Genomic DNA, 72089 nt, shown 5'->3' with positions numbered 1-72089 from the left:
AGAGTCCTAAAAATCAACATGGTATCCGAGTTATGATTTTCAAGACTCCCACTATGGTTTTTCAGGTTTCTCTCTCCTTTGGTTTTTCCCATAGTTGATGAATATTAGTTTTTAAATTTGTTGCTTGTTTTCACATATTTTTTTTACTTCTTCCAATTACCCGTATGTTACATCAAAATTTCTATTTTTTATTTTTCCCGGTTCATCTGTTTCTCCCCGGAGGGGTGATTCCATGATCTCTCTACTTGCCATTGTTTGGGCATTGAAATTCTATGGTGGTGAGCAGTGTTGGAAAATTGAAAAAAAAAAAAAGGTTTACATGGCGTGATGTTGTGATCCGAAGGGGGGAACTATTGAGACCGCGGGCCCAGCACCCGCCTCGTTCGTTTCCGAGCAGAGTCGGAGTCCGACTCCACCACTCGTCTCCAAAGCGTGGAGTTCCAGTGGCACTGTCCGGAGCGTGGACTCCGCCACTTTGACTGGATCCATATGAGATAGCTGCCGGTAGCCTCCAACTAGAAGTATTTTTTTCGTTGCGCCGGAGAAAACTTCTCACGGCGAGGAGGTCGCCAAGGGTTCCTGCCGATTGCCGTCCGAGAATATATTTTCTGCTGCCATCTTGTTGCCGTTTTGGACTGTTTCCGCCTAGAATCCATTACAGCGTCGGCGTCGGGGAAGATGATGTACCGCTGCTGGCTTTTTTTCTTCGTTCTCAGTTTGGTGCCTTTGCCGAAGAAGAAGAAACACCAGGCAGCGCAAATGGAAGTCAATTCGAAGACGGAGACTCCTTCGCTGTCTCTCTGTGAATTATACACTCTTCTGGCGCCGCCGAGCTTCCCAAGCGCTAGCTATGGCTTGCTGTTTTTCGGAAGTTTCCGTCGTCCCAGTGATGTCTCTTATTTCGGAAAGTTTCCGTTTCGGTTTCGTCTTCAAGATCTCTCTGTGGGATCCTCCGTCCGAACGCTGCTGCTATTCGGAAAGGAAAGTTTCCTCTGTTTCGAGCTGTTCGGTGCGGGAGGAAGAGGAAGGCACTGTTGATAAATTTTCCTAAAGGAAAAATTTATCAACAGTTCAGCGCCGAGTTAACCCAGCGCTCTGTTGTGGCGCAACCCGGACTCGCCCGAGTCCATTCAGTGCGCACGAGTCAAGCCAGCAACCGAGTGCACCAGCCAGACCGAGTCAACCCAGACCAATTCGGACCGAGTCAACTCGGTGGTGGGTCAACTTGACTCGGACCACTTATTTTCTGTCTCGGTATACGTGCCCAAGGTTTTTATCTCTAGCTGGATTATTATTAAAGAATTGATAGATTATTCCTTGGTCAACATATTATTTGGTCTAAATATGTGCATTGGATTATTTCATGAGTAATTTTACAAGGATTATATTGGGTTGTGTTAAATGGGCCCTAACCAAACCCATTTCAATTATTGCTAATGTGTCTCTTTTGATGAGATTATTATTGAAGAAGAGGAAGCCTCTTACCATTATTTATTGTTAACCCCGTCAAAAATATCAATTTTTTTTTTGGTTGGGAGTCTTTGACGGCGGAACTTTATCCCCGTAAAAAATATCAAATTTCTTTGTGGCTGGGAGTCCATGACAGAGGAACTTCATCCTTGTAAAAAAATATAAAAATTTTTGCGGTTGGAAGTCCGTGACGGATGAACTTCATCCCCGTAAAAAATATCACATTTTTGTGATTGGAAGTCCATGACGGAGAAACTTATTGTTATATTTATGTTACTTTCCCCCATTAATATCATATATTACTCTACTATTTGAGAGTCGTTGTCCTGTGGAGGGACACGGTGGTGGAGGTGAACACTTCAGAGCAATGTCTTAGCGGCTAGGAGTGATTTATTCTCACTGATATTATACCAGTTGGGCCTCATAAAGGAGAGCACCAGCGTGAGGGGGAGTGTTGGAAGATGAAGGCATATTATACAAGGAAGATTTTATACATCATTTGCAGCAAGTTAGGAGTTCATATTGTTCTCTCACCCTAACTTGAGGGGGAGTGTTGGAAGACATGGCCCAAATCCACACGACCAAGGAAGGCCAACATATCAAAGTGTATAAGAAGATGAGCCCAAACCCATAAGACCAAGTAAGACCCATGGATCCAAGAGAAATAGAAGATGAGCTCAAGCCCACAAATCAAGGAGAAGGACCATAGGCCCATAGGCCTACATACATTGATGGCAGGATGGTAAATAAAGGGTCATCTCATAGAGATGACATTGATGTAATTAAGTTAAAGTTCTAGGGTTAATAGGCATTGCTCAAAAGTGATAATAAGATGGTAAATAAAGGGTCATCTCATAGAGATGACATTGATGTAATTAAGTTAAAGTTCTAGGGTTAATAGGCATTGCTCAAAAGTGATAATAAGATGGTAATAGGGGAACACCCAAAGATAATATGTTGGGGCAACCATGTGTTTTTTCCTTCATAAGAATAACCAATTCTGATAACAATCAGCAACAGAGAAGTCCTTATTCAATAATAATATCTTAGTCAGAGAGACATAATACTAAATAATGAAAGTTCTTAATAAGGACATGAAATAGTCTGTGGAGTGTCCATCTAATTGATGAGCACCAAATAATACATTGACTGAGTAATAAGTTGTCAATTATCCAAGATACTACCCCAGCCGGAGACAAGGGACTGAGTTGAGCCAAGTCAGGTATTAGACCAACATAGCCGAGTCGTGAGAGAAATCTGTATAGAACTTTGGACATGGACCCTATAACAGAGGCAATAAGCAAGTGGGTCGAGTCACTTTGACCCAGACCGAGTTGACCTGGATCGAGTTGGTCCGACATAACTCTGTAGATAGCTGGACCAAGTCTTAGTAGATTAAATACAAAATGTACTTCGTCTTCCTCCCCCTCACCGAAAGATGTAATGGACTCGATGATGCAGACAACTCGGCATATTCTGGTGTGGCTCGACATATTAAATCAACAAAGCTTTTAAATTTAAGCAGTCATCTTCGTCTCTGACAACACTTGCTTTGGAACAAAGTGGGACAACAACAATGATAGTTTTAGAAACAGTTGGAGATCCTTCTGAACAAAGCAAGATCAAATCAAGATCAAATTTCTGGAGATAATCTTTCGCTTGTGGCTCAATGGATGTTGGGATTTGTTGTGTTTCCTTGTTGTATTTTTGTGATTCAGGATGATAAATATCTATACAGATTTGCAGAGACTTCCACTTGAATTGCTGGAAGGAAGACTAAAGTTGGAAGGCAATGAAGATCGTTCAAAAAAATCAGTAGTGAACCAGCAACGTGCTACTCCAATCAGCAAAGATGAAGGAGATGAAACTTGCAACTTCCCAGTCTACGATGTTTTCTCACCCCCGACTTGAGGGGGAGTGTTAGAGGATGGGTTTAAGCCCACACGTCCAAGAGGGGTGGCATGATTGTAAATAAGGTGTCATCTTATAAGGATGTCACATGGGTGTAATAAGTCAAGGTGAACATGCTTACTAATGTATTTTCTCATGTAAAGCTTGTAACCCTAAGGGCATTGTAAACTCCTCTAAAAAACTGTAAATAGAAGCCCTTGGCTTGAGGTAGAATATCAAACTCTCTTCTTTTCTCACAATTCATGGTCAACTCTCTCCCTTAGCGTAAATGTTTTTTTTTCTCTTTTTCCCTTCTCTTCCCTACCTAAGTTCTCTTTTTACTCTTCTCTTTTCTTCTCTTTTCTTTTCTTTTTCTTCTCCATCTCTTATTTTGCTCGAGGTTCTAAGCATGGGGTCCTAAATTCAACATCGTATCAGATCATTGAATTTAGGATCCCCACTTTAAGTGGATGCTCTAAGGAGTTTATGATCAAAGCTCCTCATAGAAGGCTCTTTGTAAAGCAAGATGGGGAGATAAAATTATGTCATTATAAAGTATGAGAATTTCTCTCTAAGTGCTTTAACATGTTTCTAAATGATATGTATGATGATTATGTGCAATGTAATATCCTCAAGCTCCGATCTTCACAAGTACTTATGGAATTGGAGTTAGAAAACTCTCTTACATAATATAATCGAGTTTAACTATTTGTCTACTGAAGCTTAAATTCGAGTCTTCATGTTGACTTCTTCCTTGTGGGTGTCTCTTCAAGAGATGTTCTTCGTTTTGGCTTTGGTGCTTTGGACCTTGAGATGCTCTTGAAGGTTAAGTATCTGAAATACTAGGTTTGTAATTTATTAGCTCATGTAAGTTTCGTTATCATCAAAAGCATAGTGAGAGTCAACCTATGGTCAACACCATCTAATAGACTTTTGGTCAGACATGTGGAAGTTCCTATGAAGTAAAAATCAATGACTTAAGCTTGGAGCATCGAGTCTACATAGAAATTGTGACACACTTCCTCAATACAATGAAAGACACATTCTCTTTCCTCACCACCGCTTGTATCTTATGGCTTTGGGCGATCGTCAAGAAAGTTCCACTCGATTATGGCTACATTATGGCAAGTTGCATGATAGACATAGCCACCAGTTCTAGAGCCGAAGACCTACCATTTGCCATAGAGATCACCACTATCCTCCGCCGGAGCGAAGTAGACATCTTGAATGAGGTGTCAATGGACATGACTAAGAAGACATCGGGGAGATTAAGTTTGGAAAGTTTGGCTTCACCAAGTGGCGAGGTCAGTGGATTCAAAAGGAGAAGTTACGTAGCGAATCAGCCCCTCAACTTCCAGCATCCGAAGATGAGATTAGTCTAGAGCCTCCAACTGATCAATTTGAATTCACAAAGAGGAGCATAACGGAAGAAGACGGCTCTTCATCCACTGATTAGTTATCAGCATTAGAGGATGTCATAGATGAAGTTAGGGCTACTCAGGTAGCTATCCTATCCACTTTGGATGAGTTGAAGGCCAGACAATAGAGGATCGAGTACCACCTCGACACCATCCTTAGCCTACTCTCACCTCCAACTTAGTTGTTCTAGGAGCCACCCCTCTTTTTCACTCCCTGTGTATATGTTTTTTTATGATATATTTGCATGTATTCACTTATATTGATTGTGTACACACTGTTTTTTTTTCAAACATTGAAAACTTTATGTACAACCTTTGAGCCACATTTTTTTTTGTTATATCTTGTGCCCTTCATTGCCTATCTTTTTTCTATCTTTTTTCGTTTGACAAAGAGGGACAAAATTTGTGAACTTGGATCAAAAGACCTAGGCGCTCACAAAATTATAAATCTTATGCTTAAAAGGATTAAAACACACTATGCAATGATTAAGGGGGAGTTTATGTTAAAATTGCATAATTTACTTAACTCCAACCCTTAGGGAAGTGTATATCTTTATTTTTCCAAGTAAAGTTTTGTCATCATAAAAATGGGGAGATTGTTGACCATAGATTGATTCCCATATTCCTTTCAATGATAACAAAACTTAATTGAAGTAACAACTAGAAAATCTAAGTTTTTCATATATTTTACCTTTAAGAGTGAATGCATCTCAAGGTCTAAAGTTTCAAGTCAAACTCAAGATGTCAAGCACAATTTAAGAGCATATCTTTAAGAAGCACCCATAAGGAAAAATACAACGAGAAAACTAGAGTTCAAGTGTAATAGACAAATGTCTAAACTCAATCACTTATGTTTGAAGAGAGCATTCTAAACTCCTTTTCCTTAAGTACATATGTGAAATCAGAGCTTTAGGTTGTAATCTGCTTATATATATATATATATATATATATATATATATATATATGTTTAGGGACATTATAAACATCATTTAGAACATGCTAGAGCACTTAGAGGAAAAAATTTCTATGCTTTAAAAGTTTACACTTTTAACTAGCATTGGAATGATCGGTCAACCATTGGTAATATTCGATCATCTAGAATTGTGCAAACCAAAAATATAAAGCATGCTCGATCAACCATAGTCGATTGATAGATCATCCAGGACATGGCCATTTCATGTTATAATGCATGATTGATCATCCCACTTGGATTGATCGATCAATACTATTCAGACAAGTGAATTTCACATGGAATGATCCATCATCCCACATGATTGATCGATCAGTCTGAACCTTGCCAGTAAGGGACATAAAACATGATCGATCATAGGAAAATACACTGATCAATCTTACTTGTATTGCACTTCTAGAGGGAATCTTGATTGATCGATCAGCCATTGGCAATGATCGATCAACTCAATTTTTCTAGACCAACAGTAACATATTGATCGATCAGTCCATCAATCAATAAGTCACTGTATGACAAAAAAGTAGTTGTTCTGATTGATTGATCAATCAATCAATTTACAATGATTGATCAATCAAAGTACTGATTTTTTCAAACGGGCAAATAAAGACTAGTTTGAGTAGGGGAAACTATAAATACCTTCCTACCAAACCATGAGTAAAGAAGAGAATGAGCATTAATTGGAAAATCATCAAGTCATTGCTCTTTATCTTGCAGTTTTCCATTAAAAGCGCTTTAGTGAAGAGAGAGTCACACACTTTGAAATCCCTATTCTCTTTCAATCATCCTTGCATTCACATAGTCCAAACTCCTTGATCATTTTACAACGTGCTACAATAAGGAGGAAGCTTGAATCTCTTAAGGAGAAGCATCTCTCTGAGTAATGGTGTAACTTTTTGCCTTTCTTTTATTTATAATTGTGAAAGGTTCATCTTGAACCTGTTTGATCCAGATAGAAAGATCTATCTAGAGCTCGAATCTAATAGCAACCTCTTGGGGATATTGAGTTTGTACAAATCGTGTATTGAGATACACATGGCCAAGGACAACCAGAATCTTTTTGTACTTTTCCAGTTATTAGAGTAAATAGTGGAATTTTTTCAAGCAAGGGTTCTTGGGCAATGACTACCACTAGGGGAACTTTGATAGCAAAAAAATTATTCGTTCCTATGGTGTGTTCATCTTGTACTTTACATTGAATTGTTATTATGTATTAATTTTTTAATCTCACGCCCAATTAGTTTTTAATTTGAATATTTCAATTCACCCCCCTCTTGAGAAGCCAATTGAGCCAACACTTTTATGTCAACTTCATTTATTTTTCACTTTATATTATATTTTAGAGTTGTTAATATATTGGTTGTTCTCCTAGGAATAAGGTGTAACATTTTCTTTTGTGTTGATTGTTATATTTATCTAAGTGAGAGACAATTGTACTTCATTGAAAAAAAGGTATCCCTTTCATTGAGCTCAACTTGGTCTCAGATTAACAAAGTTATAAGAAATCCCTTGTTGGTTTAATTGGTTGTACCTAGTCCCTGTGAATTTTGGTACAAGTGCTATAAATTTGAACAAGCTTGGTGATTAAGAGGTGTCGTTAGCATTTCATTGTGAAATTTTTAATTCTAGGGCAAGAGTTCCCTAGGAGTAGAGTAGTAATCTGAAATAGAATTTGTGAGTCACTATAAAAATCATGGTGTAGTGCATATATTTGTGTTAAATTTTAAAGTTGAGAGAAAATTTTAGTTAGTGCAATAGTTGTGTTATTTCTTGACCTCCCTTGCTTATATGTCTCAACAAGGGAGGCAGAAGTACTTCCAAACATGGTTCAATGCACCCAACCCACTTGAAGTATGGGTTTCTAATTCACCCATGAGGCAAGAAAGGTTTTTTTTGTTAAAAAAACCATATGAGATCAAGGTACTAAGAGGTTAGCCTTAAAAGGACTGAATTTTCTCAAATCCAACTACTGGACAGAAGAATAAAAGCAAGGAAATAAATATTGAAAGAATTCAAATTGCTCCTTGAAGAGCATCGAAAGCCAAGCAAACACGTATTCATGAAAATACATTATAGATCTGCATGAACAAACTATAGAAAATATTCCTAAAATTGCAAGAGGTAGCATCTGAGATTGTTTTAAACTTGATTCATTCTACCTCCAGCGAGAGTAATCTCCGTTGGACCGCTGAAAAATAAACTCTATTCCCTCAGATCGATCAGTGCTCAAGAGCCAAAAGATCTGCTAAACTCTTCCGTGGGCAAATGATATCTCCGTCATGGCCTGTACTTCGCCCATCTTTCCTTCTGAAAATGGGTTTGAGCAACTTCTTCAGAGCCTTGGGTAGCTTCGACTGCCGGTGATGTTCTTGAACGGTGACAGGTGGTGCACGGTGGCGGTTTTGCGACCCATGGGGCTCGGAAACGCTCCTGCCTAGCATGGCCTGATTCAGCCGGACCTGGACGCTGGCCCGCTCGAATTCGTCGAAGAGCGAGCTGCGATTATCGCCGATTCTTCTCTTGCCTTCCATGGAGTCGGAGAGTCATTTGCCTACGTTCATTAACCAAAGTTACTGAAAGTACAGGATAAAACTGCCTTTATTCCCCATTTCTCTTTTATGTTTTTTCCTCCTCTTCTTCCTTCTTTATAATCTTTAATGATCAACAAATCAAAATGATCTTGAAACTAAAACTTATTCTTTTCTTCTGCTGCACTTCCCGCTTTCCTTTTTAACAGCCTTCTTCCAGACAAAACTCAGCTTTAATTATTTCTTTGTGAGTAAATCTCATTTTCTGGTTAGATGATTCAAACGCAGCACCAATGAGGTGATCTTTCGTCAGAATTGCTTTGCTGACACTAGACTCAACGCCTTGATTAGATTTGAAACTGAAGAATACCTCTTTCATCGTGACTCTAATAATTGAAGATTCATCATTGTGGCCTTTTTTCGTGAAAGGATAAAGCAAAAGCAAATTGTCAAAACTAGTTTAAGAAAATTAAGTTTGTAGAGACGAATGTCAATTTCATAGTTTTAACAATAATGAAATTTAAAGGCTTGCCATGTAATTACCATCCAGTTAGTCAAGGATAGAAGACAAATGGAAAATTAGTAAAAATTAATTAAAAAACTACAAAATTCTTAAAATTTTAAAAATGGCATCAATTCATATACAATAACTAACCAAGAGCAGAAGAAATATCATATAACTGTATATACATAACAAGGTCTTCCAAAAAATACACCAACTTGAAGATTTGTTATTTCTTCGGAGAAATTAGGGCAGCATATTCTATGTTAATATGAGGAATTACTTTTATACGCTTAGCTAAATGATAGTCACATTACAAGAAATAAGACTTTTGCCACCAAATTTTATCGCTAACAGAAGTAAAAAATTCCCTAGCAGAGCCTTTTCCCATCGAAAAATTTGTTCGCAACTTCTCCTAGAGCATTTTCATTGGGAGAGACTTCTGCCAGCAAATACGAAAAGAAGTCAAAATTTCTACCAACAAATTTTGAATCTTGGCCAGTAAATTTATCAAATTCATTGACATAATGCCCACCCATTGCCATCAAATTTTATTGGTTTGCTGGTAGAGGGTTTTTTTTGTAGAGCAACCCCTGCAAGCAAATTTCTTAAATTCTATGGTAAAGATTTAACCTCTGTTAATGACTTGTGAATTTTGTTGCCTTGGGAAAATTCATATTTAATTTTGTTTTTGGTAAAATTAAAATTTCCAAGTTCAATAAATAAACTATTAAAATTAAAAATAAATTAATGTATAAAAATATGTATATTAAAATCATTTTTTAAAATTTTCATAAATTATATAAAATAATAAAATTAATTTTTTTTAAAATTTAAAAAATAATAAAAAACTATACACCATCTAGGGGAGGATTTGGAGGTGGTTGGCTTTGAGTATGCATCTACTGAAAGAACCAATGCATCTTGTCCTTTAGGTTCTTCAGCTTATTTCGTACTCATTTTGTAGAGTACTCAGCTGCTCTTGAGTTTGGAACAATGCACTTTAGTTTCCTGCAACTCCGCCTCCATACATGTAGTCAATTGAGACGAAGATGGTTGAGCCATCCTAGGTACTGGCACTTGAGTTAAACACAACCACTTAACAAACCCAAACCTTGCTCCACGAAACCGACACAAAATGGTACTCTCATCAACCAGCTCAACAACCCTCTGTGCTTCTCGTACCAACTACTGCATCTCTTCTTATGATGGGAAATAACATAAGTCAACTATAATTATTTTTAATTTAAATAAAATATTTATGAAAAGTTAAAATTATAATTATACTTACATATTGTGCTTTAGATCTGTCAGTCCACTTGTACTCAACTTGGTGAATAAATGAAAATGTTGGCCTAGTCTCATGAGAGGGGTGAATTGAAATTTACAAGTTAAAATTTTAAATAAGGTGTGGCATGTAAAATATGCAATAAAGTAATTTAAAAAATTCAATCGCATCATAAGGAGACAAGAATTTTTGTTATTGATGTTCCCCTATTGGTATTCACCGTCCAATAACTAGTGCTAGAAAAAATCTACTATTTAAGGTCTAATAGCTGGAATTACATAAAAAATATTCAAGCTCTTTTTAAGCCACGTGAAGCTCAGGTATACACTTTTACAAATACAATCTCTCCAAGAAATTAGCTAGATTTTAGCTCTAGCTAGGCTCTTTCTATCTAGATTACAATAGGTTCTGGATGAACCTTTCACAAAAGAAAATTCATAATAAAGGTAAAAATCACTTACACCTTTTCACTTGGAGAGTACATTCTCCTTGAGAGATCCAAACATTCAATCTTTGTAGCACAATGTGAATATCAGAGCTTGTCTAAATGAAATGCAAGGAAAAGAGGAGGAAAGAGTAGGAGATTTTGTAAGGTAATGATCTCTTTCACTCAAAAGCACTTTGAGAGGAATTTGCAAGACAATGAGAATAAAGACTTAAAGATTTGCCAATAAATGCTCATTTACTTCTCTATGTGAGGTTTGATGTGGTATTTATAACTTTTCCAACCAAACTAGTTAGTTTTTGCCCATTTGCAAAAGTTTGTATTTGGATTAGTCGATCATTGTAAAGTGATTGATCAATCTATCATGTATAACATCTATTTTTCTGTTAAGATGTGACTTATTGATCGATTGTATGATAGATCAATATCTTATCATTGGGTCTGACATATTGGGTTGATTGATCATTGCTAAGGTATGATCAATCAATTAGAGTTCCTTGTGGCAGTGCAATACAAGTATGACCGATCAATTAATTTTCCATGATTGATCATACTTTATGTCCCTGACTAGCAAGATTTTGTCCGATTGATTAGTCATATAGGATGATCGATCATTCAATGTAAAATCGATCAGCCCAAGTGGGATGGTCGATCACGTTTTATAGCATGATTTGGCCATGTTTTGGATGATCAATCAATTGACTTAAGTTGATCAATCATGATTTATAAACTTGTCTTGTGCACTTCTAGATGATCAATCATTGGCGTAACTTGATCAATCATTCCAGTGCTACTTTGTTTGAATAAACTTTAAAAGCATGGGAACGAATGATCTTAAGTGCTCTAACTTGTTTGAAAAGTTGTATATGATCATTTGAAACATGTATGAATGCAATGTATATCATAAAGCTCCATGTTTAACATTGTACCTCAGATCGAAGGAGTTTGGACAACTTTCTTTTACATGAACTGTATTTTGACATATATCAAAGAGTCCAAAACTCTTTGAAAAGCATGGGATTTTCCATGATGCTTAAGGTCTTGAATAGGCTTGATTCATTTTGAAGCTTTAGACATTGAAATGCATGTCTCTTGAAGGTATAGTATTTGAAATACTTAGTTTGCAAATTGCTAGCTCTATTAAGTTTTGCTATCATAAAAAACAAGAAGGGAGTCAAACTATGGTAAAATATTTCCCCCTTTTTTACGATGATAAAACCTAAATTTTAGAATTTTAAAAGCATACACATTCGTAAGGTCGGAGTTAAGTCAATTATGCAATTTTGGAATATGCTCCCTTGTAATCTTTGTGCAGTTCTTTTCAATCATTTAATTTTCAATTTTTCAATTGGAGTGACATCCATCTTTCCATTTTTTTCTCCTCCTTTTTGCCATACTGAAAACGATTTCTAAATGAAACATAATATTAAGAAAAAAATGTTGGCTCAAGGCCATTTCAAACATATATATATATATATATATATATATATATATATATATATATATATATATATATATATATATATAGATAGATAGATAGATAGATAGATAGATGCAAATCTTTACAAATTTTGTACTAATTAAAAGTGTTTAAAAGAAATACAAGTATAGATCAACAAATGCAAGTACAAGGGAGTCAAAATGGTCCTAAGGACTAAAGAGATCTAGGATGGGGGAGGCAAACGGCTGAGTAGAGTCTCGAGCCTGCTATTGAGCCTCTGTTGACTCGCTTTAAACTTGATTTGGCCAGTCTTGAGCTGCTCTTGGATGGCAAGAATCATTGCTTGAGTGGACTGAATATCATACAATGCATCCTCTAGTGTTGTCAGTCGGTCGGTGTAGGATGATGTGCCTTCTTCAGTTGTTCTCCTCCTCTTCGTGAACTCATATTGTTCAACTTGAGGTTCTTGAATCTTCTCGTCACCGAAGTTGATGGTCTGAATTGCCTCCTTCTAAATTGTGTCCTTTTGTACCCTTCGACCTCGCCATTTGGCATAGCCAAACTTTCCAACTTCCATCTTGTTGATGGACATCTTCTTCATGATATCCAAAGACTCGCCATCAACTAGATCTACTCCACTTCGTTGGAGGATAGCTATAATCTCTTGAGAAATATTGAAGAGCAAATATAGAAGAGTCTAACATGATTCTCTTAGTAAGAAGTCTCATAGAGCCAAAATTAATATGGTTGAGTCTTACAGGAGTCTGATTTAAAGTTGTTTTAATTATGTTAGTCTTCTATTTATGTTCATTTGTTCAATTGTTCTAGGTCTTATCTTTTAGTATTTAACTTTGGGTATAATTGAAACAAGAATAGTTTAATTGTAATTGGATTCTACTTGTTTCCTCTATTATAAATAGAGAGTCATTGTTCTCAAATTACATAAAGTTAGTGAAGTTTTTCTCTTTTCATAAAAATTAACATGGTATCAGAGTGGGTTCTATGAGTTGACTTGGTCGGGCCACAGAGATAACGTGATCCTTTTCCAAGCTAATAGACAAGAAGAAAGTGAGAAGGTGAGAAGGTGATAGAATAATTTGAACCAAAATGTCGGTGGAGTAGGGCTAAGCAATTTTCCACTTTTGGATCAGCCCTCTAAACCAAGCCAATTCATGTAGATTTTCCTTTTTTTTGTATTAAACATGTTTTGAAAAACATCATATAACTTTTGTAAGTTGTCTGTACTAGAGTACAACTTGGGACATATGTCCCAAATTTGCTTTGCGATGTCAAGGTGAACAACATTGTTGGCTACATGCTCCTTCATGCTATTAATTAACCAACTAATGACCAAAGTGTCATTCTTGAGCCATTTAACATTAGAATTATCTTCTTCATCAATCAATGGAGCTAGTTTGGTTAGATATCCTAAGTGGTCTCGAGTTATGAGAAACCTCCCAACCAATTGTGACCAGCTCAAATAGATAGACAACCCTCTCAAGGGTATGGTGGTAATTTTAAGAAGATCACTTTTACTTCCTATGTAATATTCAGCCATCACTTAATGCTCAAGCAATTCACTTATATGTAATATGTCAAACTAACTCAATTTTCAAACCAGACTACTGAACATAAGCAAACCAAGAGAGAATAGACCAACCTGAGCCTAATAGGCATTTATCATCAATCATATATCAACCCAACATGAATATAAATTAACCAAATATTTAAAGTGTTGGCTTATAACCTTTCTCAAATCTGAGTTGATCTTGAAGGCATATCAAATCTCAAATGTCTTAAAATAGAGCCTTCAACCGAGGAAGGATTAAACATGGGAATATGATACTTGAAATGCAATTCGGATGCAGCAAATATTCTAGCTTGTCATGTTTTAAAGCGAGTAAATAATCATCAACATATTAATCATACCAACGAGGAAAGCTTTCAAAGAAAGTTCTTGGACAACTCGCTCAGGTATCTTTTAAAGGAGGAAACTTGCCTTCTTTTTTACTTGCTCCACCAAGCAAATAAAGATCACAATCTTTGCTTCCTTTTGTCCTTATATCAATTAGGAAAATTCCAGAGAATATTCTAATAGAGGAAGCCTTCAAATAAGTAAACTCCAACACTTTCTTTCTTTAAACAAACTCCCCTCAACAAGCTCTTGAAGAAGGAAACTTTCCTTCTATAAACATGCTCCAACTTTATGATTTAATCACAACTTAATCTTACCTTTTTTCCTAAAAATCTTTTAGAAAAGATTCCCAAGAGAGTAACACGGCCAATGGAAAGCCAAAAATCCATTGCAAGAACCAACAACTCTTTCAAAACAAAATTCTTCTCGGTAACCAAGAAAACAACCTTCACCGAGCTCTTTTGAGAGCGAGCCATACAAACATCAACTTAAGCAATCTTCAATGAATTCAATCATGATCCACATATAAGGCAAAAAAACTGAACAAATCTTCATCCAACATGTATTTTCCAAGGAGAGAAATCAAACTCTTATGCCTAAACCAAGTACTAAAAAAACACTAGAGTTTCATGCTAGAGAATAAATCATATAAAACACTCAAATTCCTATCCAATTTGGACAAAAATCTCATGTATCAATCAATCAATCATTCAAGACCAAAGAATGATAAAATATCTCATCAATGAGAGTAGAGAAAAACCTTATCTGTGTGCAAGACCGAGTTCTTGCTTCACCAATAAGAGATCCACGTGAAGCTTGATAAACTACACGCATTAAACACCATATTATCTCCAGGATCCTAAATTTGTTGCTCTAAAACCATGTTGAATTTAGGATCCCATAATGAAAGACGTGAAGTAATCAGTCAAAGGTAGATGATAGGCCGAAGGGAAGGAAGAAGAGAGAAAAAAGAAGGGAGAAAGTGTGAGAGAGAGCGGTGGACAGCTAGATTGTTTTAGAAGGGAGATAAAGAAGGATTAGGAGGATTAGGGTTTTAGTCATGTCCCTAATCCTCTCACATGTATTTATAATAATTGATATATAAAAAATTAAAAGGGACATCCTTTACCCTAAGAAAGGAGGAAAAGGGACAAAAATCAAAGATCATTTACATCATTGCCATTATATAAGTTGTATCTTCTAACATTTTGAAACCTAATCATCCTAATCTAAACCCAAAATCACCAACTTTAGAAACCATCACTTGATGCATGATAAATCACGCATAAATCAAACAACACATGAATTTTTGTGAACCCTAGAGGCTTAAATATGAAATCAAACACCTCAGTTCGAACAAAAGATCAATCTTCCTCCCATCCCTGTAAACCCGAATTAAACTCTATCTATCTTCCTCCCATCCTTGTAAACTTGACTTAAACCCAACTTAAACCCGACCAGTCCCCACATCATAAACCCGACTTAAACCAGACTTAAACTCGACCATCCTCATAAACTGACCCCTTCCTGATTTGCCCCTATCCTGTTTTATATCTCCATATTGTCCATAGGGTTTGGATTTTTGGAAACCCGTCACCGACCTAAAACCTAGTGAGTTTTTTTTTTTTGGACCCATCCCCTACCCACAAGGTGAAACGCAAAGTTTTTGGATCAAGTCGAGTCAAGTTCTCAATGAAACATGACACAATACCCAACCCATCCTCTACCCTCTTATTCTCCTTCTTTGTGATAATGATAAAAAAATAAAATGTGAAATAGAAAGTTTGCTTTGTGGCGATTGTCACCCACTCAACCGACCATATATCATACCATGTCATAGGTAAGAAAGATTTACATGTGCCTTGCTAAGTGTAGCTACGGACACTCTTTTTTCCTGGTTATTGGTTTCCATTCGTCAAACCATATAAGGCCTCACAATAATATGACAAAAGTGTCCAAAATAGAGGTTGATAACGTAAACAAATTTTTTTACTTCAGGAGCCTCAAAATTTCCAAATTCGGTGGACTTCATCTTTACTTCTTTCGCATTGAAATAAGTTGCATGCCTATTAGTGCACCCTGAGGGAAAGTGAAGGTGAATGAACTAGTTGATTCACTTTCACTCGCTCCAGTGTAAAACAAGTTAAAGTGAATTTTGAGGGTTCACCCATTGCGTCTTCCTCTCTCTTGACACTCATTGCATCCATCTCTCTCTCGACGCTTTCTGCATCCTCCTCTCTCTTGATGCTCTTTGCTTCCCAACCCTCATCTCTCTCATCTCTCGCTCTCTATCGGCTTGCCATCATGATTTGCTACCACTTTTCATCGTCTCGTTGTGCTTCTGTACCCTCAACCACATTCTCTTAGCCGTCTCGTCGAACCCTCTCGCCGTCCCAACACCTCTCCGTCTTCCTGCTTCAGCTTCGATTTCCCTCTCCCATTACCTCTTTTCCCCAACTGTCTTCTCTCAGCTCCTCTCTTTCTTCAATTTCCCCCTTTCGGCTTTGATTTCCCTCTCACATTATCTCTTTCCCCAACCACCTTCTATTTGCACCTCTCTTTCTTCAATTTCCCCATTCAGCCTCAATTTCCCTAAAAAATCTCTCCCCATTCGGCTTTGATTCCCCCCGAATATCAGAAAGTATTCTAGTGTAACCCATTCTATAATTATTTTTTAGTTCAGTTTATTGTTGGATTTTTTTTAATTTATGTGTGATTGAATGGTATTGAATATTTGATTTTTGTGCCTAATTGAAATTGAAGTGATGATTGAATATTTGGATTGATTCAACAAGCGAAATTTAATTGATTATTACATATCTTTGATTATATAATTTCTGTATTTAATTAAAATCTAATTGAATTTTAGTAATTCCTATGTGTTGGCTTTTCAATTGTTAGGGTTTAGGGTTTAATTTTTGTATTTTGTCCATATGGTTAATTCAAATTATAATTTATGTACATTTAGGGATTAGGATTTTCAATTGTTGGGGTTTAGGGTTTAATTTATGTATTTAGACCATAGGGTGAATTGAAATTATAATTTTTGTGTGTTTAGGGTTTAGGCTTTTCAACTGCCTTCCACCCTGGATGTTTGAGAGGCTCCTGATAAGACTGGGGAACAAAAATGGAGGAAATGGCCAAGAGAAATTGACAACATACAGGGGACAAATGATGATGAGATTTAAATTTGGTATGGGATGAGAAGTAGATGGCATGGTGCATAATATGGGTTCTTTTCTAAGGGAAATAGAATGAGTAGCATATTGTGGGCCAAAAATAACAGGAGAAGATAGATTTACCTCGGTGGGATCCGTAAACTCAACATGTATGGTGCCAGCTAGGGTTTTTAGGGGTTGAGTTATTTCTATAGCATGGGGCATAACCGATCGAGGAGAACCGGGTTCTGAAGGTAGACCTAGAGGAGCATTGTCAGAATAATATGGATTGTCTTAAAAAAATATGACATCCCTGGACACAAATATATGTTGAAGAGTGGGATTATAGTAAGCATAACCCTTTTTGGGTGCGAGAGTATCCTAAAAAGATACACTTGATAGATTTTGCATCAAGTTTCTTGTGTTTTGGGGAAGAAATATGGACAAAACATTGACACCCGAAGACTTTTCCGGGTAGTGAAAAAGGATCATCATTGGGTAATAATAAAGAGCAAGGGGATTTATTGCCAAGAATGGAAGATGGTAACTGGTTTATGAGAAAGCATGCGGTAAGGATTGCATGTGGCCAATAAAAGTATAGAACTTTCATGTCATATAGTAAACCGTGTGTTACCTCAAGAATATGATGGTTCTTCCACTCGGTTACACCATTTTTATTGAGGGGTGAAGGCGCACGAGGTTTGAAGAATAATGCCTTTTTCTTGGCAAAAAGAGTCAAGGTCTTTGGGGGTGTATTCTTTGGCATTATCTGACCGGAGTATTTTAATTTTCTAACTCAACTGAGTGAGCACCATAGCATGAAAAGATTTTAAAATCAATGGTATTTAAAAACGCTCTTTAAATAGAAAAAACCAAGTGGTACGAGTGAAGTCATCAATAAATGTGATAAAATATTTTACATGAGAAATGTTTGAGACGCTCAAGGGTCCCCATACATCAGTATTAATTAAGACAAATAGAGTGACACTTTTAACATCTGGTCGAGGTGAGTATGTAGACCTCCGATGTTTACACATTTGACAGACTTCACATTGAAACAATGACCTCTTTTTCTGAGTAGGAAAAATATGATGAAGAGATTGTGTGGACGGATGTACCAACCGATTGTGCCATAACCTGGTTTCAATTTCACTGATGGAAACGATATTTATTTTTGGCACATCTAGGTGGTAACCATATTTTTTAAGTTCAGTTTATTGTTGGATTTTTTTTAATTTATGTGTGATTGAATGGTATTGAATATTTTATTTTTGTGTCTAATTGAAATTGAAGTGATGATTGAATATCTAGATTGATTCAACAAGCGAAATTTAATTGATTATCACATATCGTTGATTATATAATTTCTGTATTTAATTAAAATCTAATTGAATTTTAGTAATTCTTTCCTATGTGTTGGCTTTTCAATTGTTAGGGTTTAGGGTTTAATTTTTGTATTTTGGCCATATGATTAATTCAAATTATAATTTATGTACATTTAGGAATTGGGCTTTTCAATTGTTGGGGGTAGGGTTTAATTTATGTATTTAGACCATAGGGTGAATTGAAATTATAATTTTTGTGTGTTTAGGGTTTAGTCTTTTCAACTGCCTTCCACCTTGGATGTTTGAGAGCCTCCTGATAGGTCTGGGGAACAAATATGGAGGAAATAGCCAAGAGAAATTGACAACATACATGGGACAGATGATGGTGAGATTTAAATTTGGTATGGGATGAGAAGTAGATGGCATGGTGCGTGATATGGGTTCTTTTATAAGGGAAATAGAATGAGTAGCATATTGTGGGCCAAAAATAATAGGAGACGATGGATTTACCTCGGTGGGATCCGTAAACTCAACATGTGTGGTGCCAGCTAGGGTTTTTAGGGGTTGAGTTGTTTCTATAGCATGGGGCACAACCGGTCAAGGAGAACCTGGTTCTGAAGGTAGACCTGGAGGAGCATTGTCAGAATAATATGGATAGTCTTCAAAAAAATGACATCCCTGGACACAAATAAATGTTGAAGAGTGGGATTATAGTAAGCATAACCCTTTTTGGGTGCGAGAGTATCCTAAAAAGATACACTTGATAGATTTTGCATCAAGTTTCTTGTGTTTTGGGGAAGAAATATGGACAAAACATTGACACCCGAAGACTTTCAAGGGTAGTGACAAAGGATCATCATTGGGTAATAATAAAGAGCAAGGGGATTTATTGCCAAGAATGGAAGATGGTAACTGGTTTATGAGAAATCATGCGGTAAGGATTGCATGTAGCCAATAAAAGTATGAAACTTTCATGTCATATAGTAAATCGTGTGTTACCTCAAGAATATGATGGTTCTTCCATTCGGTTACACCATTTTATTGAGGGGTGTAGGTGCACGAGGTTTGAAAAATAATGCCATTTTCTTGGCAAAAAGAGTCAAGGTCTTTGGGGGTGTATTCTTTGGCATTATATGACCGGAGTATTTTAATTTTCTAACTCAGTTGAGTGAGTACCATAGCATGAAAAGATTTTAAAATCAATGGTATTTAAGAACGCTCTTTAAATAGAAATAACCAAGTTGTAGGAGTGAAGTCATCAATAAATGTGATAAAATATTTTACTTGAGAAATGTTTGAGACGCTCAAGGGTCCCCCGTACATCAGTATGAATTAAGACAAATAGAGTGACACTTTTAACATCTGATCGAGGTGAGTATGTAGACCTCTTATGTTTATTCATTTGACAGACTTCACATTGAAACTATGACCTTGTTTTCTGAGTAGGAAAAATATGATGAAGAGATTTTGCGGACGGATATCCCAACCGATTGTGCCATAACCTGGTTTCAATTTGACTGATGGAAACGGTATTTATTTTTGGCACATCAAGGTGGTAACCATATTTTTTTAGTTCAGTTTATTGTTGGATTTTTTTTAATTTATGTGTGATTGAATGGTATTGAATATTTGATTTTTGTGTCTAATTGAAATTGAAGTGATGATTGAATATCTAGATTGATTCAACAAGCGAAATTTAATTGATTATTACATATCTTTGATTATATAATTTTTGTTTTTTATTAAATTCTAATTGAATTTTAGTAATTCCTATGTGTTGGCTTTTCAATTGTTAGGGTTTAGTGTTTAATTTTTGTATTTTGGCCATATGGTTAAATCAAATTATAATTTATGTACATTTAGGGATTAGGCTTTTCAATTGTTGGGGTTTAGGGTTTAATTTATGTATTTAGACCATAGGGTGAATTGAAATTATAATTTTTGTGTGTTTAGGGTTTAGTCTTTTCAACTGCCTTCCACCTTGGATGTTTGAGAGCCTCTTGATAGGACTGTGGAACAAATATGGAGGAAATAGCCAAGAGAAATTGACAACATACAGGGGAATGATGATGGTGAGATTTAAATTTGGTATGGGATGAGAAGTAGCTGACATGGTGCTTAATATGGGTTCTTTTCTAAGGGAAATAGAATGAGTAGCATATTGTGGGCCAAAAATAATAGGAGAAGATGGATTTACCTCGGTGGGATCCGTAAAATCAACAGGTGTGGTGCCAACTAGGGTTTTTAGGGGTTGAGTTGTTTCTATAGCATGGGGCACAACCAGTCGAGGAGAACCTAGTTCTGAAGGTAGACCTGGAGGAGCATTGTCAGAATAATATGGATAGTCTTCAAAAAATATGACATCCCTGGACACAAATAAATGTTGAAGAGTGGGATTATAGTAAACATAACCCTTTTTGGATGCGAGATTATCCTAAAAAGATACACTTGATAGATTTTGCATCAAGTTTCTTGTGTTTTGGGGAAGAAATATGGACAAAACATTGACACCCGAAGACTTTCAAGTGTAGTGAAAAAGGATCATCATTAGGTAATAATAAAGAGCAAGGGGATTTATTGCCAAGAATGGAAGATGGTAACTGGTTTATGAGAAAGCGTGCGGTAAGGATTGCATGTGGCCAATAAAAGTATGGAACTTTCATGTCATATAGTAAACCGTGTGTTACCTCAAGAATATGATGGTTCTTCCATTGGTTACACCATTTTATTGAGGGGTGTAGGCGGACGAGGTTTGAAGAATAATGCCATTTTCTTGGCCAAAAGAGTCAAGGTCTTTGGGGTGTATTCTTTGGCAGTATCTGATCAGAGTATTTTAATTTTCTAACTCAATTGTGTGAGTACCATAGCATGAAAAGATTTTAAAATCAATGGTATTTAAGAACGCTCTTTAAATAGAAAAAACCAAGTGGTACGAGTGAAGTCATCAATAAATGTGATAAAATATTTTACTTGAGAAATGTTTGAGACGCTCAAGGGTCCCCATACATTAGTATGAATTAAGACAAATAGAGTGACACTTTTAACATCTGGTAGAGGTGAGTATGTAGACCTCTAATGCTTACTCATTTGACAGACTTCACATTGAAATTATGACCTTGTTTTCTGAGAAGGAAAAATATGATGAAGAGATTGTGCGGACGGATGTCCCAACCGATTGTGCCATAACCTGGTTTCAATTTCACTAATGGAAACGATATTTATTTTTGGCACATCTAGGTGGTAATCATATTTTTTTAGTTCAGTTTATTGTTGGATTTTTTTTAATTTATGAGTGATTGAATGGTATTGAATATTTGATTTTTGTGTCTAATTGAAATTGAAGTGATGATTGAATATCTAGATTGATTCAACAAGCGAAATTTAATTGATTATTACATATCTTTGATTATATAATTTCTGTATTTAATTAAAATCTAATTGAATTTTAGTAATTCCTTTGTGTTGGCTTTTCAATTGTTAGGGTTTAGGGTTTAATTTTGTATTTTGGCCATATGGTTAATTCAAATTATAATTTATGTACATTTAGGGATTAGGCTTTTCAATTGTTGGGGTTTAGGGTTTAATTTATGTATTTAAACCATAGGGTGAATTGAAATTATAATTTTTGTGTGTTTAGGGTTTAGGCTTTTCAACTGCCTTCCACCTTGGATGTTTGAGAGCCTCCTGATAGGACTGGGGAACAAATATTGAGGAAATATCCAAGAGAAATTGACAACATACATGGGACAGATGATGGTGAGATTTAAATTTGGTATGGGATGAGAAGTAGATGGCAAGGTGCATGATATGGGTTCTTTTCTAAGGGAAATAGAATGAGTAGCATATTGTGGGCCAAAAATAATAGGAGATGATGGATTTACCTCAGTGGGATCCGTAAACTCAATAGGTGTGGTGCCAGCTAGGGTTTTTAGGGGTTGAGTTGTTTCTATAGCATGGGGCACAACCGGTCGAGGAGAACCTGGTTCTGAAGGTAGACCTGGAGGAGCATTGTCAGAATAATATGGATAGTCTTAAAAGAATATGACATCCCTAGACACAAATAAATGTTGAAGAGTGGGATTATAGTAAACATAACCCTTTTTGGGTGCGAGAGTTTCCTAAAAAGATACACTTGATAGATTTTGCATCAAGTTTCTTGTGTTTTGTGGAAGAAATATGGACAAAACATTGACACCCGAAGACTTTTCCGGGTAGTGAAAAAGTATCATCATTGGGTAATAATAAAGAGCAAGGGGATTTATTGCCAAGAATGGAAGATGGTACCTGGTTTATGAGAAAGCATGCGGTAAGGATTGCATGTGGCCAATAAAAGTATGGAACTTTCATGTCATATAGTAAACCGTGTGTTACCTCAAGAATATGATGGTTCTTCCATTCGGTTACACCATTTTATTGAGGGGTGTAGGCGCACGAGGTTTGAAGAATAATGCCATTTTCTTGGCAAGAGTCAAGGTCTTTGGGGGTGTATTCTTTGGCATTATCTGACTGGAGTATTTTAATTTTCTAACTCAGCTGAGTGAGTACCATAGCATGAATTTTTTTTAAAATCAACGGTATTTAAGAACGCTCTTTAAATAGAAATAACCAAGTGGTACGAGTGAAGTCATCAATAAATGTGATAAAATATTTTACTTGAGAAATGTTTGAGACGCTCAAGGGTCCCCATACATCAGTATGAATTAAGACAAATAGAGTGACACTTTTAACTTCTGGTCGAGGTGAGTATGTAGACCTCTGATGTTTACTCATTTGATAGACTGCACATTGAAACTATGACCTTGTTTTCTGAGTAGGAAAAATATGATGAAGAGATTGTGCGGACGGATGTCCCAACCGATTGTACCATAGACTGGTTTCAATTTCATTGATGGAAACGGTATTTATTTTTGGCACATCTAGGTGGTAACCGTATTTTTTTAGTTCAATTTATTGATGGATTTTTTTTAATTTATGTGTGATTGAATGGTATTGAATATTTGATTTTTGTGTCTAATTGAAATTGAAGTGATGATTGAATATCTAGATTGATTCAACAATCGAAATTTAATTGATTATTACATATCGTTGATTATATAATTTCTGTATTTAATTAAAATCTATTTGAATTTTAGTAATTCCTATGTGTTGGCTTTTCAATTGTTAGGGTTTAGGGTTTAATTTTTGTATTTTGGCCATATGGTTAATTCAAATTATAATTTATGTACATTTAGGGATTAGGCTTTTCAATTGTTGGGGTTTAGGGTTTAATTTATGTATTTAGACCGTAGGGTGAATTGAAATTATAAATTTTGTGTGTTTAGGGTTTAGGCTTTTCAACTGCCTTCCACCTTGGATGTTTGAGAGCCTCCTGATAGGACTAGGGAACAAATATGGAGGAAATAGCCAAGAGAATATGACAACATACAGCGGACAGATGATGGTGAGATTTAAATTTGGTATGGGATGAGAAGTAGCTGGCATGGTGCTTAATATGGGTTCTTTTCTAAGGGAAATAGAATGAGTAGCATATTGTGGGCCAAAAATAACAGGAGAAGATGGATTTACCTCGATGGGATCCGTAAACTCAACAGGTGTGGTGCTAGCTAGGGTTTTTAGGGGTTGAGTTGTTTCTATAGCATGGGGCACAACCGGTCGAGGAGAACCTAGTTCTGAAGGTGGACCTGGAGGAGCATTGTCAGAATAATATGGATAGTCTTCAAAAAAATGACATCCCTGGACACAAATAAATGTTGAAGAGTGGGATTATAGTGAACATAACCCTTTTTGGGTGCGAGAGTATCCTAAAAAGATACACTTGATAGATTTTGCATAAAGTTTCTTGTGTTTTGTGGAAGAAATATGGACAAAACATTGACACCCGAAGACTTTCAAGGGTAGTGAAAAAGGATCATCATTGGGTAATAATAAAGAGCAAGGGGATTTATTGCCAAGAATGGAAGATGGTAACTTGTTTATGAGAAAGCATGCGGTAAAGATTACATGTGACCAATAAAAGTATGGAACTTTCATGTCATATAGTAAACCGTGTGATGGTTCTTCCATTCGGTTACACCATTTTATTGAGGGGTGTAGGCGCATGAGGTTTGAAGAATAATGCCATTTTCTTGGCAAAAAGAGTCAAGGTCTTTGGGGGTGTATTCTTTGGCATTATCTGAGATTTTCTAACTCAGCTGTGTGAGTACCATAGCATGAAAAGATTTTAAAATCAATGGTATTTAAGAACGCTCTTTAAATAGAAATAACCAAGTGGTATGAGTGAAGTCATCAATAAATGTGATAAAGTATTTTACTTGAGAAATGTTTGAGACGCTCAAGGGTCCCCATACATCGGTATGAATTAAGACAAATAGAGTGACACTTTTAACATCTGGTCGAGGTGAGTATGTAGACCTCTGATGTTAATCATTTGACAGACTTCACATTGAAACTATGACCTTGTTTTCTGAGTAAGAAAAATATGATGAAGAGATTGTGCGGACAGATGTCCCAACCGATTGTGCCATAACCTGGTTTCAATTTCATTGAAGGAAACAATATTTATTTTTGGCACATCGAGGTGGTAGACCCCCCTCCCCCCCTTGTCCATGGCCTTCACCAATCACCTGCTTCGTTATAAGATCCTGAAACACACATGAAGTGGGTGTGAAGGTGATGGAGCAATTAAAATATTTGGTGAGCTGACTAACTGATAAAAGATTTAAAGGGAAGGTAGGAACAAAAAAGATATCAGTGAGCAGAAGTGATGGTATAACAGAAGTGGATCATTTCTCTTGAACTTTAGTTTGGGAGCCGTCAGCTATGGTAACATATTTATGTGAAGACACATAGAAACTGAGTGTAATAAATTTTTGTTACCTGTCAGATGCTCGAAGGCTCCAGAGTCAATTATCCAGGATGAAGAAGAGATAGATAACATACCTAAATCTGTGGTGGCAGTGGTAGTTGAGGAAGTGCTTGGAGTAGAACCCATCATTGTTCTTATTTTTCGGAACATCTCATACTCTTCATCAGTCAATGTTTTCTTTGCTATTGGCATGGTAGACCGATCTTCTTTAGTTTTACTCACTTAGGCTTGTTTAGCCTTATTCTCGTTTGGTTTTCGAGTGAGTTTATAACATCTTTCTCTTGGGTGGTCTTGGATGCCACAGTAGGACCAGTCTTTCAAATGGAAGCTTTGGTCTCTAGAGTGGCCAAAATTCCCACAATAAGTGAATTCCTTTCCATTTGTTCCGTCAAACCCTTTCCTTCCACCTCTTCCTCAACCTCCTCTATAATTTCTGCCTCGACCTCGGCCTTGGTCAGATGATGATCCCCTATGTCCAGAGTACATAGCAAAGGATACTTCGGTTTTAGAGGAAGAGGCATCTGGAATAAGGAGAAGTGTGACACATACATCATCAAAAGTGGGAACCGCGGAAGTGCTAAGAACTTGACTCTTAGCTACTCCAAGATACAGTTGGATGTTAGCAAGGCATATGGTCATGACTAAGGCTTCTTTTTGTTTGTTTTGGATAGAGATATCCGTGGAGGCAGGCTGGGCAATTTTCCACTCTTGAAGAATACCTCTAAACCAAGCCAAATATTCATGGATATCGTCTCCTTGTTTAGTGGCAAGCATTTTTTGGAAAATATCGTATGGCTTGTGTAAGTTGTCGGAGGTAGAATACAACTTAGTACATGTCTCCCAAATTTGTTTAGTCGTGTCAAGATGAATAAAATTATTGGAGACATGTTCTTCAATGTTATTAATAAGCCAACTAATCACCAAAGTATCTTTCTTCAACCACTTGTTATTAAAAATATCATCTTCATCAATAGGTAGTCCACGAGTGGTGAGGTGACCAATGAGGTCTTTTGTAATAATAATCCGGCGAACTGATGTGGAACAACTCATAAAATTTGATACCCCTCGCAAGGGTACAATAATAATTTTGAGGATATCACTCTTGTGACCGATGTAATAGTCACCTGTAATAAGCAATTCACTTTAAAAAAATTTTCCAATCAACTAATAGCTAATAAACCCAAGTATATGTTTTTAACCAAATCGGTTAATGGAGAAACTTTAGCATCAAAGCTAAAAGATCATATTTCTGAAAATTTTCAAATAATCACTCATAAAAGGCTCAATGCCATTCTTCTTTATCAGGGAATCTCGTTCCCATAGAGTTATAACTCTTTATGCAAAAAAATTGCAACATAAACTGGTCTTAGTCAACAAAATTTTCAAACAGACAAAAAACTGCTTTGATAACTTCTTCTAATCCAAGATGTAAATATTCCCACAACCACATGCATAAAAACATCTCTAAACTATCCTTTTAATATACGAAAACCAGTAGCATAAATCAATAATATCATAAACAAAAAAAAAACTTATCTCATTAGCTTCAATCTAGCTTCATGAAGAGCCTTTTATGATCAATCTTCTTTGAGCATTCCTTTGACGTGGGGATCCTAAATTGGTTGCTCTGATACCATATTGAATTTAGGACCCCATGAATAATATCTTGAGCAAGGGGAGAGAGAAAGAAAAAAGTGCAAAGGAAAGAGGGCTCTCGGGTAGAGAGAGGAGAAGATGAAAAAACTAAAAAGAAGAGAGGGGGATTTATTTCACGTGAATGAAAGAAGATGAGAACTTGATTAAATGTCTCAACCAATACCCCCTATTTATACTATTTCCAATACATAATTAGGGAAACTCCTTAATCAATTAGGATTCCTACTTTCCCTTATAATACATCAATCTAAGGAAGATAAATCAATCATATAAATCAAGGAAGACATGCAAATCTTTCCAAATCATGTTGGAAAGATACTAGTTCGTCATGTACATGTGGGTCCCACTTGATCATCAAATCTTCTAATGTATTCCAGCTCATTCCAGCTCATGTGGTGATTCCTCTTGGCTGACATCCTCATGGTGGGTCCCACATTAATTGCACATCATGGTGGGTCCCACATTGTAACATGATCAACAAACAAGATTCTAGAGAAGGAGTGTTTTCTCTCACAGAATGTAATGACAACATGTGCATTTGACATGCAATTCATTTATGTACTTGCTAGATGGGAAAGATCAACAACTGATTAACGTGTATTGAAGTCAGCATTTACGAGATGAGATAACCCTGGGTACCTGAAGGTAAATAATATTTATTTACTAAGTATTTTTATCTATTATTATCTTCAATTAATTTATTTGGAATATATCTTCTATTGTAGGTAAATATTATTTAGTTGATGTTGGTTATGCAAATCTTTCAGGAATTTTGGCTCCATTTCGAGGCACTTGTTATCATTTGCAAGAATTTGGATATAATCTTCCCAAAAATGAGAAAGAATTGTTCAACCAAGGCACTCATTTTTTAAGACTACTATTGAGCAAACTTTTGGGGTTATAAAAGCTCAATTTCAAATATTGAACGACGCTCCTCCATTTACTTTTGAGATCTAGATAAAAATTGTAATTGTTTGTTGTATATTATATAATTATATACATATGAGGTATTTCAAGGATATCTTTGAAATTGAAGAGGATGATTCAAGTGATGAGTTTGGTGGAGAAAATGATGAGGCTGATGGTGTAATTGATGATGAAGATAAAGTTGATAGTGATGATGATAGCCAACTAACAAATATTCGGAGGGAGCGTGGAGTACAAGCAACAAAAACATCATATTACTGAAATGCATTAGCAACTCATATGTGACATGATTATTGATTGATTATTGTATCTGAATATGAACATGTAGGTTATCTTTCACATGTACTAACTTGATGTTTTTTATCTTAATGAATTTGTACTTGTGTGTGCATGATCATAAATTGATGTTTTTTATATTAAAGACAAAAACATGTTGTTATCTAAACGTTCACTTTTATACTAAGAATTGTGCATTTTTACAAGTAATTCAATTCATTGTTAAGTATTTTCAAAGAAATTATTTCATGGCTTTAAAAGTATTTAACTAAATTACCCTTTATCAAAGTCTTTTATAATAAAGTATACTATTTATTTATTTATTTATATAAATTCATGACTTTTAATAATATATTTAATTACTAATTTAAGAGAGATAACGTAGATATTATAAAAATCAGAATTAAGATAGAGTAGATAATGCAGATATTTATTCATAAATTATAAAAATAACCGTCTTTGTTTAGTTATTTTAATTTTATTTGTTATAATTAGTTAAACTAATAATTTAATCTTACGTCATAATTATATTATTAATTTATACTACACTAAAATCTATCTTATGTTATTAATAAAATATCATATTCTTTTATATTTATTACTGTTAATACTATATTAAATTATTAATTTAAAAATATTAATTAAGATATTATTAAAATAAGAATTTGATCAAGTATCTAGATTGTTTAAGTATTCTATATTTTATAATAATTAAATTAATAATATAATTTTAACTTATAATTATTATATTAATTTAGACTAACTATAATCTATCTTAATTTATTAATAAAATACCCTATATAATTATTTATTATATTAACACATTTTAGTATTCTATTAAATTACTAATTATAAAAATAAACTTATTTGTTTATATTTATTATTTTTAAATATATTATTTATTTAAATATATTATAAAAAGTAATTCATTCTCTTCTTTCCATTATATTTTTTATTTTATACATTAAAAAAAATACTTTCGGTACGAGCGCCTACCACGAAAAATAATTGCACTTTCCGTTTCCCTTCCCCTAACACCCCCAAGAGCTTTAGCTTCTGGTTGTCACTTCCGTTCGCCCTTTCGATTGCACTTGTTGACCTTTTCTACACGTTCCGGCCCGTCTTTGGTAGTGATGGACTTCCTGCAGGTGGTTATGTTCGATTCTTCGATGGATCTTCTTTGCCTTCTCTACACGTTTCCGGCCCGTCTTTGGTAGTGATGGACTTCCTGCAGGTGGTTATGTGTCGAAAAATTCTGGGTTCTTCCCATAAAAGAGTTACGGATCTGTAAGGATGGAAAGAAGAGGAATTCTCTTGTTGGTGTTAACCACATTGGTCATGGGGAGAGGATCCGGATCTCCATATGGTGAAATATTACGGGTTTTGTCAGGACTAGAGCATTACGAGAATTTAATCAGAAAAGATGTAAGTGGAATCCTGGTCTTTCATTTTTGCGCTCTTTATTTCTATTTTTGCTTGTAAGCTAAACTTGTAAACTCGGGGAACTTTAGGATTCTCCGTCGCCTAGCCCTATGCCGTCAGTTGGAGGGGATAAATCTGGCACTAGTTTGTCAGGGGCCCCATCAAAACCTAAGCAGATTTCGGGGGGTTCTCCTGTGAACCCAAAAACAACGCAAACTAGAGATGGTGGAGGTAAGTTTGATGTTCCGGGAGATAATCAGCGAGGAGGCAGTGTGGTAACGGCCAAGGGCAGGAAAGAAGATGGGGCTTCTGATACTCCTGGTGATGCTCAAGGAACTGCGCATTGTGATTCCTTGGAGAATAGCTGCACCGTTCAGAGCAGGCTAATGGCGTGTCTTCGTCCTGGAAATGGTAACCGACCTACCCGATTTATGCTCGTTTTATTTTGTACTGGATTTTAGATGTAGACTCTTTTTCCCAGCTTAGAGAATTTTCATTTTGTTCTTCAGAGAAGATCGACCTTTTAAGATTGACTTCTTTGACTAATTTTAAACACTTGACGGATTTGTTTGTGCTTAAGATTCAACTCTATTTAACCATGGTTAGGTGAACCAAGATTTGGTGAAGACTGGCCTTTGGGCTCACCTCAGGATTAGTCAAAATAGGTCATCGTGGGAGGTTCACTTTTACCTGGAAATGGTAAATGGATGTCATGTGGTGAGAGAGAATGTAGCCAGGCTTAATCTGAGTTCTATTTTGCCATGTTGTAATCCAATTCATAGGTCCATGTTAGTGTAAGGAACAGATCTTTTTCATCAGTATCATGATTTCCTATCTGGCTCATTTGCAAAGTCCTTGGTATTCCTTTGTTTTGTTTGTATCAATTTGCTTCTAAGTATACTGTTGTGGTATAGTTTATCTTTTACACCCCTTCTTGTGCATGGCATTATTCAAGTGATTTCGTATGTGTGAGGTATAGTTACAATAAATTTATTATCCTTGTCTTGTTTACTTACGATCTTTTGCAATTTTTTTGAGTCAGTAATTTTTCATCTCATATTTCTACCTTCAGGGCCTTCTAAATTATGTCTATTGGTCAAGAATGAAGGGGACACTGACCTTTCTGTGAATATAAGAGTTCCACCTTCTGTAAAGATCAGCCAGAAAGTGCTACAACTTCCTAAGCACCGACTTAGACAGGTCTGGTTTCATAAGTCTTTCAATAGCCTTTCTCAAGTTGGTTATCTTTCATTGAATCATTAGCTTCGGGAAATTTCAAACTCTTTTATTTTATTTTTTATTTTTTTCTGTGAGAAGACAGTTGTATTCTTAATACGATAAAAAATTTACACACGGCTTCACTTCTTGAGGATTTTGAGAGTGAGAAGAGTGTCCTTATATGAGTTGTAACCTAAACTATGAATGGTGGGCTGGGGATCTGGAAGGTCAAAACTACGAAAGTTACTCTCCTTATGAAGTGGCTGTGGTGCTTCGGATTGGACCTTGCTAATTGTCTGGTGTCAAATTGTCTCTTCAAATTACCAATTGCAGGAAAATGCCTCAGATATATGGAAGGCCATCACCTCCCATATTGGGAGTTTCAATCAGATATTAGATTATGCATCAGAACCAACATGACCTCTGGCTTGTACAGAAAACACTGGGTGCTGAATTTCCCCTTATCTATATGTTTGTGTGGGACCAGGTTCTGTTAGCCGGATGTTTGATTCTTCAGATGGTGGGTGCTGGAATCATAACCTTAGATAGCATATGTTTGATCACAAGTTGACTCAAATGGTCTAGCAATTGCTTGGAAGATTATGGCTCCATTGGGAGTTGAGTTTTTCATCTAGTCTGTGTTAAAAAGGAAGACTCTCACTTGTGAACAACTGCAGCGAAGAGGCATGTCTCTTAGTAATCCAAACCAGAAATTCTTTAATGTGGAGCTTGAATCCTTTGACCATCTCCTCATCAGCCCATTTGCTTGGGAAATTTGGTACTCCTACATGAGGCGATTCAGAATTGCTCTTTGTATCCCAAATTCCTTCTCCGACTTTTTTTTTTTTTTTTGAGAATGTGCATTTTATTATTCAAACAACAAACTAGAAGGGTCACCTTACAATGAGGGATTGGAGGGTGAACCCCCCCTTTGGTTAAGGAATCTGCTAAGGAATTAGATGAATCAAAACAATAGGACTTGAACAAACATGAGAACAAAGTTCTTGAATTTAAAAAAAAAAAAAAACAATTCCATAGTCACCATGGAGGATCCTTCTTGTCAAAGCACCAATAGATGTTGACTGAAGAGTCTCCTTCCACATACGGAGAGCCTTGAATTGACCAAAACAATCTTTAAAAATCTTCAATCCATGACGAATAGCATGAAGCTCAGCAGAGTGGCATCCATTATGCCTAGGGGTCCAACAAAAAGTGGCGAGAATAACATCAATGGAGTCAGGGAAAAAACCTCCAAAACCTGAAAGAGGAACCATCAAAATTAAGTTTGATAGCTCCCTCACTAGGAGGAGACCGTTCAGCCATAACCTTCTGTCTGGGTAAGGAAAGGTACAAATTAGAAGTAGGGTAGTCACTCCCAGAAATTATATTAGTAACTACATTAAAAACTTTTAGAATCTCACACACCATTTCAACTTTTTTTCATTCATCAAGACTTGGCAAACAATCATAAGTTGGTTCTCTAACTTTAAATCTAGAGAATGCATCTTTGAATTTTAATGCAGAAGACAACATGTCATAAGTGGAGTTCCAATGAGTTAGACAATCAATAACAAACCTCTTTCCACCTAGTTCTAGTTGTTGTACAATTTCAGAAAAAGTGCAAAGTCTTGCTTCAGGCAGATTTATGAATTTGACACTCTCATGCACATTCTCAATGATATCCTTAATCTGAACAAGACCATCTTGGACTAATAAGTTCAGAATATGAGCACAACAACGCACATGAAATAACTTCTCACCACAAATTAGTTTTTTTTTTCTTGAAAAATCTTCTTTCAAAACTCTCATACAAACATCATTATATGCAGCATTATCAACTGAGATACTAAATACTTTATTTTCGATTTCCCAATCTTTCAAACACTTGTAAATAGCATCTGCTATATAAACGCCATGACGACGATGAGGAACATGCACAAAACTAAAGACTCGTTTATGTAGCTTCCAATTACTGTCAATAAAATGCTCAGTAATAACCATGTATTCAATCTTTTGATTTTGGGACTTCCAAAGATCCGTGGTAAGACTAATCTTGTTAATCTCTTATAATAAAATTTTCAATTTCTTTTTCTCTACCTCCTTCTTAATGGTCTTACGGGATATTTTCTCATAATTCACATTTGCCATCTTCATTACAAAATTAAATCCATCCTCTTCTACTATCACGAATGGATGCTCATGCATAAGAATCCAATGAACAATGAGTACTCTTATTTTAGCTTGATCATATTTGCCTCCAAAATCCATAAAAGGAAGTCTAGATGGACTCTGATCAACATTAGACCCCACTCCCACTTGTTGAAAGTTTATGATTTTTTGTTTCTCATTGCCACTTTTCTACCAGGACAGTGTTTCAAATGTCGACTCATATGTGTGGTCACTCCACAACTAATAACACTCAAATTGATTTTGCAATGAACACATTGAGCCTTGTTTGTATCATTAATTGAGACTTCTTTGAATTCCAACCACATATGAGACCTTTTTTGTCTTTTTGAAGTATGGGTAGAGTCACCTTCATCCTCATTTAGGGTACTTTTATCTGGGCCTACTTCTATTACATTAATAGTTCTAGAGGGTAGTGACTCTGGTGGAGTTGAGTCACTATCTATGGCCACACTAGAACTAGTGTTAATTATTGATGTCAATTGAGGAGGAGGTGTTGACATTCTTACTTCTACAAAAAAACAAAATTACAAATTAAAAACATAAAGGAAAAAAAGCAATCCAAACAACAAAGATCCTACACATAATCTAAGATACTTATCAGCAATAAGGAGAACAATGCCTACGAAGATTAACAATTCTAAGGGGAACACTTTAATGACATTGACAGGAAAAGACAAAGCAAGATTATCAAAACTGCTGAAGTAGGAACTTGTATGTACCTCCTTAGGGAGGTTTCTACATTAACTATAACTTCAGAACACAATATCCTAAAATAAAATTACCTACCCCTGACCTTTAACATTCTTATATCTCTAAAAAAATCATATCAGGTAGTAATTATTCTGTTATTTCTAGATGATTTTTTTTTCAATGAATGTTTTTTACCTTTAAGTGAGTAAGTCTGGGGTATTTTAGTTCATTGTAGTTACTACCTTTTAATAGTAAATTACGGAAAGAGATCTCATTATGCTCGATCCGCCTTTCTGATCTCTCTCTCTCTCTCTCTCTCTCTCTCTCTCTCTCTCTCTCTTTCTCTCTCTCTCTCTCACACGCACACATACACACACACTTCTCTTTTCCCTCTTCTTTCTTCTCAATCTCACTTTTTCTCTTAGTCTTCTCTTCTCATAAAGAGTAATAGGATTTCATGGGGTTAATGTAGAAAGATCATGGGTTTGATACTGACTTTAGAAAATTTAAGAGAAGGTAGAGTCCAAAGTATAGGAATAAAAGGAAAATTCGGACAAAAGGGAGAGTTTCTTACCGAAGTCTTGATGGATCTTAGCTTCAAAGAATACGATTCGAGAAAGAGCTTCCCAAACCTTTTAATTTGTTGGAAAAAGGTCGAATGAAACACCCACAGTGCCGAATCTAAGGAGCTACAAAGAGGTGGTGAGTTAAAACATTAATACAAAACACTTAAAGCGGAGAACACAACAGAACAGTAACTAAAAACATAAAAATCAAGAGGCTGAGAGGCGAGAGTCATTACCTTTGAGAAATGAGTAGGAAGGAGCTCCTAAAACAGCATCAGCAGGAAGCGTTTGTCCGCTCGAAGATAAATAATGGAATACATAAGATAAAAATTAAAAAAAAATCAAGTGTTAGGTTGGCGACAAAAAAAAAAAAAAAAAAACAGAAGATTAGGATAAAACAACTCACATCTTTCTGTTGGACCATCACTTTCGTCGGCGAGGAAGAACTTCAGATGAAGAAATCGAAGAGGTAGAAGATAAGAGATGAAGAAATCGCAGATGAAGATATCAAAGACGACTGAGACAGAGTGAGGAATCCAAGAGGGAGAATGAGGGATATGAAGACCAAAATCCCCCATTTTCGATGAATCGCCGACTAACGAACGACGTTTCTGATCCCTAATCCTTGATTCCCGCGAGAAAATCCTACTGCCAGTGCCAGAGACAGAATGGAAGAGATGATGAAACCTTGCTCTTGCGGCGCTCTTCTCCCGAGTCCCGACTCCCCCGAATCCGGGGTCGCTCGTTAAGTTAATGAGCCGGCTCGCGATTTTTTGAACTGAACCTTGGTTCGGTCAAGTTCGGCTAGTTAACTTAAACGAGCCTATCCTGGATCTCGAACTCGGTTCGAGATCCAGGTATATCGAATCGAACCAAGCTGAGCTCAAGCCGCTCTCGAACCGGCTCGGTTCGATGCCACCCCTAGAGACCAGAGTTCTAGAATGCAATGCTATTGCTCAAAAAGATCATTTGTTGATGAGGCTTCCCATTTGATAGAATGATAGCATGAAGTTGGAGAATCAATTTGCCAAGAGCTAGTTTGGCTTGATGATCTGAATTCTCCAATCAGTACTGATTCCCATCCTCATGAAAAATGGTCAAGTGAGGTACCTCATGAAAAAATGGTCAGGGAAGAAGTTGGTTAAAGCATTAATAATGACAGATATTTTGAAAGTGAGAGCCCCATTTACTTTCAAGGTAGAGATGGAGCTGCATCTCTTATGAGCATTAGCCAGAGTAGCAAAATTTGGTATTTGCATCTCCCTCAGTAAGCCATTTGGAGCACACTTTCTGCTTCCAATTCTTATGCTTATGATTTACCTCTTCTTCCAAGGAGAGCCTAATAATAGCCCTACGAGAAACCTCTACTATGGTCAATGAGTGGTATTCTCTAGTATGTTTGATATCCTAAATTTCCTGATATCTTCATGCTGCCAAAGGTGTCAAGGGCCCAAGATTTTATTTTCAAGTTAAGCTGCTTAACCTTGAGAATTAGAAAATGGATGTACCCCAACTGAAAGGCCTTCTCACCATTCTCTAAGAAGGCAGGGAAAGCCCTCATCCTCGAACCTCATTTCCTTGCGAAAAAAAGGATTGGGCCCTAGAACTCATGCATGCTGTCCAAAAGGACCAGGCAATGTTTGGATATTGGTTTGGTAAAAAAAGGTTTGTGATTAACCTCGTTATTTTATGGATCCATGTTAACCATGGGCTTGACTTCTCAAGTTCTCTTGGTAGGAAGTGTCCTGTTGCATAATCTCTTACTGAAAATGTTGTAATTGATTTCCAAGTGTCTTCTTGTTTGGGTTTCTTTCTCTCTTTTGTGGTTAGTCTAAATCGAAGTACTCAAGGCTAAGATGATGGCTTTTGATTAGTCTAAATCAAAGTACTCAAAGCAGTAATCATTAGCCAATAGGCTAAGATAGGCAGAAAAAGTGAAAAAATGGAATTTTTACCCTTCCAATCCAGAAATTTGGGAAAAACCTCAAGGAGATTGCTGAAAATGGAGAGAAGATCTACAAAATCGAAAGAAACTTGCCCAAGACTTGTGCTATGTCATTATCTACTTCCCATATACCTTGTTCAGTGCAGGAAGCCTTGTGCTCTCTAGAATGGAAACAAGTTATGGATGATGAGATGGGTGCTTTGGTGTATCGGGGAACATGGTGTCTATGTGATCCACCTACATGAGCAGCTATTGTGGGGTGTCGTTGGGTTTTTACTATTAAATATAATGCGGATGGCTCTATTGAATGGTTTTTTTTTTTCCTTAGACCCAACTTCACATGGTATCAGAGCAGGGACTCATATGTGGGCTTCCACCCAAATTATCCACTTGTAGAGTCACAAAAAAAGGCTCACACGTGAGGGGGAGTGTTAAAGAATAGTCCCACATAGATTAGTGAGTACAAAGATCTTGAGTTTATTAGTGGGAAAGAGGCTTCCTAAGTTGGCTAGTCATTTTGTGATGGTTCTTGGACCCAACTTTACATCTCTTTTGCCCATAATTCATTTTCCCATTTTCTTTTTGTGTCTGGCATGTAAATTTTTTCTTCCCTTCTAAGTTGATTTTTCAACAAGGCCCAAAGGAGAATGTGTCTTGTATCAGCTTGATTTTCTTCACTTGGTCAAAATCTTGAAATGTAATTTTTACCAATGGTAACCTACTCGTGCAGGTCTGAGTCATATGCTTTCACAAGAACCAAAGTTTAAATGACTCTATCACTTCCATCTGAATCACTTGAATTGATGATACATCGTTATTTGAGCTGATACCTTATGTTTTCCGCTTCTCCCATGTCAAAATGATGTTATGTTTCAAAATTTTTTCCCTACTCCTTTCTCCATTGCTAGCAACTTCTAAAAACAGTCTTTCTGAGGCATTACAATGCGTCCTTTCTATCAAATCCAGTGTCTCACTAATCTTCAAAAGAGAAAATAAAGGTGCCTCAGCAAATGCTTAGAACCAAGAAAAAAATTTAAGTTCGATGCACCAGGACCTTTCAGATACCCGAGAATCAGAAAACCAAAGTGAAGACTGATGAATTTTGGATAATTGAAATGTCACTTTTCTTTTTAAGTAATGCTTTTAAAGTAATATGTATGCTGGTCTGGAGTAGGGAAGTAGTACCCAGGGGCCAATCCAAGTGGACTTAGACAATTTGAACACAGCCATCCACTAGTGACATCATAATCATAACATTAAATTGTATGAATTATTTCCAAAAATCTGCAAAGTGATTATACACTTCATGATTTCAAGTCTCTCATCCATCGTCCACCAGTTCACTAACAAGATTATTTTTCATTAGTTATTTCTTTTATAGTGTTTCATGGTGTTGAGGTCACATTTCAATGTCGTAAAGATGATTTATTAATTGTTTTTCAGGTCAATATCTCATTAACAACGCAAGACAGTGTAAAAATAGTACTGGACGCTGGGCATGGAGAGTGTATTCTTCACAGCAGCCTACCAGAACCCACCTGGAACTTTTTCCAAAATATACCATCTTATGCTACTCGCTTGACCCCCATCTATGGTGCTTACATTTTGTTTTTAACAGTATTGATTGTTGGAGGGGTTTGGACCTGCTATAAGTTTGGGAGGCGGAGCTCACGAGCAGATGGTGGTGTCCCATACCAGGAGCTTGAGATGGGTCTCCCACAATCAAGTTCAGCTTTTGAGGTAGGCACCGTAGACGGTTGGGATCAGGGCTGGGATAATGACTGGGAGGATAAACCGAGTACGGGGACATCTGAAATCAGGCCAGTTGTAAGTGTCTCAGCAAATGGGCTTACTGCAAGGACAGCTAATAGAGAAGGCTGGTATGATGATTGGGATGACTAGATTTTACTAGAGGAATGAAGAAAATAATATAATTATTTTTTAAAGAGAAACATAAACACTCACAGATGAAAAAAATACTTACTTGAATGGAGAAATGCTTGCCGTATGTGCAGGTATGAAATGACCCATGCTATAATTTTGGTTATATTCATGAAAACAAGCATTCTTTCAGGTTTCTCTTCATGTGGTGATCAATCCATGTTTAATGATAACTAGAATTTGACATCGGGTAAGTTGTCATATTCTGCAGAGGAGAGGGACGGGCCCTTGTGTGTATGCTGCAACACTAGGTCAAACAGTGGAAACTACAAGTAGAATTCTACCTTTGTAATGTTTATTTTGTCTTCTTCATCTCTGTACTCTTCCTGAGAATATTTTCCCTGTTATTCTACGGAAAGAATGTGCATGTATGCCCGAGTTTGTTTCCGCTAGACGTTTGATGAGTTATTTGGTGTTGTAGTTTTCTTGGAAATTGATTTTAGAGTCGATTACCATCAATTTGGGGTGATGGAAGAGGGAAATGAAATTTCATACACATGATTGTAAATATGAATTCATAGTGATGCCTTCATTTTGACTAGTGCCTCAGCTACATTTTAATGAATGACCTGGTCTGGCCTTTCTTATAAAAATTTGTGTTCATTTTCTTGGTAAAATTCGATTTACATTCTTTATTTGAAAACTGTGTGGCGCTTGACTGAACTCATGCAAATTAAACTTGCCAATTACATAATTAGACTGAAAGTTAATTTGTTAATCAAAAGAACATGAAAGATGGTAATATTGGAATAGGAAAATAATGCTCTTTGTTTAGAAGATTTCGTCCTCGCATGCTTCAACGAGAAAGTCTTTGTGCGATTCAACTGGGATGGTTCCTCTTCATGTCCTGCATTGGCTAGTCACCCATGAGGATTAGGATGCTTCTTCAATGTGACTTCATATTGGATTTTTAACACTTCCCCTTAAGTAAGAGTTTGTACCTTCAGTTTATAAAAAAATATATTTTCTTTTAAGACTTCAATTGACAACTTGTGTATATTTGAAAGTTTTCTCTTAAGACTTCAATCGACTTAGAAATCTTCAGAATTTCAAAAGATAACTTGGATAATATTAAAATATGTTTGATTGAACCCATTGAACCCCACTTGCACACAAAGGTTTCAAAGGCAATGGTAGGGATCTAATGGATGTTTTCCATGCAGGGTTTTGAGAGATTTTTACATGGAACTTTGATTGGGAAGAGATATATGCGATAAGCTGAAATTAGGGTTTTTTGTTCTTTTAGGTAGGTAATGGTGTTTGAGGGTTTGGTTGAGTAATTTAGGGTGTTAAGGAGATGGTAGGATGGGTGGATATGGGTTTCAGGTGTACAAGTGGGGTTTTAGAGAGAGATGGGAGTGAAAGTGATGGAAGGTGTTGAAATTTAGGATTTCATAATGTATAATCACAGTAGAAGAGGTTTAAGGGGTGAGAAGAAGAAGAAGAGTTGTGGAAAGAAGGTTTTAGGAGGAAAAGTGACGAATTTGGAAAAAAAAGGAGAAATATTAGGATAATGGAGTTATCCAAACCCTCCCCCTTAAGTTGTATTTATTGATATCAAAAGTACTAATATCATAAGAATACCATTCACCTTAATAAGAATGAATAAGAGACATAAATCATAAACCAAGTACATCACTGCCATTTTTATGATATGCTTCTTTATTTACCATAATGCCACCATTGTGTGGGCCTTCTCCTTGGTTCGTGGACTTGAACCCATCTTCCACACACTTGGACATGTGAGCTTGGGCCCATCTTCTAACACTCTCCCTCAAGATGGGGTGAGAGAACATCATAAACACGTAATTTGTCGCAAATGGTGTATAAGATCTTTTCGTATAAAATGGCAGTTCACCATATCTTCCAACTGGAGGGACTCAATTTGGGAAACAATTATGGTAAGGGTTTATGGGACTCGAGAGGATGTGGGACTTTGTATTTATAGAATAAAGAGGACTATGAACAAGGTGGAACAATTCTAGAGATGTTAGGAGTTCTCTAGAGAAGAATTGGAAGTGGATAAAAAAGAAACATGGTTTACTTAGAGTTGGTGTCAATTAAGGATCCAAATTTAGTAAGTGGTGACTTGCATTGAAAGGGAAAGACTTAAGAGGGAAGTAGGACTTTTGTTTAGGTAAGAGGGGATGTTGAAAAGAATCTAAGAGAATGATAGGTCCTATAAAGCTAAATCTTGGGGGAGGGGTGAAATTGATAGGTTATCAAGTATAATAACTAATCTTCATATTTGGCTTTGAAATATCCTAATTACATAAGCATATAACAATTAACACAAACACAAATAATCACAATTACCCAATGATTTTATAGTAGATCATAACCCAAACTCAGGTTGTTACATACATTCCCATGGTGTTTGCACTGACAACGGTTAGCCAATAGAACCCAACAGACCAATCTGTTAGGTGCGGAAAGCTACCGCCTACAAGAGTGGACGGAACTACTTTGACACGCACCCCGCCCATTCTTGATTGTTTCTCACGGGATTCGAACGCGGGACGTGGCGTGCCCAGCTCTAATACCATGACAGCGGCTAGCCAATACTACCCAACAGACCTGTCTGTTAGGTGCAGAAAGCTACCGCCTACAAGAGTGGACATAACCACTCTGACATGCACCTCATAGTTGAATTCACTATATGAGTAGCCTAACAACACCACACCACAATAGTTGGGATCTATGGTTAGCAACAACTAGTTTTGATGTCTTTTGGCTAAAAAATACCCACTTGGTGCCTATGACATTATATCCATCCAATAAGGGAATTAAATCACATACCTTGCTCCTAGTAACAGGTTTATCACCTCTTGCATTGCTTCAATTCAATAGACATCCGTAATGGCTTCTTTGAAGTTTTTTGGTTCCATTTAAAAAATGCATGCCTAATTATTGCTTTTTGCAATTAGCCCCTAGTTAGAACTTTTCTACTTTTGTCTCCTATGTTTTTTTCTTGGCGATGAGCAAATTTATATTCCCAACTTCTAGTGAGATATTGGGTGACATCCACCCTCGAACTAGGTATTGGCTTGTCATCGGGAGCTTCCTCATCCTCTTTCTGCTCCTTCTTTATCAAGCTCTTGAAGTTTTATTGTAATTTCTATTAGATTCTAGAGTTCTATAAATAAAACTTCAAGAGTGCTTTCAGATGAGAGTGGAAGGAGGAAAAAGAGGAGAGAGATGCAGTTGTGGAAGAAGAGAGAAGAGAAAGAGAGAGAGAATATGCATGTGGGATGAGAGGTGAGAAAAAAAGAGGACTTAGGTTAGAGTTGTATGTTCCCCTTGGTCCCCTTGGTCCCCTTGCTTCTATTTATAGTTATCTCAAGTAAAAAAATTACAAGTGTTGACATCTAGGGATAAGACATAAACACAAGAGATCTCAAGGGAAGGAAAGAAGAGAGGAATTCTAGCTCTTGGGAGAGAGGAGAGAAAAAACCAAGGGAGAGAAGGAAGAGGAAAAGAGAGAGGTGTATAGACGAGTTTGAGCCAAGAGGAAGAAGCTTGAAGGCTCTACCCCATGCCTTGAGGCTATATTTATTGGTGTAAAGGTGTTTACAATGATTACAATGCCCTTAGGGTTACATGCTTCAAAAGGAAAAAAACATAAGAGGACATACACCAACTTGCATAATTATAATTCTATACCATCTCTATGAAATTTCTCCTTATTTACTAGCCATGCCACCCTACATATGTGGGTGCCTTTTAACACTCCCCCTCAAGCTGGTGTTTGTAACTTCACATGCAAATAATGTTGGTCGAGAAACTTGCGAGCTTAAAAAGGAAAATTTGATTGCCTTGCTTTGGCTCATCTTGTTCTTGTTCACATCTTACTTGTAATCTTCTCCTTATTCTCATATTGTCTCCCCCTTAGATATTCTAGCCACATAAAATTTGATTTCCATAGCACATAGAATTCTTCATTGTTGGTTACCTATTTATTGTACTTCCTTTTCTACTTCTCCTCTTCAAGCTGAGGATCTTTTTGTTATTTACCAAGAGACTCAGTTTGCACAACATAATGGTAAGAGAAGAAAATCATTCCTAGCCATACAAGAAAGCTCCATACACCAGCCAAAACGGTCATAGTCATCAGAAACACACTCGGCTCAATTTCAATGGCAGAAAAACAACCCATCATTAGAGCACAACAAAGAGATTACTTACTTTGTAAGGGCAACTCAAATAAAAAATACCTCTTGGGTGAAGAATAAAAAGACTTGACGCAAGTTGGACGTTGGGCACACTCCTATACTTTTTAGGTAGTGGGTCTAGGCATTGCTCTCCAGTGATGAAAATAAAAATAAACTACAGAAAAATACTTTGAGGAATTAATGGTGTGAATAAAAAGATAGTAGTTTTCATACTTCAAATGGAAGGAGGTGCACAATGCAGCTCTTCATACTTCCAAGTAAGGAGGCGCTTTGATACCAATAGATGGATAAAAAGTGACTAGGTTTTACTCAAGAGGGAGATAAAAAAATAATTCCTCTATGAACATCATGATTGAGGAAATTTAAAATAAATCTTCAATAAGAAACTTTTGAGATGCAACATAATAATGAAAACTTTCTAAACATAGACTTCACATATAAGACAATTACTTTTTTACACAACTTGACCAATTTGGAAACAAAATATTTGAGAGATAAATTCTTAAAAAAGGAAGATTTAGGACACTAATATTTGATATTTAGTATAAGGCAACAAGATTTTCTACTTCAAAAATTTCAGACTTTGTCAAAAAGGAAACTAAACTCATATAGGGAAAAACTTTTATTAAGGAAACTAATGTAATGTGAGATCAAAGAAAAAAAAATTTAATGAAGGAAAAATACTCAAGTTGGTAAAATATTGACACAATTTTGAAAACAAATAGGAAAATCAATCAACATTAACAACTCAAAAAATGAAGCAAAAAATTTAGCTTAAATTCGGATCTTCACATGCAATAGGATACTAACATGACCTTTGATTCTTCCAATGTGAATCTCTCTCTCTAGAAAGATCATATTGTGAAACACTTTATTGGGATATAAAGTAGACTCACATAGATTTCTTATGAGATATAATTCCCAATATAAATTCTTAGTAATGTTGGTACAAACAGTTCAAGAAGTTGGGGTTTTTTGTTGCTTCAACTGTCAATTCTCTATCTAGAAAAATCTGATTTCAACGATTCTTGTTGATTTGGAAACTAAACTAATATATTTTTCCAATGGTATATAATTTACTATAGGAAACATACGGTAATAGTGTAAGACATCTAATAAAAAATAAGAATTGGGAAAGAAAGACTAGTCAAGACCAAAATCAAGGTATCGCATTTAAATGTTCGCCTAGTGGTATTCATCACCCAAAAACTCTTGCTTGGGAAAAATCTACTATTCTAGTCCTATTAAAAAAATACAAAGATATTTGGCTCTTTTAGGCCAAGTGTAATACCTGAAAGCACTATTCTCTATCTCTCTCCCAAGAGATCAATGTACTACTAGATTTGAGCTCTAGTGGGCACTTCTTTCTAGAATTAAGGGCATTAAAATGCCTCCTATCTAGAATTAAAGGCTTTAGAATGCCTCCTCTCTAGAATTAAAGGCTTTAGAATGCCTCCTCTCTAGAATTAAAGGCTTTAGATCATCCTCTCAATCAAAATCAAAATATAAACGAGTAAATAGAAAGTTACACCTTTTATTTCTTGGAGAATCAACCTTCTCTTGGTGAGACACTTCCAGACTTTGATTGATTTGGAGCTAGTACTAGGATGTGAAATTGATATGAAGTAGAGAGAACTTAAAGAATTTTGGTAAAATCAGGCTTTTCAAAAGCTTGCAAAAGTTTGAAGAGGAATGCAGATCTTAATGCTTTCAATTGATGCTTAAACATGAACTCTAAACCCACATTTATAGGTTTTTAATCCCAACTAGCTGTTGTAGAACGTTGGAGGCAGGTCAACACTTTTTGAGTTTGGATTTATCGATCAATCAACACCAATGGCTTTATTTTTTGAAATTTTTTGCTTATTGATCGACTATCCCAATGGTCATGATTGATCATGCTTTGTAATGTTTGCCTATAGGATTTTGGTTGGTTGAATGCCTAGAGAGTTTGATCCATCATGCTTTGTGTAGGAAGCTTTGCTACTCTCTATATGATCGACCATCCTGTTTGAAAATGTTCTAAAATGAAAATTTGAAGCATGAGACAACTAAATCATGTTTTTTAAAACATTTGCAAGATGAAATGAGTATAATTTTGAAAACCATTGTGTCCTAAAGCTCTAGATCATGCTTTTTATAGAAGTACTAAATTTGGTTGGTTGTTCTCTTACGGTGTTAAAGTTCTTGAGTGTTAGACTTTTCATTTGACTTTAGTCTTCAATTTCCTCACACCTGAGTATTATCAGGAGTATCTTCTTCAAATGACTTGACCTTCCTTATAGGCTTGAGGTCTTCTTGAAATGATTTTGCGTGTTCTTCCTCATAAACCTTTAATGATGTCTCTTGAAGGTATGTATATTTTTTTTTCTTCAAATGCTTAATATGTCATTAGTACATTTGTTTAAGTTTTCTATTATCAAATCAAACCGATGGTCAACCTAAGTCAACAATCTCCCCTTTTTTATGATGACAAAACGTATCCACTTGGAATTGAAAAACTCCCCCTAAATCTAAGCATGTTTCATTTAGTTATTTAAGTTTTTAAATTTTTACCTTTTTAAAAACTTCTTCCCCTTCATGTTGTGTATTTCTCCATTTTTTTGTCACGTATCAAAAGATTGGAAATAAAGTAACACAAATAGTCAAAAAAATTTATTTTCTTTATCAAGGCAGAATGTACATTGTAGGAAAAAAATAAGGTCATACAATGGGTATTAACCTAAGGCAAAATAAGAGTTAAGGGGCCCTGGGACTGGGTTTTAATCACAATAAGATCCAAAATAGGGTTTGTAGGGCTTGATTTGGGTTTTTTGGAAAGTTTAGGGCTCTTAGAGAAAATGTTTGAAAAAAAAAAAGTCCGCACCCATTTAAAAAGTGAGTTTTCCACTATTGGTTGATTGATCTTATCAATGCATTGATGGATCATGTTTTTTAGGAATCGATAAAGCCTTTGCAAAAATTTTCAAAATTTTATTCTCCTAATTCTTTTAAGTTCAATTTATGGGGATATCTTCCATTTTCCAATTATTTGGAGACAATTAGAGTTAGGAGGGTTGCTCATGCCTAATTCTCTTCTTCATTGAAGAATCGGTTGATCAATCAATGCATTAATGGATCATGCTTTTTAGGAATCGATCATGCCTTTGTAGAATTTTTCCAATTTCTTTTCCTAATTCTTTTAAGTTTAATTTATGGGGATATCTTTCATTTTCCAATTATTTAGAGATAATTAGACTTAGAAGGGTTGTTCATGCGTAATTCTTTTCTTAACTTTGAGAATCGGTTGGATCCTAGGGTTTTGGTAAAAAAAAGGTATGCTAATTGACATCTAGTAGGAACAAATTCTACTCAATTTACCTTGGTTTGAACCAACTCTTGAATGAGGTGATGACTGATGTCAAAGAATTTACCTTGGTAACACATTCTTTTCTCTCATGGTCTAGCAATTACCCTTGAATCATTGATTCCAAAGCTTCTGAACATCTCATGGGTAAAATTGAGAATTTATCTTATGTGACTCATGCACTTTGGACCGATTTGTATCCATTGTAGATGGGTTCCAAACAAGAGTTCGGGGCACTAGTATCTACTATTTCCTCTTCATTTTATTTTCACTCTCAAATGTTTTTTTTGTGCCTCAATTTCCTTTGAGTCATATATCTGTGAACCAACTAACCAAAACAATTGAATTGTTTGATTACATTTTTTTCCACTCATTGTGTTTTTCAAGACATCAAGACGAAACAAGTAATTGGTGGCAGCCATGAGAGGGGGTCTCTACTATATGGATCCCACAATTCTATAGGGATACCAAAACCAGTTATTCCAGTTGACCATCTTCTTCAGCCAGTTGAGCAACCACCAACTGACTCTCTCTCTCCTCCATTGATCACTCACCTGTAGAGTCTTTCAATGATCTTAAGGTATGTTCTAAACCTTTCTCTCTGGTAGTTTATGGACCACCATATGACACAAGATCCTCGTTCCACATATATTAGACCTACATTCACATCTCACCTTATTTCTCATTATGTTTCTACTCATCGATTGTCTCTAAGTTGTGTTTCTTTTTTTATCTGCAATGTCCTCTTCATCCATCCCTACCAGTTATGAGAAATCTTCACCTGATCCTAGGTGGAAAGTAGCCATAGATGAGAAGATCCAAGTCATGTATAAAAATTCTACTTGGACTTTGACTGCTCTTCAACCCAATAAAAAGGCGGGTAGATGCATATGGGTATTTACTCCAAGTATAACGTTGATGGTTCTGTGGCTAGACATAAAGTGCGGTTGGTGGCTAAAGGATATACTTAGTCCTATGGTGTTGATTATGAAGAATTTTTTTCACATGTGTCAAAAATGAATTTTGTACGAATACTTCTCTCCTATAGTCAATTTCAAGTGGGAATTACATCAATTAGATGTAAAGAATGCCTTCTTAAATGGTGAACTCTCTGAAGAGGTTTGTATGAGTCAACCACCTGGTTATGTGGTTGAAGGGGAGACAATATGTCGATTACACAAGGCAATCTAAGGGCTGAAGCAATCCCCTCGAGCTTGGTTTGGTAAATTCACTACTATGGTTAACCGGCTTGGGTAAGGTATGAGAGTGATCATTCCGTTTTTACAAAAAAAATTGTTGTTGAGGGAAATATTCTTATGGCTATCTATGTTGATGACATTGTTAGTATTGGCAGTGATTACGGAGGTATTCAACAAGTTAAGGACCTAAATAAGGAATTTCAAACAAAAGATCTTAGACTTTCCAAATACTTCCTCGACATAAAAGTTCTCCAATAGAGGCATGGAAACATTCTATCACAAAGGAAATATGTGTTTGATCCCCAGAAAGAAATTGGAATGATTGGATGTAAGCTCGCCGATACACCAATAGAACCTAATGTCAAGCTATGTGTTGGAATTGGTAGTGACGTTGATGTTGGTTGCTTCCAACAGTTGGTTGGAAAACTAATCTATATCACAGTCACAATACCAGATATGTCCTATTCAGTTAGTGTTATTAGCCAGTATATGCATAAACTACAACAATCTCATAGTAGCATTGGAAAAAAAATTTTGGTACTTAAAAAAGAATCCAGATCAAAGATTACAATACAAATATCATGAACACACTAATATTGAAGGTTTTGTTGATGTAGATTGAGCATGCTTCCCGAATGATAAAAAATCCACTTTTGGTTATTGTTCAATGGTTGGGGGCAATTTAATCACTTGGAGAAGCAAGAAAAAATGTTGTGGCCCGATCAAGTACTGAAGTTGAATATTGTGCTATGGCAGTTGCTGTGAGCGAATTATTATGGCTAAGATCCTTCATGATTGAACTCAAATTCAGGACAATCAGGTCCATGCAATTTTAGTGTGATAATCATACATCTATCTACACTACAACCAATCCAGTATTTCATGAAATGACCAAACATATTGAGGTAGATTGCCATTTCGTTCAAAAAAAACTTCAAGCTGGGATTATATCCATGCAATATGTACCTTCCAAGAGTCAATTAGCTAATATCTTCACAAAGGTCATTGTTGTAGGACCATTCACAGATGCATGCTCCAAGCTGAGAATATTTGATGTTTTCTCACCAGTTTGAGGCAGAATGTTGAGATGAATAAAAAGTATTCTATGTAATTATGAGAGTGAGTGGCATAAGGTATAATTAAGTTAAAGATTAAGCATTTTTGTCCTTTCATATGTATTAGGGCATCCTTGTCCCACTTATATAAATAAGAAAGAGGGGGGCTCATTCACGAGCTCACTCCAAATCTCTCAACTCATCCTGTTGTCTCTTCTAGCCTCTCTTTTCTTTCTCCCTTTCTTCCTTCTCTACTCTTCTGCTTCTTTGACCTAAGATTCCTACGGATTAAACCCTAGAATCTAACAAATTGTACAAGTTCGTGAAGAGGGCAAGATGAGTGGAATGAGGGAGATTGGATTGATCAACGAAAAAACGGAGTAATGAGTCATACATCCGACAAGTGTCGGTGAAGAATGCAAGCAAAGCTGGAGCTCAGATCAATTTTATATTAAAAAAAGTGAAAGCAGGCAGACAGGTAAGAAGACCAACCAAATAGGGGGAGTGAACCGAAAAGTTCTGCAAAGTGAAGCAGACCAATCTTTCTACCGTACAGACTATGTTGGCCTCCTCCCAGCTTCAAACCCTTGCTCACGCGTGACACTAGTGCACAAGCCCCATGCCTATAGTTGCAATAGATGCTTCAACCCCTCTTCAATTAATCTGATAATATATTTTACTTCACACTCATTTAATTTAATGTAATCACATAATTATAATTATAATTTTTTAAATTTATGTAGCTTATATAGCATTTAAAATTAAATGGTAAAATCCTTAAAAAAATATTTTAAAATAATTTATTAATTATAAACTTTATACATTGTTAAACTTATAATATTTTGTCTTATAAAAACATGATGTTATATGAAAACTATTATGATCATAACACTAAAAATTAATATTTTAATTGAAATGCATCATATTATTCTTAATAAATATACTTTGTTAGACTTAGTTTAAAATATATTTCAATTTATTTAAATAAATAAATTATTTTAATTGGGTATAATCAAATAATAATGATTTTAATTTTAAACAAATTTAAATATTTTTAGTTCACTCAAATGATTAAATTATTTAAGTAATAATAAGATTTTAAATGGTTTAAATAAGTACTTCTATATTACTATAAAATATTGAAAAATATGATAAATTATCAACTAAAAATAAATAATAAATATTTAGGTAAATAAAAAATAGCTAATAAAAATAAATAATTATAACCATACAAATTATTTATTTACCTAAAAAATAATTATTTATTTTAATGAAACTAATATTTCTCTCAACTATTTTAACAGATCTAATTAGTTATACTAACATTATTTTTTATATAGCTTATAAAAATATATATAAAAGAATTCGAGATTAATATATCTAAATATACTAATATTCCCTTTCACGCAGCTTTTATTACGTGTCACTCTCCCCCAGCAGATTCCTATTTTCTTGCCCTAGGTCTTTTCCTTTTTCCCCGTTTACGTCTTTCACGGTTGAGCTCTCTCCCTGTGTTCTTTTCTGCGACCGTCTGAATGCGAGCAGAGTTTCAAGCGCCATAGCTTCCCAATGGGGAAGAAGAAATTCATCGACAAGAAGAAGTCCGCCACGTTTCAGCTTCTCGCTAGAGATTCTTCTCATCCAAGTTCATCCACTGACAGAGTTTTTGTTCGAGTAGATAACAACCCCTATTCCGCCCATGGATTTGAGGACGGAGAAAGTGAATATCTTGACAGTTGCACTCCTTTAAATGATGATTCTAATTCTATTTTCAATGATGCACCCGAGGATGCCGATTTTGAGGAAGAAGGTACAAGTCAGAAGCCTGAAAACAAAAGCCAAGTGTCTGGAGGGGTTCATGATCATGTAAGAAGAGAAATTTTGGAGCTTGGGCTTCCGGACGACGGATATAACTACCTTACCCACTTACGCGAAATTAAAAACACTGGTGGTGGCTCTGCTTATTATCACAACAGTAAGGCCAAGCTTGATCGGCTTCCTCTAGACGTAAAGGTTTAGAATTCTTTATCACCAAGTTTTATTGAAGTTTCATTGCTTATCGTTAATTAAATAGAATAAAATTTATAGTTTCTAATATTTGATTTATAGGCGTATGATGCTTCGAGAGTTCGTGTTAATTCCGATACCGTTGATGATGTGAATTGTAATTCAATTTATAGTGTTTCGGAGAGGACTGTTGGAGTTATAGTTCAGAAAGCTGTTGATCCAGATGTTGCAGTATTGCTTGATGAGACTGACTCGAGATTTAATTCTGACGTCGATGAATTGGAGGAGGATTTTGTGGTTCAGGCGAATTTTCAGGAAGAAGCTGGAGAGGATCTTTCTCAAGTTAGGAAGAGTAAAGGGGTTGAAATTAAGGAGAAACATGGAGGAGAGGAGGGAAGTTGTCTAAGTTGTTCTTGCAGCATCCAAGAGGTTGACTTGATTGTAGGAGATGAGTTGGGAAATGAGAAGCCAAGAGTACGCCGCCTTCTCGATGAACAATTTGACCTTGTAAGATATTTATTTCTGCTAACTCTCTGACCAGGTTTATTTAGTTTTAGGAGATATATTTACCATCATCCCTTACTGATCAACAATGCAGGGATGAAATTGAATTTTTTTTAGTGAGATCTGTATTTTCTCATAATGATTTCGAAAAATGAGGTAGAATTCATTTCACCAGAAATGCAACTCAAGTTCTCATGGCTTAAGGCTTAGAACATGAAAGATGTCCATGATGACTTAAGATTCCACATTTCATTTTAATGTTTTAAAGGAGATAAGATGGTTTGCATCTTAATCATAACCATAAATTCTCTAAAAGATTATGCGCGCACCCCCCCCCCCCCCCCGGTACCACAGAAAAAGTGTGATTTCACTTATCTCCACATTAATCTTACCAACTTGCCTGATACACATATAATGTTGCAAAACTTGTACTATAACTATCATTGCAGATATTAGATTCAGTTCACCTTTACTTGTTATGTCTAATATCATTTTTTGTTGCTGAAAATTATATCATACATTTGTCTTTTAACAGCTTACACTCCGCCAGTATGACAGTGACCATTATAGTGATGATGATGATGATGATGCTTGTTTTCAAGATGAAGAAGATGAGTCTCTTGCAGATAATCTCAAGCATGCCCATAAGGACTTCCAAGTAGGTGAAAAGGAGCTTGATTGTAAGTATCAAGTTCCAGTTGATGCCTTGCTTGGACGCCAAACATCAAGCAAAGGAGAAGTAGATGAATCCCTTGATGATGTGATTACAAAATGTAGAGAGTATGCTGAAACTTACGAGGATGAAAGTGATGGTGTGGTTGTGGTTCAAGAAAGCAGCGATGAATCTGAGCAATGGGACTGTGAGACTATTATTTCTACTTACTTGAATCTTGATAACCACCCCAAGAAAATAGAACCTCCTATAATGCCTAAGAGGAAGCTAGTGGCCACTTTATCTGGTGATCCTGCTGACAACAGTACTTTCATTTCTCTCAGTGGAAAGGAAAAGCTTCCAGTTGGATACTTGCCACATAGCAAAAGAGGTCTACAAGAGAAAGTTAAAAAAGTAGCAAATTTGGTTCAACAGAGCAAAAGTAAACCACATGTTGAAGAGTCAAAAGAAGAGAAAAAGGAATGGAAGGTAAAGAGTGGTTATTCAATACCCTATTTCCAGCTGGACGAGTAAATGAATTCTAGATTATTTCATGTTTCAAAAAAAAAAAAAAACAGAAAAAAGAATTGTTAACAAAGTAGAAGAGAAAATGAAGTACTTTATTGAAAACATTTTTCTATAATTAACTAGTTCGATTTGAATTTTATTTTCAGTTGTTTCTAAAAATATCAACACATGGTTTGTGAAAATGTGGGTAACAATTGTAATGCTCATTGAGGATGTCTTTATTGCTCTTGAAAGTTTTCCCTTTTTTTTTCTGCTTGAAGTTATTTTTTGTTATTTACCTGGATTTGCATATAGTTAAGTGTTATCAAACTGATAGTTGATTTGATTGTACAGGCTGCTGTGATAGCGCAGAGACGAGAAGCACGGCGCGCTAAGAAAAACTTGAAAGGGCTGTACAGGTGTGAAGCACAGCGAGCTCAAAAAGTTGCAGCTACTACCGGACCAGGATCCATCCATCTTATATAACTTTATTGGCTGGTGGGATTATATTCTTATTCTTCGGCATGATGATGTTTTTCTTTTGTTTTGTAACTTAGAAATTTTCTTTATGTTACATTTTGGCCTTCGATATTTTCATAGTAGTAGCTGTTAGATCTTATTACAAGTCAAATCTGTTCATGGTGCATATTGCAAATGTGTTTGCTTTACTTAAATTTTCAGTTCCCAGGTGTAAAATTAGATGATTTTCACAAGCATTACCATTGAAATCTTGAGAACCATGTTATTGTTGACTAAGCATACCTCCTGCAGTTGGCCTAAGTTGAGTAAACACAATTCATCTGGTGTTCCTTAAATGCTCTGTTGTTTTGATAGGTGACTTTGTTCTGGTTAATGAAGTTGTAGTTATTATTATTATTATTTTTTTTTTGGGAGAAGATGTGGATTTATTGATGGAAACCCCAGAGGGCAAGAGGACACCAACTAAAAGACAAAAAAAAAGTGTAATTTTGTTAATCTATACCTATATGCTTCTTATGTTTAACATTAGCTTAATGGTCATATTATTCTTAACCCCTTTCGGTTTTGATAATTACAAAATACAAAACTTGAATTTGTGCCACTAATACACGTTTCAAGTTTGACTAAATACAAGTATGATTCATTGGTCTGGGGCACGAGAAAGGTAAGTTTGCTACGAAGAAGACAAGTGTTTCACTCCATTATTCTTTTTTTAACTTGTCCTATTCTTATTCGATATTCAAGCTACTATTGATTTGTGGTATTTGATCTACTTTTTTTTTTTTTTTTTTTTGTGCACTTGTTTGTACCTCTTTATAGTTTTTTCTTCTTGTATTGATTGAAGAAGGTAGTAAACCTTGTGGAAAAAATTCCTATTTTATGACCAAAATGATAAAGTCATTCCATTTCTTCTTGAATAATGGGATAGTGTATCCAATGCAGTTAAGGAAGGATAAGATTAAGAATGCTATGAGCTAGGCTGAGATTAAGTGAGGAGGATATTGACTTGGATGAGGAAGAGGTTGCCAATGTAGTTAAGAGGGTATGAATACGTGCACAACTCTAGATAAATAAGATGGTAAAGGTAGTAGTTCAATTTTTTTATTTTTTTTTCTAATACAACTACTCAATGCATGTGTCATAACCCTATATTCTACTTCGACACTTGATCTAGCCATAAGAATCATGCATTGTGTTTAGTGAAAACCAAATGACCAATCTCAAATATTTTAAAACCAAGTTTAACAATTACCTTAGTAAATTTATCAAACCAAGCATGAGGTAACTGTTTTAGCTTATAATACCTTATTGAGATGACATACTTTCTCCTCTTCAACCATATAACTAAGTAGTTAAACCATATAAGCCTTTTCAAATAAATCTCCATTGAGAAAGATATTTTTAACATCTAGTTGATAAATAGACTGTATAAAATTTGTAGCAAGAGAGATAAGGACTTGTACCAAATTCAGCTTGGCCATCGGAGAAAATGTTTCATGATAGTTAAATACCATACGACTGGGTATAGCCTTTTGTCACTAACCTTTCTTTGTATTGAGCAACTATGCCATCAATATTGTATTTTAGGGTAAAAACACATCGACAACCTATTGCCATTTTGTGGGAGGAAGAGATGATAACTCCCAAGGTTGATGTACATGCCTTGTCCTCATTTATGGTAGTATTCCACCTTGGATCAGTTGAGGCCTCTTTAGAAGTTGTAGGAATAGATGAGGATGACAAGCTTACCAAAAAAGAGACAGCTTGAGGATAATCTTTGATTGGATAAACGGAACAGGGTGACAAGTAGAGGATTGTCTAGAAGTACAAGAGCGGGGTTCCTTACATAGAGCAATGGGTCCAATGTCAAAAGGTATGCCAAACACAACAGGAGAAGATGGAGGACAACTTATTTCAAGAACATCATGAGACTCTACAAGTGAGTGATTAATAATGGTAGACGAGGTCTCAATGGCTGAAAAAGGTGGCTGCTCATCACATGGAAAGTGGTGGTCTTGTAGAATAAATGGTCTTGGCGTCCCTGTACAAGATTGAAAACCAGGAGGGGAACTATTGGGATAAAATGGCTTATCTTTAAAGAATGTCACATCTATAGAAATGAAGGTGTTGGATTTAGGATCTCATCTTTGACCAAGGTAGCGAGAGAGATGAGACGAAGAAGGAAGAAAGGAGAAAGGAGAGAGAGTGTTTGGGAGAAAAGTCTTAAGGATAAATTTAAGAGAGAAGAGGGAAGACTTAATAATCTACCTCATGCCTTGAACCTCTATTTAAAGTTGAAAAAGGAAGATTACAATGACTACAATGCCCTTAGGGCTACAAGCTCTCTAAAAAAAAAGACATAAGTAGACATACATTATCTTTTCTAATTACACCCTTATAGCAATCTTATGAGAAGACCTTTAAATTGCATCCTTTGCCAACTCCTTGATGTGGGGAAGGTATTTACCTTGATGCAAGATGTCTTCCAACACTCTCCCTCAAACTGGAGGAGAAAAAAACATCGTAGAAACCTAGCATGTGGCATATAGTAGTTAAAATCTTAAATATGACTTGTTTCGTAAGAATGTCTACCACTTACCCTTCTCCCATATAAAATGGTAGTCTACCTCAATGTATTTGGTCCTCTCGTGGAAAAGTTGATATTTTATACATCGGAAGTTAATTGTTTCTTCTCCACATGTGATATAGCATCGTAACTTCCATACGTAGAAACAATTAACTTCTTATGCATAAAATATCTACTTCCATTATGGCCTCCTGTTATGTAAAGTCATTTTGTACCAGTTTTAGGACTTCAATGATAGTGAAAGTGTAAAAGTCAAGACAGCTAAAGATTTGGTCATGCAAAAAGTTGCAATTCTCTATAAGTTGACAAAGATTTTTTAACTCTCTCTTGTGTGTGTTTAGTATGAACACAATCTCCCTTTATTCAATGAGTTTGGATATCACTTATATGTTTTTTTTTATGATTGACTTATTTGATATCACTTACAAATACAATACTACTATATTAAAAATATAATTATGCTACTTGATAATAGAATACTATTTATACTATCAAAATACTATGTTATTGGATAAGTAAATTACAAAAGAGAAGAATCGAATGAGAATGTCAAACCAAAATCGAAGGTATTTTCATCTCAAAGTCAATACATTATCGTTTTACCGTATTTGGTGAATCATAATTTTAGTATTATTTAGGCATACCGTATTTTAGTAGATTTTTTTACAGTAATGTAATGGATAACTCAGTTTGACGACATCCACTGCATTTGGGTAGCAAGATACCGAACATATACCGATTTCCCACAAAGACTCATATATTACATGTACATGATACCAAGAGCATCTGGACTACATTGCAGCGTATATAGCAGGAAGAGGAGTGAAGATGTACATTTCACCAGCATGGGAGTCAACTTTAGTTCCAAAAGAGCTGTTTGCATTTCCTGGTAATTCTTCGTGCTGCAAATCGTAACAGTTCAGTCTTAGTGCATAATATGTAGGCAAATAAAGCAGGAATTGGAAGAAACATTAGAAAGATGTGGACAGGAGCAATTCAGTCCCAGCCACCCTTCAGGCTCTTAAAATAGGAGAGATCAACACAACTCTTTTTGGCAAATTCTGGAAAGCAGAAGGCCCCATTTTGATAGAAGAGATTTCAACAGGAGTTCCCCCCTCATCCCACTGGGGATATGATCAAATCATCGGATTGCTAAAGACAGGCGATATTGGTACATGAGCTCATCTATAACAAGCACATGAAAATCGATACTCGACATTCTTCTTCTGCATGCATGAAAGCATTCAGATAGAATTCAGTACATTTTATGCAAACTCACCTTCCATATGTCCCTGATAGAAACACTGATACTTGGATCAAGACCAAGCACCTCCCATCTGGCAGTTATGGTGGCTGGTTTTGAACATCTGTTCCAAAGGGCAACTACTAATTGGTTTTTAGAGAGTGGTCCTGCCCATACCTGGTAAGCAAAGCATAACAAAATGCAAAACCTATCATATTCACAGTAAGTAATTTTCACTTCAGTTAAGCTGCAAGAAAGTTCACTTGAAATTAGTCTTTTCAAGAAGACCTCTTGGACTACTGTTCGTAACCAAATCAAACTGAGGCAAGAAAATTAACGTCAAACTAGCCTTTTCTAATGGTCTTACTCTTGAATTGTTAGCAAGCAAATCAAATTGAGGCATGATCAAGCAGACACGCTATGAACAACAATCCCTAGGTAAGTAGAACCTAAACAAGATAGTGATCCCCTGTCATGGTGCTTCCTTCAACCACCTCATGGGCCTAGTACTACCACCAAAGAAGCCCAGTGCTTGCATGCCAGACTAGGGAAGGAAATCACCATGAAAGTTCTTAAATATTGAGATTCAATACACAGTTACCTGGCGGCAATTGTCAGTTCCTTCAGCTGACACTTTTCTACCTTGAACACCAAGCGCATCTGCAGGAATACTCCAATTTTTCATGTTATCAAGGAAAACCAACAGAGAGCAGAGACATATATTGTTTTGCAATCAGGGTAGCTAGGTCATGTGGATGTGAGACAGGTAACAGCTACTATAAGGCTTCAATTTCAAACCAATGTTAACTCCCAACATAAAGTAGCAGTGCAAAACGAAAATGGTTAAAACTAAACAAATCAAGAAGTCCATAACTCCACGCAATCATCGGTTAGAAGATCAAAGAAAATCATGTAAAATATTTCTCAAAAAAAATAAAAGAAAATCATGTAAAATACCAAATTTGTGTTTGAATGATTTAACTTCTTCCCAATCAATTTAAGATTGATTGGCATTAATTGTGGATCTGGGCATCTCTACTTCGAGAACCCAAAACATTCTTTCACCTACATAAAGGCCCAATGGACTCTGTAATGATCAAGTTTTTCAGTGTAGTTTCCCCTTTTCTCACATGTGGAGTAGGCCATAATGGCTGAACCACATTAATTTTCTGCTTCTTTTATTTCCCTCGGATCCAATTTAATTTACGAACATTTATCATGGTATCAGAGGAGAACTTTTTATTTCTAGGTTAGTTTTATTTTTCTGAATTTTTTTATTAACAGTGCTCAGTTTTTAGTATTTTCTTACTTTCAATCTAATTGTGGATTTCATCGTTTTTTTAATTGTTTTCTCTTACTATGATGGGAAACTTGTGCTCAATCATCAATTTTCTGGCAACAACAAATCCTCCATTTAGAGGTTGATGATTACCTAGCGTGGCTTACACGAATGGCCCTGTTGGCTTGCTAAACCTAGTCCTAGACGGACCCAATACAATGGTAGCAGGTCAAAAGCTTAGAACTGGGTGTCTATCCGTTGAACGGGTTTGAGTTCAACCTGTGGATTCCACTGCACAATCTGACATACTGCCATCACATGCATTTGGTTCCCGAATTTTGGGACCACATCCAATTTTTAACTGCTTTAGGATCCACATTAAATTACTGCATCCGGTTTTCTCTGCTTTACAAAAAGAAGACTCAACCCAATCAATTCCCCATGTATGACTTGGGTTTGGCCTTTCTTTTATTTTTTGAACTAGTTCATGTTTAACCACCTTTAACCACTGAAATAGGTGCTCCAGACCCATTTTCCATCATACAATTGCTAAACCATGCAGTTTATTTCTGTTGAATTTCTGAAGAAGAGAATAATTTACTAATTTGATTATAACTAAGTATAATGAGCTTCTATTTATAATAAAAAAACAAGTAGAATTAGATTACGATTAAACTATCCATATCCCAGTTACACCCAAAGTTTAACACTTAAAAACAACTCCTAGAACAATTAAACAACTGAATATAAATAAAAGACTAATATAACTAAAATACCTGTTTGAGATCATATGTTGGGTCCCCTTATCATGGAAGGCGACTCCAAAGAGGTGATCTCCTGATGCTCGTCCCCTTTTTTCCGAGCTCCCTTGGTGCCATTAGAATACCTTTTACAATATCAAGGACATTTCCTTTTTTCTTTGTTGGGTATGGACTCATGTTCAAAGATAAACCAAATCTTTGGATGACTCCCTTGTTAACAAGGGTGTCTCTCTCTAGTCTCTTATTGTAATGGGACTCCATTCTCGATTTTGTAGTTTGCTCTCTTGTGCTTAATAAAGCTCATCAGGTTCAAAAAAAAACAAAAACAAAAATACTTTTTAATTGAGAAACTTCTATGAGACTTCCTTTTGTAAGACTGTTGTTAGACTTCGGATATGAATTGATGCTCTATGAAACTTCTTACTGTAAGAGTCATGTAAGACTCTCCTAAGCCTGTTCTTCAACACTCCTCTCCAAACTGGAGTTTATAACTTTAACTTGCAATTGAAAAGATTTTTTACCTTCAACTAAATTTTTTTCATATTATGCTTCCCCTGGAGTAGAAATTCTGGTTACATAAAATTTGATTACCACAAACACATTAAATTCTTCATTGTAGATTGTACTTCTTCTTGTCAAATGATAGCAATAGTCATACTTCAAATCCAAAGAAGGAGCAACCAATGCAGCACTCAACTTCCAAACTGAATTCTTACACATAAAGAAAATAAGAAGAAGACATATATCAAATCAATAGAGTATTGAAAGTGACCAGGCTTGATTCAGTTTGTAAAATCCTTTATGGTAGATTTTGTCATCTACCTCATCCTTAATACTTCTCCTTCTATTCTCCCTTTCAAGCAAGGATGTAATGGTAGTGATCCCAACTTGAAACAAAAAATAATTGTAGTAATTATCTCCTCCATCAAGTTATTCCAAGGATAAGTACTCAACCGAATACAATATCAAAAAATAAAAAAATACGGGTGATAAAGGAGTCAAAACAAACCTCAAATGATTTCAAACAAAATAGTAATAGCATGTCACTCAAAGGACTATGATAAAAACCTACTTAAGGCACCAGTAATAAAGTCTCAATGGACTTAAAAATACTCATATATAAAAAAGAATCAACCTAAGCAACTTAAAGAGTTATCCTACAAGGGTGAGTCCAAAAAAGAGATGGTAGGAGAAAGTTAACCGAGTAAAAGGATTATGAGGGGATAAAAAGAAGAAAAAATAAACACCATGTAATAAAAATAAAAGGAGACTGTAACACTAGATTGTAAAAATAAACAAATTTGAACAAGATTGACCTCGAAGAAAAAAATCGGTAAGTATCACTCTTGAAATGATGACACGGAAGATACGCAACCGATCCAGACAAGGAAGCCAACACTAGAGATGAGACCCCGAGACCCCAAGCAAAATGATCTTATACAATCTCCCCTCAAAACTAAAAATAATAATTTTATTAGAAACGATCTTGCATAACGACTCATGGACCAAGCCGGAATTGTTGATCTGAATCCAGACCTGGACCCATGACATGTTGGATCAGCTGCTGGTCCCATAGCATAAGCCACGGTGAAGTTCTGACATAAGTAGATCCTAAGAAAATTAGCCTTAATCTCATCCTTCAGGGCTGAATCAATGGTGGCACTATCGAAGGTGGAGGCAGCCTTTTTCTTTCGAGTATCGGTTGGTATAGAGCTAGCTCCCTTTTCCTAAACTTGATCATCGATTCATCGATTCCTCATCCATAACAGTGCATGGTGTCTTTTTGCTTCTGCTGGTAGTAGCGCGAACTCAAGTAATGTTGTACCAATCTTGGAACAGCAATAAGCAATCATGAACAGAGAGACCAGCCGACAACTTGTACAACAAAATGCTTCAACAACAAGTATCAATATGATTCCATCAGAATGCTGATGGAGTTTGCTCCGTAGAATCATTAAAAAAGGAGATTCATAGATGTAACTGGTTATTTCTCCATCGCACAGAAAAAAGCAATTCGGCTCATCCGGAGATTGCAGCAAGGCCTAGGCCTTCGCACCAAGGCCATTGACCCTCTCTGGATTCTGGAGAGAGATGAAAGAGGCTTAAAGGTTGAGAGGAGCAGGTGGATGCATACCTTACAGTTCCTGTGTCTCTTCTTTTCCGGATACACAGTGTAATTAATGCTGGAAATGTGAGCATATGATATTCTGCATCTGGTGATAGATATTTATCTTCCAGCTTGAAGGGAACAGTTAGAAAATGTGTTTTAGGGGTATTATGGTCATTTTACCTATATAATATTTAATACTAGCAGCCAGATAGTGCGTTAGGAAGTTATTCTACTAGTATATCTTGTTTTCTAAGCTTTTTATAGCTTTAAAGTGGATGTATTATGAACTTATGTAATGAGGGGCATTATTGACTTTTTGCCCCAAGTTTACTCAAGTAATATAAAAGGAAGTTAGGGGTGGAATTCTCCCCCTAACATGTGCAGCCACCAATGCTGCTTTTCTTCATTCCATACTTTCTCTGTTTCTCAATTTTTCTTTTCTTCTTCTCTTCTTCTCTATTACTTCAATTTCATATTTTTGTACAAGTAATAACAACATCAAGTTAGTTTTATCTAGAACTTGATAAAAGTGAGACACATAAAAATCAAATATGATTCTTGGAAAAAATAATAATAAAGAAAATTTTGGAGAGGGAGGGGTCACTTTTTTAATTCTATATGAAGAGGTTCAAGAAATTTCTCGAAATAAGCAGTTTGATTAATAATTAGAGCACAAATTTCAGTAGCACTGCCCATCTCATCTCCTAAAATTGGATGACCATTCCAACAATCCAAAAGTTGATTTAGGGTGCCATGTTTAGTACATTTTTCAAGATAAAAATAAACAAATTGATAGATAGATGGATAGACAGATAGAGAGGGAGAGAGAGGAGAGAGAGAGGCATTAGCCTGTATACACTTGTAGAGATATTCTATACAAGTAAATTTAATAGGGACCATGGTGAGGACACCAGTATGCCTATTGGGCCCCAATGGACCCACCAATTATGATTAAAACTATGTTTATTTTATCTTAGCTGGCATCATACCATATTATATTCACATTATCTTAACTCTTCATTTTAGCAGCAGAAACAAATAAAAGACCAGACCAAGTTTGTATATTTGAACAATTCATTGTTTAGCAACAACTAAAGGTGAACTACAGTCATCAATTCATGGGTAATTTGCTTCTTCGTATATTTACCAACTAGAGGTGCAAAGTAGAGACCATACAGGGGCGCTATTATTCTCTATACTCCATAACCTTCCTTCCAAGAACACACACCCACTTTGGTACAACTTTGGTGCTCTCATACATTGTCCTCACAGGGGGCTTTTCTAGGTCTTATAGGTAGAACCTTTTCTGTTGAAGTCAGGTTGACCAGGCCGGGCTGAAGCAGGGGACTCGTTAAAAGCACAGCTTTGAGAAGTGCACCTTACATACAAATTGAGGTAAGTTGACTAATAAAACGACCTTCCCACCATGCAGCTACACTTGAATAGCAAATGGAGAACTAAAAGTATTAACTCGTTATTTTAATGACAATAGTATTAGATGTCATATATATTCAACCGGTTTGACCAAGACAGTCAGTTTACGAAGTCGACCGCTAGTTTGGGTCTTACAAGCCGAACTCTGAAAGGACTCCCAATTGTATCACTTCCAATATGAAATTCTTTGGAACTTAGCACATAATCAAATATGAATAAAAAATAATTTAAATCCCCCCAAAATGGCCATGCTATTGGTGCTCAAGGAACTTTTACCTTGGTTTACCGAAATAACCTCCTTATTAGATAGAATCTCCAGTGTTTCTGCAGTCATGTTTCTCACATCACAACCAATCAAAAGAGGAGCCTGTATGTATCAATTTGGTAGAATTGTTAGAAGAAGTAAAGTGACACCAAGACCTGATGGAAAAGGAAAATGTACAGGATCAATTGAAAAGAAAAAAACATCTCTATCAGTAATATCTTAAAAACCAAGAAAGTTAAAAAATAAAACCTCCAATAAGCATAGTGAACAATATTAATGCATGCTACGCCATACATTGCCAGAGAAGACCATGTAGTCCCCCACTTATTTAGAAACACCATGTGATATTTACCCTGACAATTTTCAAAGGACAGAAGAAGCACTGGTTCTAGTCAACTAATTCATCTTCAGACTGAGCTTCATTTCCATTTTTTGTTATTTCTCTTTATTTTTTTCAAGACTGAGAATTTTCAAAATTTTCCAGTACCATTTGGCCAGCATTTTTATTTCTTGTAGTTCTACTATTTAGTCTACTGACTTTTAGATTTCTAAGAGTTACTACCATCAACAGGTTATAATGTGCTTTTGTATTATCAGTGGAGCTATAACTAAATAGAGGTTTCAAGATTAACACTTATCTTAACTATGCTACCTCTCTTTTCTCACTTTTCTCTCTTTCAACAGCATTTTTATTTTTCTCCCACTTTCTGAACAGCCCCTCCATATTTTTCTCCCTTTTCTTTGCATTCCAACTGAATCTTTACTCTATTTACTTACATTATGAAGCCCTAAATCTCAACTCGATCAAAAGACCAACAAAGTCAAATAGATCTCCTGCGAAGGAAACATAAAATACATTTAAAAAGATTCGAGCACCTTCATCAAAGCCCAGATGCTAAAATGAGCACGATACTCTGGGAAGGTCATGCCTCCGTTGCCAACTTCTAGCATATCTGGATCTGCAAATAATTGAAAGTAGATATTACCCTATGAATCACTAAATGGATGCCTGACAATTACAATAACATACAGATAATTAAAGAAGGTACTACCATTCCAACCCCCTGGCCCTGCATATGCAGCCCACTTGTCATTCAGGTCAGCAATTGTAGTCATGCTACAAGAGGTCCAGAAAAATGGTCAGTATGAGGTATTTAATGTAGACACTATGTGCATTAGTCTCTGTCAGTCTTTTACCAGCACAACTGAAAAGGTGAAGTTTCTCACCTGACCCACGAGTCATTAATGTCATCAGTTGTGCGCCAGCTATTGCCAATCCCATCAGCCCATAATGCTGGGTCATCCTGACCCCTATTAAGACAAAACTCACATAAGCTTACACAATAAGAAGTCACCAGCTGAAGTATTTATAAAGAAAAAATTCACTAAAGTACCATTCGCAAAGCGAGTAGAAAATTGTACGCCCAGTGGCATTCAATGCATCACGCATTGGGGGGTAGCTGTAAATATCAGTAATACAAGAGGTCACTTTGTGGCAGATCTATCAACTGAAAGAACAATTTTCAGTTGGAACCAGGCATCCAAAAATGGAACTGAAAATCAGCAAACCGTTTCTTAGGCTTGATCCCCAAGTTGTAACAGTTGTCATACTTTAGATAGTCTACACCCTGAATCACAAATTAAACCAAAAACATTAAAAAGAAGTGCAAAACTGAGAAAATTCATAACAGCAGCAACCAGACTGGGTTACAACATGAATTTCTATCAGCTCAGATCAAGAATAATGAATCGAAAGTAACATCACTAAGCAGCCATCATCACCATCAGTGCCTTTTCACAACTGTCTTTGGATCAGCTAATAGGTCCTCTCTTTATTTCTGGTTCTCCTTTTTGTTTTTAAATTAAAGTGAGAAATTTATTAAGAGAGGGAAATCTACAAAAGAAGCGAAACTGGCCACTAATATACAAATGGAAAGAAAGAATACAGACTAATGAATATCAGAAGGACAGTAATCTGCCACTAAAAACATCTGAAAGATCAATTCCGTGTCTCACAAAAGAATCCGCCATGATGGTTGCACTATGCACAGAATGAACCCATTGCCAAGATGCTGACTGTACTGAACAAACTCATCATGAATATGTCAAAACCTCTAAGGGGGAGACCTCCTATGAGAAAAGCAGGAAATAATCACCGTCGAATCACTTTAATAATGATGGAATCTAAAACCTTCTGAGAGAAAATATTCACACTCCAGAGAAGGGCATGGAGTTCAGCCTCGCTCAAATCAGTAACCCAAAGGCACAGAGTACACGCAGAGAACAAGACCAGAACAATCCTTAACTACATCCCACCTCCAGCAAAGCCTGAATTACTTCTTGAACTCCCATCAAATTAAGCTTGAGTCTACCCTCACTAGGGGGAGACCAATGCATGTTAGCAGGGATGCAAGAGTTAGAGGAAACACCTATATCTTGCCAATGCATTCTGAGAACAGAACTTGAGAAACATTGAAGGCCAGAAAACTTACTAACCTGACCAAATTCTGAGTTATTTATTCTTACTCAAATGTGTTTGGATGCTTATGTTTTGTTTATTCTCTTGCTCACTTTTTGATAAATTTTCCCTTAGATCTAAAAAGCACAACTTTCTAAGATATTTTAGATGACAAAAATGCTATAAATGTTATGATCCTGTGTCTAGAAGAATGTTTTTGTTTGCAGATGTCACCTTCTTTGAAAGAAATCCATTTTTTTCTTCTCTCTACTTCAGAACGTAATAAAGATGTTGTAGTTCCAGCTCTAGCTCTTCCTATTCCTTCCACCAATGTACAAGCAAAGACACCTAGTAGTGAGGGTGAGAAACTGTTGCAGCTATGTCAGAGAAGGCCAAAGGCTTCAGAGAAAGAGAGGCAGCTGTCCCAAGTGGAGGCTACCACAAGACCTGATTCATGTCCTGCTCCTTCATCAACCTCTGCCAGAGATCCATATCCAAGTGATCTAGACCTGCTCATTGTCTTATCAAACTAGTACGTAGTAAGATCGAAAATCCACTATCAAAGATTGTATCATTTGTTTCTTGCTTGCTTCTTGCAAGTCCATTGCTATATCATTATCTTCTATTTCAATTCCTAAGTCAATGCAGAAGGCCCTGAAAAGTGTGCAATGGAAGCAGGCAATGGATGAATGAATGCAGACTTTGATATCTAGGAAGATCTAGGAACTATATGATCCTCCAGATGGCACAATGCTTGCATGCCGCCACTGCATATATGTAGTTAAGTACAAGGCTAGCGATTATATTGAAAGGTAAAAGGCGAGATTGGTGGTAAAGAGATATACCCAAACTTATGGGATGGATATTTTTGAGACTTTTCACCAGTAGTCAAATTGAATTCTCTTAAAACCTTATTGTTAGTAGCAATCAATAAGGAATGGCTGCTATTTCAACTGGACATTAAAAACGTATTCTTGTATGCAGATTTAATTGAAGAGGTTTCTATGGAACAACCTCCCGAGCATGTTGCTCGGGGAAGATTGGGAAGGTATGTGGGTTAAAAAATATTATATGGGTTCAATTAGAGCTCTATAGTGTGGTTTGAGAAGTGGCGATGCCATTTTGGTTTAGAGAGGAGACATCGGGATCACTCAATATATGTCATGAGAAGCAATTCTAGAGTGCTAGTGTTAATAGCATATGTGGAGGACATTGTGGATATTAGGAAGTGACACATAGGATATTGATGCTGCTAAGGAGCATCCAAAAGGTCATCTTTAGACCAAGGATAGTGGTATGTTGAAGAATATTTTGGGGATTGAAGTGGCAAAAGGGAAAGTAGACCTGGCATTATCACATAAAAAGTATAATATAGACTTATTGAAAGAGACTGAAATGACAGGAGTCAAACCAGTTGTCACTCCTGTGGAGGGTAACAAAGATCTACATCATGACCAAAGTCCTATTCTTAGTGATAGGACACAGCGAAGAAAGCTTGTTAGAATTTTGATATATGCCACAGTTACTAGGCTAAATATATCATATGTTGTGAGTGTAGTTAGTCAGTTCATAGAGAGTTCATAGAAAATTCACCTTCAAGCGGTTACTCAAATTTTAAGGTACCTAAAGGGTTCATCAAATACAAGATTGTTTTACAAAGCTAATAGAAATTTGGAAATTAATGGCTTCTCAGCTGCAGATTAAGTTGGATCTCAATTAAACAGAAGATAACTAGTTGATATTGAACATTTGTTAGTGGAAACTTGGTAACTGAGAAAGTAAAAAACAAATAGTAGTGGCTGATCAAGTGCCGAAACAGAACACCCATAACACATGTGAGTTTATGAGGATTAAATCTCTTATGGTGGAGTTTGGATTTGAAGTGAATGGACCTATTATGATCAGGTGTGACAATCAAGCATCAATATTTGTCTACAAGTAACCCTGTTTATCATGATAAGACGAAGCACATAGAGGTTGATTGTCGTTTCACAAGAGATGCAATCATTAGTAGGAAGATATGTACTCCATATATTATGTTTGTAGACAAGTTGAGCGACTTATTCACTAAAGTAATAGGGAAGGAGTTTGCATCTCTTCGTAACAACTGGCTGCTCTCTCTCGTAGAGACCTTTCTTCTCCCCAACTTCTCTACTTCTACTCTCTCTTATTCCTCTGTCAAATCTATAATTCAACACAAGCTTTCACTATGAAAACTAATGGGAAGCTCACAAAACCACCGAATACCGTATTCTTCTATTGTATTCTACTATCAACTTCTTCTGTTATCAATTTCTTCATAGATAAAGTCTGTATTTTTTTTATAGGAGTCACAGGCTAAAGACGGTAAATTTATGTCATGCAAGAACAATTCTAACACATAAATCAAAAGAATGACATAGTTCCATGTAGTTTAGAGTCAGGTTACATGCACTAGAACTTGAGGTAAAGCATCTGGTTACTTTAGCAAACCAGAATGAGTTGCAATCCACTGGGCCACCAAGTTAACTTCATTTATTTGCCAGAAGATAGAAATGCAAGGAAATTCAGTTAATCCATGGAGAAGTATAAGAACCCATACCCAAGATGCAAAGAGTTTTGCATCACCAGTTTCATGGAAGAGGGAGCCAGGCCGAACTTGACATGTGAAAACCCTGAACAATTCCTTCAGTTAGCATAAAAACACAAGCAGAAATATGTAAATTGAAATAAACAAGAGTAATTTAATCATTCCATATGAGTAGTAACATTTTCTTCAACATTTTTACTTGAAGCGCCTAACAATCACAAGGGTGTCACCATCTTACTGTCAATTGGTCTTACTTGGAAGTGTGGAAAGACACGAAGAAGAGTCAACTAAGATTTGCGCTTGCAAATGGATTCAGATTGTGGACATGTAACCTACCCAGCATCTGAATAAATACCGAGCTTGAGGCCCTTTTCATGTACATAGTCTGCAAGAGCTTTTATGCCTGATGGAAATGTTTCTGGGTCAGGAACCATATTTCCCTACAAAACCAAATGGCATCAATAGGCATTCGAATGCCATTTCTTCTGAAAAATTATTAATAGTAGAAAGAAAAATATTGCAACAAATAAGGTCCAGCTAACCTCTTTATTTCGTAAAGGAGAGGACCAACAATCATCTGCCATAAAAAGATGTAAGCTGACACATTATAATTAAAATTTTGAACTTTTACAAGCTAATAATGTAAAGTTTACTGCAGGAGGTACCTATGTTCACATAATTATAACCCAAATCAGCCAACCCAGTGGAGATGAGTGCATCAGCTGTCCAGCAAAGACAGAACTTCAGGATATACTTTTAAATTTCTGTAATAATCATAATGTTGTCACTTCAAATCATTCTCAGTTCAGCACTATCTTGAAAAGAGGATAGAGAAATTCCAGGTAAAAAGAGATTACTCCGAAAAACCATTATGGTGATAAAAATAAATGAACTAAGAGATATCAAAGCACTAAAACAAACAGATGAAACAAGATAAATCATAACATTGAATCCATCTACTACTTATATGACATTCCTTATGTGTTGTGCAACCACATGTTTGTATGTAGAGACAAAGAAGTATCACATTATCTCATATGCGTGCAAAGTGAGGACATAAGCCAATCTATTTCTGGCTTCCTCCTCTTTCACGTGCACAAGTTGTTCAACTGAGTTCAAAAGTAATTATGTTATACTAACAAAGGTAGCTCAGTCTAAAGTGTGAACTTGACTTAGTTTCTCCTCATTTAGTTCTCTGACTTTTATCAGTTTGAATGGTTTTTCCAAATTTATAACAATATGAACTGAGATTGTCTTTGGAATATCACTGCTCAAATTGCCCAGCCTCCATATATAACTCCTTTTTTTTCCATGGCGGGGGTCTGTGGGGCTTGGATAGGATAGCAGTGGCAATATGTCCACTCAAACAACATTTTGCTTTCCTGACCACATTTTATACAGGCAGCTTAACATACTTTCACACTATCAATTCCATGGTTCTTTTACTTTCCGATTGTAATTTCAGAAAGAAGCAGAGTTGATCATCTCTGCTTTTGGAGATTGTCAAGGTTTGCAATTTGTGCTCACTGTATTTCCTTGGATTGACCGTGGTGTCTACCTATATGGTTGAAAACAACTCAAATTGCTTCTCAGATACATCATCAAATTTAGCACCCTTTTCACGTAAGTTTGTGTTTCTAGTTTTTGACAAATGCTTTTCAGAGTATAAAAAATAGATAGAATACTTCATAAAACATACCTGTTTCCTTAATAACTGTTTCATTGATGTCGCAAGCAAAGAAATTCCAACTGTTCCATCTGCACAAAAAAGAAAAATACAAATTCAAAACCAAAACCAAAATTTACCATGAAATTCTTGATCTCGGATTTTTAGTATATTGCGGATTTTATAGAAGACTTCTCGTAAGGCTACTCTCCCTACATTTGACAGTAGGCATCGCAGCCAAAATAAGCAAGAAAAAAAACAGAAAATTAGTAGAAAAATCTTGTCACCCTTTTCCCCGAAAAACAAAATGCGTTCTTGGAAATGAAAAAAAAGAAGAACTCTATAAATCTAAAAGCTTGTGGCCTAAGACTTCCATGCTCTCAATGGAGCTCAAAACGTCAAAAATTCCCAAGGCACACCAGTTTTATATCAAGTACATAGAGAAAACTAGAAAAACAAAGAAATAAAAAAAGCCGAAAAGTTTGCAAGGATGGAATGCAGTTCTCTTCTGCTGTGTCAGATCCTACTGGAACTGATATTAAAAAAAAACGTAAAAAATACCATTTCAACCAACCACATCAGCAGAGAAAATTAAAAGTACATAAACAGTAATGGATGGTCCTTCAAAGGCGTCCTCAAAAACGAAAAAAAAAAAAGGTTCTTCAAACGTGAAGAAACCAGTTCTCACCCCATCTGAGGCGTTAGAGCTACTCCGTTCTTTAGCTGCAATTTTCCATACTTAGAAGTATCAAAAACGCCGAATCTCGAAATGGGTCTTTCCGGGTTTTGATTCTCATGGATACCGAAGAGCGGGAAGGGTAGAAATGCATGTGCTAAAGAAACTGAAAAAAGAAAACATAGGACAGCTAGAGATGTGCAGACGAAAGGAGCCATCTTTCCCTTCCCCTCTATTTTCCTTTGTGTATTTTCTGCTCCTCCCCTTTGAAGATGACGAAGACTACAAATGGGAAAGACCCAAAGAGTAAGACCCAAAGAGTAAGACCCAGAAATCGACTACCATCTCCTTTGCAGTGGCATTTCTGTAAGTAGTTAACATCTAGCTACAGCAAATGGACCGAAAACAAGCGCTTTTGAAAGGAAAACTAGATTGAACCGTTGACTGCAACCGTCGGTACTGGTTTCTGCTAACCGCCATGAACCGGTGTTGAGTCGTCACGAGTTTACGGATAGCACGGCAGCCAATTCTAGAAGAAAAATGTAACGATGATTCAGGCTAAGCAGTGCATCGCCATGAACCGGATGTGATTGTTTCACTTCCTGTGTTTTGTAACAGTTTCAAGTTTTCTTTCTGGGCATTGATTTCAAACAATTTGCACCAACTACCGCTTCCTAACCCGTTTTGACCATAGAATCTAATCATGCAACCCAGTGACGTTTTACTTGTTTAGAGAATATATTAATGCTTGGCGCTGCTGTGGATAGGATCAGGTTGGGTGGCAATAAATTTTATTCATCCTCAATTATTACCAATTGGAATAGGTATCTTTGAAAAAACAAAAAAAAAAAAATATATATATATATAATTCAATTTCTTACAGATCAATTATAATCTGGAGAACAAGAGTAATATTTGGCTTAGAAATAGTTTCATCATTGGTGATGACTTTGATATGAACTTTTTAGAGATTTTTATTTTATTTTTTATTTGGCTTCTCCCTTTGATATGAAATTAGGTTTCCAAATTGTGTAAGTGATCTATCATTGTGTTTAGTAACCCAATTCGATAATTTTAAGTATTTATTTTTAATTTTAATCAAGAATTTTATACAGTTTACAAGAGCATAAAAAGTCCCTTTCAAAACCTAAAAGCTCCATTTTAAAACGATAAAGTTTTGTTTTTAAAGAGATTTTCTTCCCCATTTAAGTACGAAAACATTCTACAATGACCATGAAGCTATTTGAAGTATTCCTAGACTTTGAAACCATGTTTGGAAGCCGATATGAGAAGAAAGAGCTTAATTTATCAACTTTTTTGGAATAGCTAAGTATACTAAGCTTTTATTTTGAAATCTTTAATTGTAATAACTTCCTGTTAAACTCATACAATTTTAGTTTAAAATCAATTGTATGTGTTCAACTTGTAATATTGGGCCTGAATTTTTTATTGTGCTTCCTTTTTAGCCGGTTTTTATATAAGAAAAGTACAATAGATTACTTACGTTGGAATCATTGTTTTTACATGTTTAATCCTTGTTAAACTTGAGCACATCCGGTTTCAAATTATTCATTACAATTCAGATATCATTTATGAGATTCAAATTTCAAATTTTCATCCTCCATTAAGTTCATTTATGTTGAAGAGCATGTATAATCTTACATAACTCTCAAAGAAATAAGCCTCATAGAGCAGTAATTAATATAGCGGAATCTTATAGGAGGATGTCTCATAGAAGTATTTTTGTTATTTTAATCTTCTATCTATGTTCAATTGTTTATTTATGCTATGACTTATTTTAAGTGTTAGACTTTGGGTATAAGTCAGGTAGTTTAGTTGTAATTTGATTCTACTTATTTCTTATATTATAAATAGACATTCAATGTACTTAAATTATAACAACTTACTAAAATATTTCTCTTTTTCATAAATTTAACATGGTATGAGAGCAAGTTCTGTGAGTTGACTCAATCAACCCATAGTGATAATGTGATCCTTTTGTGATTTATCATTTGTAGTAGTTTAGGGTCGCATTCTACCTTTTTCTTCCTTTCATGTCCCAGTACTTATTGTTTCATTGGCATTCACACCTCCATAATTATTTTTTTTCTTATTTCAAATTATATATTGACGATACTGGGATAGGAAAAGAAGAAAAAGGGCCAAATTATTTCAAAATTGATTGTTCTATACTCGTTGTTTTGCTCCTCACTTGGAGAAGACATATATGATTAATGTGTCCTTCTTTTTTATGGTTAACTATTGTTTTTGGCTATTAAGAGGCATTTGGTATGCTTAATATTGTAACCAAATAATCGTTGCCTTATCCATAGACAAATCCAAAACCTCAACTCACATCACTTAAAAAAAATTGTGGTTGAGATTCATCTGCTAGTGTATAGTGAGTTTTGTACTCATTGATTAATAGGCATTTGTTTGTCTATTGTTATTGCTAAAAATCCCTTTTTGCTCTAGGCTTGTGTGCCCTACTTGTAATCCTTTTGTGATTCTATGCTTTTGTTGCCTAGTTGTTAATTCCTTTGCAGATCTAGGCTTGTGTAGTTTAATTGTCTTGTTGTAAACCTTTTTATATTTGTTGCAATTGGCTTGTATAGGCATTTAATTGTAATTATCATTATGCTTATTTATAGTAGACTAAACTCCAAAGCATAGGCAAAATTAGTAAACTAAGTCTAGGTTTTTTACCACTATAAAAATTGGTGTGTCATTTATGTATTTTGCATTGAACTTTAATTTACATTAAATTTCAAATATGGTATCCCATAAAAAGTATAATTACACAATTTTTTTGTTCAAGAACAAGTATAGAAGAGTCTTACGTAACTCTCACAGCAAGAAGTTTCACAAAGCAAGGATTAATATGAAGGAGTCTTACAGGAATTTCATAGGAGGAGGTCTCACAGAAAAAGTCTTAGTTAAAGGTGTTTTAATTATGTTAGTCTTCTATTTACGTTTAATTGTTTAATTCTTTTAGAACATATATTTTAATCTATGACTTTGGGTGTAACTGGAACATGGGTAATTTAATTTTAATCTGATTCTACCTGTTTCTTTT

The 72089-nt window shown here is 35.8% G+C and overlaps 4 protein-coding genes across 6 annotated transcripts; 3 read left to right on the top strand and 1 right to left on the bottom strand.

Annotated features, from left to right (window-relative positions):
- Window positions 1–29128: 29128 nt before the first annotated feature.
- Window positions 29129–38617, top strand: LOC137965879 (uncharacterized). Of its 3 annotated transcripts, none has more exons than XR_011116159.1 (5): window positions 29129–29496; window positions 29583–29904; window positions 30566–30693; window positions 37546–38117; window positions 38255–38617. XR_011116159.1 is itself a non-coding variant. In XM_068812254.1 (5 exons), coding segments are annotated over exons 1-5 (1020 nt in total). In that variant the 5' UTR covers window positions 29129–29364; the 3' UTR covers window positions 38256–38617. The 3 variants fall into 3 exon arrangements, 2 of the variants coding, with proteins under 2 accessions (XP_068668355.1, XP_068668354.1); XM_068812254.1 differs by having other exon boundaries at window positions 37546–37982; XM_068812253.1 differs by having other exon boundaries at window positions 37546–38617.
- An 8260-nt stretch (window positions 38618–46877) lies between these two features.
- LOC137965136 (uncharacterized mitochondrial protein AtMg00810-like) lies at window positions 46878–47525 on the top strand. Its single transcript, XM_068811530.1, has 3 exons — window positions 46878–46937; window positions 47019–47297; window positions 47517–47525. Exons 1-3 carry the CDS (start codon window positions 46878–46880, stop codon window positions 47523–47525), a joined length of 348 nt encoding a protein of 115 aa, XP_068667631.1.
- A 1780-nt stretch (window positions 47526–49305) lies between these two features.
- Window positions 49306–52300, top strand: LOC137966131 (uncharacterized). The gene is made up of 4 exons (XM_068812650.1): window positions 49306–49828; window positions 49925–50329; window positions 50862–51467; window positions 51840–52300. Exons 1-4 carry the CDS (start codon window positions 49385–49387, stop codon window positions 51969–51971), a joined length of 1587 nt encoding a protein of 528 aa, XP_068668751.1. The 5' UTR covers window positions 49306–49384; the 3' UTR covers window positions 51972–52300.
- A 2974-nt stretch (window positions 52301–55274) lies between these two features.
- On the bottom strand, window positions 55275–69542 carry LOC137965687 (alpha-galactosidase 3). The gene is made up of 15 exons (XM_068812000.1): window positions 69026–69542; window positions 68371–68429; window positions 67337–67393; window positions 67214–67248; window positions 67008–67111; window positions 66684–66756; window positions 63214–63272; window positions 63039–63104; window positions 62872–62955; window positions 62697–62761; window positions 62521–62603; window positions 61656–61746; window positions 56397–56455; window positions 55832–55972; window positions 55275–55454 (listed from the first exon to the last, which is right to left on the bottom strand). Exons 1-15 carry the CDS (start codon window positions 69229–69231, stop codon window positions 55344–55346), a joined length of 1293 nt encoding a protein of 430 aa, XP_068668101.1. The 5' UTR covers window positions 69232–69542; the 3' UTR covers window positions 55275–55343.
- Between the last annotated feature and the right edge of the window lie 2547 nt (window positions 69543–72089).

This window comes from Aristolochia californica, unplaced genomic scaffold, assembly GCF_029961685.1.
Source record: "Aristolochia californica isolate CCGP_79_NKW_82.1479 unplaced genomic scaffold, dmAriCali1.0.hap1 SCAF_5, whole genome shotgun sequence".
NCBI lineage: Eukaryota > Viridiplantae > Streptophyta > Magnoliopsida > Piperales > Aristolochiaceae > Aristolochia > Aristolochia californica.
Note: the sequence above shows the minus strand (reverse complement) of the source record. Positions and strands in the feature narration are given on the sequence as shown.

Bases quoted from the DNA above. Each gene is read 5' to 3' on its own strand.
- LOC137965136 (XM_068811530.1), top strand. From the start codon at position 46,878: ATGGCTATCTATGTTGATGACATTGTTAGTATTGGCAGTGATTACGGA. The intron at 46,938-47,018 runs GTTAAGGACCTA...GTTCTCCAATAG, and splicing joins ATTACGGAGGTATTCAACAA to AGGCATGGAAACATTCTATC.
- LOC137965879 (XM_068812253.1), top strand. From the start codon at position 29,365: ATGGAAAGAAGAGGAATTCTCTTGTTGGTGTTAACCACATTGGTCATG. The intron at 29,905-30,565 runs GTAACCGACCTA...TTCTACCTTCAG, and splicing joins GTGTCTTCGTCCTGGAAATG to GGCCTTCTAAATTATGTCTA. The intron at 30,694-37,545 runs GTCTGGTTTCAT...ATTGTTTTTCAG, and splicing joins CTAAGCACCGACTTAGACAG to GTCAATATCTCATTAACAAC.
- LOC137965687 (XM_068812000.1), bottom strand. From the start codon at position 69,231: ATGGCTCCTTTCGTCTGCACATCTCTAGCTGTCCTATGTTTTCTTTTT. The intron at 67,112-67,213 runs GTTAGCTGGACC...TTGGTTTTGTAG, and splicing joins CTCCTTTACGAAATAAAGAG to GGAAATATGGTTCCTGACCC. The intron at 55,973-56,396 runs GTAACTGTGTAT...TTTGCTTACCAG, and splicing joins GAACTGACAATTGCCGCCAG to GTATGGGCAGGACCACTCTC.
- LOC137966131 (XM_068812650.1), top strand. From the start codon at position 49,385: ATGGGGAAGAAGAAATTCATCGACAAGAAGAAGTCCGCCACGTTTCAG. The intron at 49,829-49,924 runs GTTTAGAATTCT...TTTGATTTATAG, and splicing joins GGCTTCCTCTAGACGTAAAG to GCGTATGATGCTTCGAGAGT. The intron at 50,330-50,861 runs GTAAGATATTTA...GTCTTTTAACAG, and splicing joins TCGATGAACAATTTGACCTT to CTTACACTCCGCCAGTATGA.